General features: G+C 40.0%; 1 protein-coding gene across 1 annotated transcript; it reads right to left on the bottom strand.

Annotated features, from left to right (window-relative positions):
• Window positions 1–28,539: 28,539 nt before the first annotated feature.
• Window positions 28,540–70,777, bottom strand: SLC25A17 (solute carrier family 25 member 17). The gene is made up of 9 exons (XM_059401940.1): window positions 70,585–70,777; window positions 49,361–49,421; window positions 46,026–46,092; window positions 44,474–44,625; window positions 35,644–35,760; window positions 34,385–34,530; window positions 34,201–34,296; window positions 31,898–31,980; window positions 28,540–29,850 (listed from the first exon to the last, which is right to left on the bottom strand). The coding sequence occupies exons 1-9, from the start codon at window positions 70,636–70,638 to the stop codon at window positions 29,703–29,705; spliced, it is 924 nt and encodes a 307-aa protein (XP_059257923.1). The 5' UTR covers window positions 70,639–70,777; the 3' UTR covers window positions 28,540–29,702.
• Window positions 70,778–71,290: the final 513 nt, after the last annotated feature.

Below are 71,290 nucleotides of genomic sequence, written 5' to 3'. Positions count from 1 at the left end.
AAAAAAAAAAAGAAACACCTGCCAAAACCAAGTCAGTTATTCTGAAAATCAACAACATTTTTTTAAAAATTTATTTATTTGACAGACAGAGATCACAAGTAGGCAGAGAGGCAGGCAGAGAAAGACGGAGAAGCAGGCTCCCTGATGAGCAGAGGGCCCAATGCGGGACTCGATCCCAGGACTCTGGGATCATGACTGGAGCTGAAGGCAGAGGCTTTAACCCACTGAGCCACCCAGGTGCCCAACAAAATTATTTATACCCTTTAGAGAAACCTAGAGAAAGTCAGTTGGAAGCCATGGTACTGAACAGCTTATTGGTTAAATCAGGCTCCTTGATTTTCTGTTTTGCTAATGGTATGGAATTTTTACTTTCCTAATCATTAACTTTGGCTATCTAGGGAGATCCCACTGGACTTGGTTTGTTCATCCTTTCTTGAGTGACATTTCCCCCAGCTTAATGGCCTAAAAGCATAATGATATGACTGAATCACAAGTAATAATAATTTTAAAAATCTAGTCAGGAACACAACTTGACTCATTACCATGAAGAAATAGCATTCTGATGAGGAAAGGACATCACGCAAGAACACGGAGAATCCATAAGCACCACCATATATGTGTACTGGTTCCTACATCCCAGGCACTGTCTTAAGCACTTACATGTATTCACTCATTTAGTCCTACTAAAAACATTTTACAGAGAAGGAAAATGAGGCACAGAGAGGTTAAGTAATTTGCTTAAGGTAACACAGCTAGGAGTGGGCAAGTTGATATGTCACTCGGGCAGCCTAGCTTGAGGCTGGACTTGAGCCTGGGCTGGCTCGGCCCTTTCAAGGAAGGGGAGTGAGAAAGTCATGGAAAGAAGTTAAAGGTACATAAACAGACATTAATATCTCTAAATGCACATTGATCAGTGTACCAAATAACCAGAGACTAGGTTTAAAATAACGGACATTTCTTCTCTTACGGTTCTGGAGGCCAGAGTCCAAGATCAAGGTGTCAACAGGACCACACTCCTCCTGTGGCCCTAAGGGAAGACACTTCCTTGCCTCTCCCAGCTTGTGGCATCTCCGGGTGTGTCTTGGCTTGTGGCGGCCCAACTCCAATCTCTGCCTCCACCTCTGCAGGGCCAGTGTCTCTCTCCTGTGTGTGTCTCTTATAAGGGCACCTGTCACTGGTTTAGGGCCCACCTGGATAATCCAGGGTGATCTGGCCTCAAGATCTTTAACTTGATAACATCTGCCAAGATCTCTTTTCCAAATAAGGTCACTGACAGGTTCCAGAGGTTAAGATGTGAACATAATCGCTTTGGCAACCACTGTTGAACCCACGACAGATAGATAATGAGGACTTCACGATGTTGTAAGAAACAGAAAACTCCTCTCGACCGGGCTGCAATAACAAAGCAGATCTCTTGGCTCACTCGGCAGAACGGTCCAGGGGAGGTCTGGCTTCAGGTAAGGTGTGCAGGACTGGCTCCATCCTCGGGTAGGCTCTCCCCTTACTGTCTGCAAGGGCAGTAAGCAAGGGCACTGTCTGTCGGCGGCTTGTGGGCTCCTGTTCAAGTTCACACGGGTGAGAGAAGCTTCTATCCCGGAAACCCCCGTCTGTGTTCCGTGCCTCCCATCAGCTCTGCCTAAGCCGTGTGCCCATCAGGTCAAGGTTGTGTCAGGAGGTGACCCACAAAGGTCCACGCTGGGCCCTTGGTCCCAACTTCCTTTGACTTTCTGGGGTGGGTGTGGCTTCTTTCATTTTACAGATGTTGAAATGCAGATTCAGAAATAAGGGCTAACCTGGTCAAAGTCACTCACTGAGCAAAGGGACAGAACGAGGACTGACAGCTCCGCTGGGCCGCAGGGCCTTCCCCTGCGGGCAGCCAGCCCCAGGGCCCAGTCTCCTTTCTGCGTCCCCGCGAGCCACCGGTGGCCTCCTGGGAGCTGTGCCGTGATGGATAAGTGCGGCTTAGCCGAAACTGGAGGGGAAAAAAAGAAACAAAGGAAACCTCAGGGGGAATTACAACCACCACAGAGCTCTCCGGAGAACGAGCAACCAGAGGGTCTGAGAGAGAGAACGAGAAGCACAGCTCAAAAATTAAATCCTGCCTCAGCTTTTGGTGTGACGGCCACTGACGGTTTCATTCCCCAAACTGTGGGGATTCTCCGAACGTTCTGGCAAACGTGGTTGACAAGTCATACTCCAAGAGCGTCAGTATCTTCTCTTCCGGCCTCCTGGCTCTCGGCGGCGGAAGCGAGAGGCGGAAGGAGGCGTGGCGGCCCGCGAGCGCGGAGAGGAGAGCCTCGTGCTGTGGCGCTGCGGCGGCCCTCGCGCCTTCGGGAGTCGTCGCCCTGTGGCGGATGGGGTGGGGCGACCCTGCAGGCGGAAGAGGAAGTACAGGGGCGGGGCCAGGCCGAGATGGGGCAAGTGCCTCCGGGGCTAAATGGGGCTGCTGCGCGTGGTGGGCCGCGCACGTGACCGCGCACGTGAGGGAAGAGCGCCTCGTTGCCCCGCTCGTTCGTCGCTTCCTGCTCATCGTTGGGGTTTCAGGGATTAGTCGCACAATAAATGTCCTGGTAAATAAGCCCCCAAAACAAAACAAAAAACGATATTCAGTATATTGATTTCTGCCTTCCCCATTGTATCAGTGAGAAAATGCTGTTCAGGACCGCCCCGAGCCTGGCTCCGTCGTCATTCGCGCTCACATTGGCAAGCCAGCCATTCTGGTACCCCGGGGCGAGGGGAGTGACAGCAGGATCCAGTCCTGGGGAGGAGGCCGTTTGCCAGCACCAAGGAGTTGTGCGTTTTATGAGACTTATTATTATAGGAAGGGCTTGGAAGGTTTCTCAGTTCCGGGGCGCCTGGGTGGCTCAGTGGGCTAAGCCTCTGCATTCGGCTCAGGTCATGGTCTCAGGGTCCTGGGCTCGAGCCCCGCATCAGGCTCTCTGCTCATCTGGGAGCCTGCTTCCCCCTCTCTCTCCAGCCAAAACAAGTGTCTGTCTTGCTCTGTTATCCTGGATTGCTGAAGACACAATTACCTAAAAATTTAAAAAGGGAGAGATGGGTGTAGTAGTGGAGGTCCCAAATTGGCAGGTCCCTTTTCCAATGTCAAGTTACCCAGAGGGCTGGTTGAGCTCACAGTCACATGCTTCTGGGTGGCTATAGCTCCCTGCTCCAGGCACTTAGCTTTGCGATGGTCTGTATATTGCTCTGTCTCCCCACCAGAATGGGAAAGGAGAGGGCAGAGCCTACCTTCAGCCCCTTGGGCTTGGTCCACAGTAAGAACTCAGTATGTGTTTGCTGAATTAATGCATGAATGAATATCCCTGCTCCCAAGCAGAAAGTACTGTTTGTGACCACAGATTTGGCATCTCCCCTCCCTTGGCTATAGCACTGGACAGGATTTTGCAGTCCTTTTCCTACAGTGCAAGAAGAGAAGTTCCTTCCAGGAAGATAGTCCTTCCTCAGCTTTTTTTTTTTTTTTTTCTTCGTCATTTATTAGATCCTAACTTGCTTTTTTTTTTTTTTTTTTACATTTTGTGTAGTCTGACCAAGACAACACTCCTATAGCCATGATTAATTCCAGCAAAGTTCTGCTTTGATTTAGAAAACACATCTTCCATGAAGGAGTGGGTCTAATCTTATTCTGCTAGGTAATGCTTTCACTATTTAAAATCCTCCCTGGGAAACTGGATCGTTCAGATCCTAGGTGCCTCCACCACAGGAGGAACTGAATGCCCCTAAGAGGAGCTGGCAGAAGGGAAAGTGTGTGTGAGGCAAAGGATGGCTTCTCGCCACCTTTCCTCCTGTTATCCCTAACTCAAACCCTGGCCAGCATAGGTGTCATGTTGCCATCTCTGTCTCCCTCAAGAAGAGGGTGCGACAATCTTATTCATACTTCAGTGATGGTGTGTTACAGACTCTTAAAGACAGGCCTGGTCATTTTTCAAAACATAAGAAATTAATAAGTCTAGGCAATTACCATCAGCAGCTGCTAACATCACAAAGAGAGAGGTAATCAAGCTGGATAGAAGAATAGCGCTATCTAATCTTGACAGAAGAATCAAACCCAAATGTGATCAGGCCTCTATAGCCAAGGAACATATTACAGCAAATAACGGGGACAGAAGGATACACTCAAGTGCCACCACAGGATGCAATCAGCACAATCTGTACCTTGGGAAATGCTATGGGACTGATGAGCCAGTTTCTTAAATAATAGAGAGAATCAGACACGTCAACCTATCACAGTGCATGGGTCTTACTGATTCTGATTCAAATAGGTTTGTTTTTTTTTTAAATATAGGCGTTAACATTGATGGAAATTGAACATTGACTAGATATTTGATAATATTAAAGTATGACAGTTCATTGATGGGGTGAAAATAGTATTTTGTTTTTTTAAAATATTTTATTTATTCGTTTGACAGACAGAGATCACAAGTAGGCAGAGAGGCAGGCAGAGAGAGAAGAAGGGAAGCAGGCTCCCCACTGAGCAGAGAGCCCGACTCAGGGCTCTATCCCACGACCCTGAGATCATGACCCGAGCCGAAGGCAGAGACTTTAACCCACTGAGCCACCCAGGCGCCCCTGTGGTTATTTTTCTAAGAAGAATCCTTATCTTTTAGATAGATGTGCTGACATATTGGCAGATGAAATGATGTGAAGATCTGAGATTTGCTTCCAAGTAACCTGGGCCAGGGGGTACGGGTTGGGGTGTGGGATGCCTAAATCCGGTTAGTTGAATAACTAAGTCCTGTACTTTTTTTTTTTTTTTAAGATTTTATTTATGTATCTGACAGAGAGAGACAGTGAGAGAGGGAACACAAGCAGTGGGAGTGGGAGAGGCAGAAGCAGGCTTCTCCCTCTTCTCCCTCTTCAGGCAGGGAGCCCGAAGCCACCCAGGCACCCCAGTTCTGTACATTTTATCTTTCTAAATATTCCTCAAATTCATCTTTTCATTTCTCCTTGAGGGCCCTTCGAACTGGGTTGCCTGCTTCTAATCTCAAACTGCTTGGTCCCGCCTCCCTTACCAACGAGATCCGTCTATCTAAAACGACCCTTCCATTCTCCTCCTTAAAACCTTCTGGTGGGGGTGCCTGGGTGTTTCAGTCGGTTGAGCATGTACTCTTGGTTTTGGCTCAGGTCACCACCTCCTGTGTCGTGAGACGGAGCCCCCACATCCCCACGGACTCCGTGGGGAATATGCTTGAGAGTGTCTCTCTCTGCCCCTCCCCCGACTTGCAAGCACGTGCACACCCTCTCTCCCTCTCTTAAAAAAACAAAAACAAAACCTTTGGGAGGCCCAGGTGGCTCAGTCGGTTCAGCATCAGCCTTTGGCTGATCACTGTCTCAGGCAGTGCTCCCAGGGTTCTCCTTCCCTCCTTGCTCAGCAGGGAGCCTGCCTCTCCCTCCGCCTGTCACACCTGCTGCTTGTGCACACTAGCTCTCTCTCTGGCTCGCTCTCTTCTCTGACAAGTAAATAAATAAAATCTTAAAAAAACAAACAAACAAACAAACCGAAAACCTTCAGTGCCTGCTCTTGCCCTGCTCAGTCTCATCGGCTGGTCCCTGTCCTCCCCATTATATGGACAGCCCGGAACTGCTTGCAGCTTTCCTCTGTGCCAGCATCACCTGCTGCCAGCATCACCTCCTGCCAGCATCACCTCCTTTCACCTTGCCTGGCTAACACCTTCTCCTGCCTCTCTTCCAGGCTCAGTGTAGGTGTTACCTCCTTCAGGGAACATTCTTTGTCTCCTTTCCTCACCTTCACCCTCCACCCCAGGCTGGCTTGGCAGCACATCCTGTGTATATCGCCATGTGTATATCTCCATGAACTTAATACATGGTACTATAATTATTTGTTATGCACTGTGAGCTCCTTGACATGAAGGGCAATGTCTTGCTCATCTGTTCTTCACTTTGTTCCCAATAACTAGCATAGGGCCCAGTGCACAGTAGGTGCTCAATAAATATCTGGGACAGGATGATACTTACTTAACACAGGTGATTCAGCTTCTGGTGGGTGACTTCCAGACAGTAACAGTATTCTGTCTTCCAGACAGAATAACCGATAAGAGATATTTTCCTCGTGTCCTTCAAAATCCACAGGCTGTCACCAACCATGCCTAAGTGTATAGCCTGCTGGCAGGCAAGTGTTAAACAGCAGAGGGGTCTCTGGGATCAGGAGCCTCAGGACCTTCCCCCGTTTTAGTAATTGGAGTAGGGAGGTGCTTCTCTTAGAATTAGTTGGAGAAACGATCTCACCATCTATAGGAGTTTTAGTATTTCCTCAAGCAGGTATTACCAGGTAACAGATGGAATTTACAATCGATTGCCTTTAATGAACCTGCTTCTTAACCTATATCCCAGGTCCTACAATTCCCCTGCACAATCTATTTATTCTTCATATTGGAACCAGAGTGACTCTTAAATGTAAGCTAGATCCTGAAAGGATATTATACCATCACAAAGTCAAGGCACAGAGTGAAGACATTAAATATTCTATCATTTCACTGATGTTCTTTTGATATATAAGAAGTGATTGAAATTAGAAGACAAGGTACCAGCCTCACCCATTATAATTACTTCCCTACAGGTGACTTTGAATAGGAAACTGGGCCTCTCTGGGCCTTAGTTTTCTCAATCATAAAATGAAGCTATAATTTTTAAAATTTTAACTAATTATTTAATTGATTTAGAAAGCGAGAGAAAGAGGGAGTGTGGGGGAGGGGTAGAGAGGGAGAGAGAATCTTAAGCAGACTTCATACCTAGCGTGGAGCCCACCATGGAGCTCCATCTCACAACCCTGAGATCATGACTTGAGCTAAAATCAAAAGTCAGATGCTTAATTCACTGAGCTACCCAGGAGCCCCTGTAATTTTTAAAAAGTAACCTCTAGGCCCAATGTGGAGCTTGATATCACGGCCCCAAGATCAAGAGTCACATGTTCCACTGACTGAGCCAGCAGGTGCCCCTAACATGAAGCTGTAATTTTCATTGTGATAACATTTTAGCATGCTTCCAAGTCTAAAAATTTAAGATTTGATGGCTTTGATTAAAAATCAAAAAGTTTAAGAGTACTAATTCTTGTGGTCTTGTGGTATAAATCCTCATGTGGTACCAATCATATTAGTTGAAGTTCTCTAGAAAAGCAGAACTAATAGCAATTGGTTCATGTTGTTATGGGGGTTGGAAGGTTGGAGATCTACAGATAATGTCAGCAGGCTGGAAATTCTGACAGGACATGATGTTGTATCTTGAGTCCCAAGACAGTCCAGAGGCAGAATTCCTTCTTCCTCTGGGGACCTCAGTCTTTACTCTTAAGGCTTTCAACTGAGTGGGTGAGGGTCATCTGCTTCATTCAAAGTCTCATGACTGAAATGTTAAGCACATCCAAAAAATTATCTTCACAGCAACATCTTGACTGGTGTTTGGCTAAACAGCTAGGCACCCTCACCTAGCCATGTTGACATAAGTTTAACCATTACACTGATAGAGGCTTCAGTTAAAATCTTGTCCTTTTTTTTTTTTTAAAGATTTTATTTATTTATTTGACAGAGAGAGACACAGCGAGAGAGGGAACGCAAGCGGGGGGTGGGCGGGAATGGGAGAGGGAGAAGCAGGCTTCCCACAAAGCAGGGAGCCTGATGAGGGGCTCAATCCCAAGACCCTGGGGATTATGATCTGAGCCAAAGGCAGATGCTTAATGACTGAGCCACCCAGGTGCCCCATCCTCTTATTTCCATCTTCTTCCCATGAAGACTCTTCCTTGTCCTTCAGGATCTCCCAGTCCATCTGGGAGAAGGATCCCACAGACTCCTGCCACGGAACAGAGGAGTGCACTGGACCACAAGAGCCCAGATGAGGGGCCTTGGAAAGGTGTAGTCTTCTCCTCCACTCTCCTCCTTGTGTCCCCCATGCTCCCAAGAAATGAGGAAAATTACTCCGGTTAATATATTATTCTCTTCTGAGTTTGGTTTGTGGCTCACATGAGCCAATCCCCAAAAGGGCAAATTAATTTTGTGTTAATCGTATTGCTAAATATATAGTAGGTAGTCAAAAATATGGAACTGGGCAAGGAAACCAACAATTTTTTTTGAAGATTTCATTTATTTATTTGAGATAACACAGAGGGAGAGGGAGAAGCAGAGTCCCCACTGAGGAAGAGAACCCCATGCAGGGCTCGATCCCAGGACCCTGAGATCATGACCTAAGCCAAAGGCAGATGCTTACCTGAGTGAGCCACCCAGGTGCCTTGCAAACCAACAATTTAAGGGAAGGTTCTGAGGAAACAGGTTTGGGGGTAGGCAGATTATCAAGAAAGCTCTCTAGAGAAGGCACAGACAGAGGTCATTTATTTCTGTATTCCCAACACTTAGCTAGGAATACGCCTGGCAAATAGTTAGGATACCTAATGAATATTGATCAAAGGACATTGGGTTCAAGTTCAGTTTTGGTCATAGTGTGGGTTCATCTCTAACTCTTGCCAAACTTTTGGCAGTCCTTGCAGTCCACAAAGAGGACTGAGAAAGAAAGAGGGAGGGAGACCATTTGCCGCAGCTGCTCCCTCTTAACTGAAAAACAAAGTGGATGTTCTACCATTGGTGCAAAAGTATTACCAGTAAGGGCGCCTGGGTGGCTCAGTGGGTTAAGTGTTTGCCTTCAGCTCGGGTCATGGTCTCAGGGTCCTGGGATCGAGCCCCACATCGGGCTCTCTGTTCAGCAGGGAGCCTACTTCCCCCCACCCCCGCCTGCCTCTCTGCCTACTTGTGATCTCTCTCTGTGTGTCAAATAAATAAAGTCTTTAAAAAAAAAAAAAAAAAGTAATACCTATAAGAAATGTAACCTGAAAACAGTTTTTGCAAATGTGGATATTATAAATGTGTTCACACTCAGTAAATTTAAAAAAAAAAAGAAAAAGAAAAAGAAAGAAAGGTGGGGGAAGGGAGTGCCTGGCTGGCTCATTTGGAAGAGCATGTGACCCTTGATCTTGGGGTCATGGGTTTGAGCCCCACGTTGGGTATAGAGATTACTAAAAGAAATAAACTTAAAAAAAAAAATCTCCATACTGAGCATGGAACCCAATGTAGGGCTTGAACTCATAACCCTGAGATTGAGACCTAAGCTGAGACCAAGAGTCAGATACTCAACCAACTAAGCCACCAAAGCATCCCCCAAAAAGAAGCTTAAAAAATCTTAAAAATGTGTTCACATCATCGGAAAGCCATCCATTAAGTAAGTGTTTTTTGAACAAATAGTGAGCATATCCTGATGGCCGCAAGGTGTAGGTGCTATTCTCAGTGCCATAGATCATTTTGGCACAAGGGTATTAAAACATGTAGCTCTCTCTGTGCTGTCTTTAGTTTTACATCTAATGCTTTAAAAGGACAAAAGACACTGCTGGGGATCAGGAGAACCAGCTCTCAGTAATCCCACCAATGACTCAGGGGATTTGGAGCCACAGTGAAGAACAGAGAAACCAACAGTTAGCACTGCCCCTGCCTTCTCCATGCCACGGGCCTGGAAATTTCAGTTACTATAGCTACAAGCCTGTCTCTTAGGGAGCGCAGCACACCAGGCAGTAGACTCCCTAAAAAAGGCCCTGCTGGTCATATGAGCTGTAGATCTCCGCCTAAATAGAGATGTTTTCTCTTGGAACTTATAATTAATGAAGGAACACTCAATAGTGTGCACGTGACAGAACAAGATACAGTAAATATAATGGGTCTGCTTCCCTCAGATGGGATGGAAAGAAGCAGCCTAGTCCATTATGAGAGCCGAGAGGAAACAAAACGCTAGATCCTATAATTATTTGTTCATTGTGAAACGTCTTCAGCTGTTGGACATGGCATGCTTCCGGAAGGCACATGCAGGAAACACATTAGGGGAATCAAAAAAACCCAAACCCCTTTTAGATGGGGAATTGGAGCAAGTTTATGGTTACTGCATCTAATAAACAAGAAAGACATATCTATACAATGCCTTTTAATTTCTACAACATTAAAAAAAAAGAGTTTATTTATTTGACACAGAGAGAGCACAAGCAGGGGGAGCGGCAGAGGGAGAAGGAGAAGAAGGCTCCCCGCTGAGCAGGGAGCCTGATGTGGGGCTCGATCCCAGGACCCTGGGATCATGACATGAACCAAAGGCAGTAGCTTTTCGACTGAACCACCCAGGCACCCCATACAACACTTTCTTGTGTGATTGAATTTAGTATAATCCTGTAACATCCTTCTGGGACTGTTAAGAACAACACTCACTCCCTTTCAGAGCCAATGTCTCTTTAAATCTGAGCTTCAGGGCACCTGTGTGGCTCAGTCGTTGGGAGTCTGCCTTTGGCTTGGGTCATGATCCCAGGGTCCTGGAATCAAGCCCCGAGTCAGGCTCTCTGCTCAGTGGGGAGACCACTTCTCCCTCTCACACTCCCCCTGCTTGTGTTCCTTCTCTTGCTTTCTCTCTGTCAAATAAATAAATAAAGTCTTCTAAAAAACCCAAATAAACCCGAGCTTCAAAGATGCCACATGGGGGGCGCCTGGGTGGCTCAGTGGGTTAAGCCTCTGCCTTCGGCTCAGGTCATGATCCCAGGGGCCTGGGATCGAGTCCCGCATTGGGCTCTCTGCTCAGCAGGGAGCCTGCTTCTCCTCATCTCTCTCTCTGTCTGTCTCTCTGCCTATTTGTGATCTCTCTCTCTGTCAAATAAATAAATAAAATCTTAAAAAAAAAAAAAAGATGCCACATGGTTTGTCCAATGCCACCAAGACCATCAGCGCAGGGACTGAGGAGGCAGCTCGGACTTGTACCCACGTCTCCCAACCCTCCATTCAGCAAGCTTACTCCTGCATCCAGGGATGATTTTAAAAATAACTCACTTTCCTATCTGAACCCTTGGAGAAACAACTTAGATGAAATGATTTTCTAGAAGCCAATATCATGGATGTGATCACAGAACTCAGAGAGAGAGCTACATGAGAGGCTTTTACAAACTGGTATCTCGGAGCTCTGTGGCAGATTTATCAAGAGGAATCAAGTCTTTTGGCATTTTTGAAGGAAAAAGTTAATCATAGCTAAGTTTGTGAAAGGATTTTCTTCCCTGAATCTATTTCTTTTGCTTCTGAATTAAACTCTAATATTCACACTGAAGCAGCACATTTTTTCCTGACTAAAATAAAGGACCATCTAAAGGCACAGAAACTGTTAAGTCAGAGCAGAGGCATACAAAATAAAAATAACTTCTTCATAGGACCTCTGGCCATAGCAAAGAAAAATAGCCAACCCTTTCATTACACTTAACATACACCAGGCACTGTTCTAGGCACTTTACATATATTAACTCATCTAATCCTCCCAAAACCCTAGAATGAAGAAACTGTTGCCATCTTGACTTTGTAGATGGGGAAATTAAGGGGAAGAAGCTTGCCTGAGGTCACGCAGCCTCTCTGTAGTGGATCTGAGGCTGGAGCCTGAGCCGTCCTGGGGCCAGTCCAGGTCTCAACCATGAGACTGAGTCTAACGTGTATTTGAGTCGTCTTTCCGAGGGGAGCAGTTTGAACGGAAAATTTCTGGGTTTTCTCCCCACCCAGTCACTGGTTCCTAATTCGCGAGACCTGGGGCTACATTAACAATGCAGTGGACCATTTAAAATTCTGGTTACTAACCCACGTCCTAACACGGGAACCAGAAGTAACCTGATGTGGATTAGCAACCATAGGATGCAAAACTGCCCATTGCACTCTGACTTAAGACTGTATTTGTATCCATTTCAATCTTAGTTTTATACACACACACGGATATGAAGACAAATAAATGAGAAACAGACTAAATATGAACATTGGCTGTTTTATGAGGGAGGTGGAAGCCTGGGTGATTTTTTTTTTCTTTATCCATTGATCTAATTGGCCCAAGGTTTCTTCAGTGAGGAAATCTGTATAATGAAGGTATAAAATTTTAAATCATGTCGCAATTGGGAGCAATATAGGTAAAGCTCACCAGGAAGTAAGGAGTGTTGACTAGAAAGTTTCAGGGACACCAGTGTGGCTCAATCAGTGAAGCATCTGACTTTGGCTGAGGTCATGATCTCAGGGTCCTGGAATTGAGTCCTGCATTGGGCTCCTTGCTCAATGAGGAGCCTGCTTCTCCCTCTGCCTGCTGCTCCCCCTGCTCGTGCTCTCTCCCTCTTTCTCTGACAAAGTCAAGAAAGGAAGGAATAAAGGAGGGAAGGACGGAAGAAAGAAGCAGTTGTAAAATTCAGGTTGGAATGACAGGATTGGTTCTTGAACTTGACGTTAGATGATGGGCTAGCCTGGGAAGAAAGCATAATAAAGGGATACAGGGGTTCCACACATCCTGCTTGCCATTCGGTGGACCACACAGACATCACACTGGGGGGTATTGCCAGGTGTCACCACAACCCCACTCGAGCAAGGGAACCCAGTCTTCTTTTCTGCTGCTTGGTTACACATGCTGAGACAGGGTGGATTCACAGGCAGCAAAAGGGCACATCTCTGACTCTCACAGTTGAATCTAAGTATTCCTTGTCACCTTCCTGCCTATTTGGCTGCAGCCAGAGGGAAGGGAAGGGGATGAACATGGCCGTACTCTGCAGCTGGTTCTGTTCAGTTCCGTTAGTAACACCTCCCGGTTGCAACCAAAAGTCCTCCCATCACATCTCTGGCAACTGATGCTCTATTTCTTTTTCAGATAAGCTCAACCATTCTTTGGAGAGACAGGCTTAAACTCAGGAACATTATCTTCTGTACCACTCAGTATCATCTTATCCAAATGGAGAGCTTCTGTGTTGGAACATGCAATGAAACGTAGGTTGTAGTCTCTGTTCTCCTAGAGACTACAGTTCAGCTGCATGAAGAAATGGAAATACAGGAAGATTTACAGATACTAATTTTGAAGTACATAAAAGTAAACAACCATGTGTTGCTGGTTGTCTTCCACAATAACCGCAAGCTTCTTGGGTGCTGGGATTGTTTTGTGTTTCTTCACATACCCTGCAGTGTTCCCAGAGTGCCTTGAATACAGTAAGGCTATTTCGTAAATGTTTTGGAATAGAAATTATACATCACTCCTAAATAGATAAATGTATAGCCGGCAGGTGCCTCTATCCTAAGGAAGGTGAGCTGCTTCCTCTCCGAAGATGTCACAATCGAGATGACCTGACTATTCGTGGACTAGGGGAGAAAAGCAGATTTTCATCACTTTTTGGAAAACAAGGACTCAACGTCAGCCAGGTCCTGATTGAAGTTAAAAGAGCAGTGCCTTCCAGAAGGCTCTTCTAACTTAAAATGTCAGGATTTCTTTTCCTTAGAAAAGGATATTTTTAAAAAATGTGCCTTGAAATTCCTCAATAAAAAGACTAGATGAACATTATTTGGGAAATAAGGAATCAAAACCATTGCATGAGTATGCAGAACATAAATAGATTTAAATTCATAGAAGGGAATTTGGGGGTCATATAGTAACCTGTGGATGGGAGTTATTTTTGGGTGGAAGGCAGGCAAAAGTGCACATTTGTATTCTTTGAAGCCTGTATAACCAGAATGCAGTCATGTATAATTTCTACCAATAAAGGAGGGAGAAAAGGGAAAAAGAGGGTGGGGAGGAGGAGAGGCTACTATTGTCAGGAAGGAAGGTCAGGAAATGTGTTATTTAACTGGGCACATGGTCATGATTCAACAATACAAGTGTTCTGTTGCTAATGATGAAACAGGAAATGTTCTTAATAAGCAACTGAGCAATCTCCGCTTCAGGGAGGAAAACACACGTGGAGAAAGGGAGTCATAGGGAGGACGGTTGTAGTGGGAGGGTTAGCTGACCTCAAGAATCAATGCTTAGAGCGGCAAGGGGGGACTAGATGGTAACCAAACCAGCAAGTCCCTTGTACCTGTTGACCAGCCGATTTCAACCCAAGCCTATGAGATTCTGAATCTACTGGCTTCTGATAAGTCTTGGGATTTGCTTTTTCTTTAAGCTTTCTAGGTGAATCTGGTTTAGATTGATTTGCTCTAGGCCAGTGGTTCTCAAATGGATGATTTGGACCCTTCAGGGGCATTTGGTAACACATAGCTACATTTTTGATGGCCACTACTGACATGTAGCATGTAGAAGCTGGAGGTACTACTAAACACCCTACGATCCTCCGGACAGTCTCCCCAACCTGTCAACAATACCACTGCTGAGAAACCTTGCTCCAGGCTTTAAACGGTGAAATAATAGTCAGTCACTTAAATACATATAAAGTGGTTTCTCTGAGCCAGGCAGTATTTTAGGCACATAGATACAGTGGTGAACTAAACAAAGTGTTGCCCTTAAGAAGCTGAAACTAGAGGAAATAGACCATGACCAGATAAATAAATAAATAAATAAATAAATAAATAATAACAAAGTGGTGACAGGTGCTATGCAGAAAAACAAAGCAAGCTAAGGGAATAAAAAGTAGTTGGTGCCATTTTATTTTGTTTCGTTGTTTTAAAAGATGTCTTTATTTCAGAGAGAGAGTGCACATGCGTGTTGGAGGAGGGGCAGAGGGAGAGAGAGATAAGCAGACACCCCACGGAGTGGAGAGTGCAACGTAAAACTTGATCCCAGGACCCTGAGATCACAACCTGAGCCAAAATCAAGAGTTGGAGGCTCAACCTACTGAGCCACCTATGTGCCCCAATGGTGTGAGTTTAGATAGAGGGGTCAGGAAAGGCCTCTGAAGATGACACCTGAGCAGCACTGAGTGAAGTGATAATGTAAGAAAGTGACAGAAGAATGGCAAGTGCAAAGACCCCCAGGTCAGTAAGTTGCTTGAGTTTGCTGAATGTGGTCAACGTGGTCAAAGTTTTGCATGTGTGTGTGCCCACATGCGTGCGTGCATAGGTGGGGTGGAGTTAGAGAGGTATCCAGGGGTGAGATTAGGAAGGGCCTTGGGGGACCGCAAAGGGCCTCACTCTATTCTAAGTTTGCTGGAAGTCACTGTAGGGATGAGAGAAAGAGAAAAATGGGGTCTGACTTACATATAAAAGAATATTTCTGGTTCCAATATCGTGAAGAGAATGCGTGGGGGAAATGCAGAAGCAGGGGGATCATTTAAAAAGATATTATTGTGGTCTTGGGCACCTGAGTAGCTCATTTGGTTGGGTGTGAGACTCTTGGTTTTGGCTCATGACCTTTCCCATCCTGCAAAATGATTTTTCCTTCAACATCAACCAACTTTCCTTTGGTTTAGTATTTGCTTGGTATGTCTATTTTCACCTCTTTACTTTCTGCCATTCTGCCTTGTTTTAGTTATGGCTTACTGCCCTCTCTTCCTCTCTAAAGGTCACAGCTGTCTTCACTTCTGACACTGTTTTTGAGATTTATATCAATGTAATCATACAGTAAATGAAATTTTGTGTCTGGTCTATGATACAATATTGTGTGAGTGATCCATGTTGCTGAATACAGCTCTAATTCATTCATTTTCATTGCTACAAAATATTCTATTGTACTAATTAATATGCTAATTATTTATTTGACATTAGGTTGTTTTGATTTTATGGCAATTATGAATAAGGCTGCTATGAACATTCATGTACTGGAGGAGTAAGAGAAATAGGAGGAGTTTAGCTCATGAAAATGAACTAGGAATGGGGATGAGGTGGGGGGAGCTAGTACAAGCCTCTAAGAATAATTTTACTTATGATGTAGTAATACCTTACACCTGACAGTGACTCATTCAGAACAGAACTGAGCACGTAGGAAATGATAAATATTTTGGTTCTCTAGCAGCCTAGTCCTTAGGAGATTAGAAATTGCCTATTAGGAGAGACTGTTCTCAGAGGCAGGAATATTAAGGTCAAAAAAAGTGCCAATTAACAACTAGGGACAGGACAATCTGTATTTGTAAAAAGCAGACACAGATACTCAAAATGTAAAGCAGTTTGGAAGGACTCTTTCAAGGGCCAAACTATCCAATAATCTCCCAAAGGCAGCCCCATTTAATTAGCTAGCATGGTAATACATCACAATTATATTCAAGTTTTAAAGCAACAGTTGAATTGTGTGTATTTATTATATAATATATGTTATAATACATATGTATATAATGTTTATTATATACACATAATATGTATGTATTGTATGTATCCTGTTATGCTTAAAATAGCCAGGAATATTTACCACCTTAGAAAGATTTCTATGCAAATGGTTAAGACAAGACAACACAATAAATGAAAACATTTTAGTTCAAAAAGAAGTAGCATTGTAAATGATGTTAGAAACACTGTGTTAGCATACTATCACATGTTGCTGAGAATGGCTAAAAGTAGTTAATAGACTGATTGCAAAGAAACAATGCAAAGAAACCCACAGCTAACCTCATTCTCAGTAGTGAAAGACTGAATGCTTTCTGTCCAATATCAGGAACAAGACAAGGTTGTTTGTTTTCACATTTCTATTTGACATTGTACTGGAAGTTCTGGATGAGCAATTAGGCAAGAAAAATAAGTAAAAGACATTCAGACTGGAAAGGAAGAATTTAAAAAGTCCCATATGCTCAGATAACACACTCTTTTATATAGGAATCCAGTAAAAAACTGAATTAGCAAAGGAAACAGTCAACAAAACAAAGAGGCCCCCCATGGAATGGAAGAAGAAATTTGCAAATGACACTGCAGAAAAAGGGTTGATATCCAAGATCAATAAAGAACTCTTCAAACTCAACACTCAAAAAACAGATAATCATGTTAAAAAATGGGCAGAAGACGTGAACAGACACTTCTCCAAAGAAGACATACAAATGGCCAACAGACAAATGAAAAAATGTTCATCATTCGCCATCAGGGAGATACAAATCAAAATCACATTGAGATACCTCCTTACACCAGTTAGAATGGCCAAAATTAACAAGACAGTAAACAACAAGTGTTGGAGAGGATGTGGAGAAAGGGGAACCCTCTTACACTGTTGGTGGGAATGCAAGTTGGTGCAGCCACTTTGGAAAACAGTGTGAAGATTCCTTAAGAAATTGAAAATAGAGCTAACCTATGACCCCGTAATTGCACTACTGGGTATTTACCCCAAACATACAGATGTAGTAAAAAGAAGGGCCATCTGTACCCCAATGTTCATAGCAGCAATGGCCACAGTCACCAAACTGTGGAAAGAGCCAATATGCTCTTCAATAGATGAATGGCTAAAGAAGATATGGTCCATATATACAATGGATTATTATCATCAAAAAGGATGAATACCCAACTTTTGTATCAACATGAATGGGAGTGGAGGAGATTATGCTGAATGAAATAAGCCAAGCATAGAAAGTCAATTATCATATGGTTTCACTTATATGTGGAGCATAAGGAATAACATGGAGGACATTAGGATATGGGGAGGACAAGTGAGTTGGGGGGAAATTGGAGAGGGATACAAACTATTGAGACTGTGGACTCTGAGAAACAAACTGAGGGTTTTGGAGGGGAGGTTGGTGGGGGATTGGGTGAACCTGGTGGTGGGTATTAAGGAGGGCACATATTACATGGAGCACTGGGTGTGGTGCATAAACAAGGAATCTTGGAACACTGAAAAAATAAAGTTTAAAAAAAAAAACCTGTTAGAATTACTAAGTTCAGCAAGGTTGCAGGGTATGAGATCAATATACAAAAGTTAATTGTGAATAGAAAAAAAAAGCTAATTGTGCCTGCTTCATTTGAAGAAAACTCTCTCTCTCTCTTACATGGACGCTGGTAACTAAAATATCTGTTAAAGTACGTTAGATGAATATGCTCCCTTCATTATGCCCTTTACAGCAGTTATCTCTACCAAAAATCCCCTTACTGGTTTAATGCTCATTGTCTTCTCTCTCCATTGCAATTCATGTTCCACAAGAGTAGGGACCTCATCTGTCCTGTTCACAGTGTATCCCTACTGCTTAGCAAAGCAGCTGGCACATGGCAGATGCTCAAAAATTATTCGTTGGCTTGTCAATTAGCAGAGTATCCTTGGTATAAGCAACACTACTGCTGAAGCACCATTATTAAATTTCACTGTTGGGTACCAGAGACACTGGAATGAAATCTGCACTCCAGGAACAGGAGCCTTAGACGAGCTAATAACACAACGTGATAAGGATGATGCCAGCATTCTTGCTTTAATCACATTGTATTTTGTCTGCTTACAAGCTCTTAAGCTTATGAATTTACTTCTCAGCTCCCTTCTGCCTGGACACAACCCACACTTTATCAGGTTCAGACTAAGGTAAGCCTGCATGTGCCATATTGTATCTGGTACATGTACCATAATTGTATCATAAAATGTACCATATTTTATCTGATATGGTGAAATTGCTAAGACACCTAAATCTTAGGGAAGCTATGTCTTACTTTTTAGTCAAAATATATATTATCATAGGGGTTGGAACTCTAGGTACTGTAGTTTAGAAAACCTCAAATTCAATACTAAGTCCCATCTCCCACAGTATCTGAATTCACTGGTCCAGTAGTCACAGAATACTCATAAGGCCTGGGATATAGTAATGGTGATGAGGATTCAGAGTTCTTAATCTACTGAGGGAGGTAGGTTAGTAAAGAGAGAAATACAACTTAGCGCAGAAGGTCCTGGATAGGGCTCTATGCAGCGTTATTATGTTCCAAAAACAATTAAAGAAATAAAAGGTACTTTGCTTGAGGGACAGCCCTATTCCAGCTTGATACTCAAACAACAGGCCTGTTTTTGTTGTTGTTGTTGTTTTTTAAACATGGGTATTATTGCATAAACCATACCTCAAGGAAAGATGCGGGTACTCAGAGACCTGAAAGAGTTAAATTCTCAATAAATATATCAATCAAGTAGTAAACAAGAATCCCCTTTTATTCCATTGCTGCATACTCAACTTACCCTTCCATTTTTGGAAAAAAGAGAAACAGGACTGGAAAGCTTTTGAACTTATTTTCTAAGTAGCTTATTTTACTAAACAATCAAAACCATCAAGTAGCTATAAGATACCCATTTTCAACCTTGAGTCCTTTGGCATATCATACCCCTCAAGTCCTCCCTGGACAGTAACAGGCTCTTCTTCCAGGAAGACAGCATGGTGCTGTGGAAAAGGATGGGATTTGGAGTCAGAAGACCTCTTTCTCTTCACACCCTCCTCTGTCACTGGCTGTGTTATCTGTGAGTCACTTAACCATTCTGAACCTGTCTCCGCCATTAGAAAATGGAGAGATCTGCCTAATCCATCCCAGATGTATAAAGTAAGTACCAAGTGAGAAAGTCAATGCCAGATTGTTTTACAAACTACAGAGCAATATATAAGGACGATCATCATATCTGCATGCCGGTGCTTAGCAGGTGCCTGGAATGACTGTACTTATAAATATTTGTGAAATAAATTAGTATCACAGATCAATGAGAGCTCTAGTTGGCTACAGCTTAGAAGCCTCAATAGTTACACTTCAAACAAAGTAGAAAGATTTCCTTGTTTACACGAAAGCCCCTTGTTTAGTAAGGGTTTGAATTGATTTTTGAAGTTGTGAGTTATCAAAATGCCTTTTACCTCTTTTCCCTCCTGCTGCCTTTTAATCATTTTCCTGCCTGTTGGCACGTCCACCAGATGGTGGACAGAAACGAGGGAGTCAACTGTGGATCAGTCAATTTTGCAAGTTTTTAGTAGTGTCTCTATTTTCTACTGATATTGAGAGCTACCAGCTTTAGTATCTGGCCAAGAGAAGATTATAAATTATGGATGACTAATTAAAAGGGTTGGCTTATGGCTGGGGAAAGGAAAAAGTAGAAGAATATAATTTCAGCAAAATACTTCCTACTCCATCCCTTGCTTTAATAGATTAAAAAAAAAAAAAAAAAAGGTGTTTCCAGGTAGAGCTCCAAGTTCAAGCCATGGTTCCTATTCAGACTGCTAAGCAGGTCTAAGAATGCTTCAATTTTTTTGTTTAATTGAGACCAAATTTCACTAAACATCTTTGACAGTGGTGACTTACAAGGAGGATGATATAGAAGGCTGACTTCAAGGCCCTCTGGTGGCCTGAAGATTTTTCTGTATCTGTAATTGCAAAATAAAGAGAAAACCCAGCCATTTTCTATCAAATAGGAGCTTATTTAGAAATTAAAAAGTCAACAAAGCAGATGGAACTAGAGTGTGTTATACTAAATGAAGTCAGTCAGAAAAAAACAAATGCCGTATGATTTCACTCATAAGTGGAATTTAAGAAACAAAATAGATGAATGTGGGGGGCAAACCATAAAACAGACTCTTAACGATAGAGAACACACTGAGGCTGATGGAGAGAGATGTGCAGGGGATGGGGATAAAGGAGGTACTTGTGATGAGCCCTGGGTGATGTATGTAAGAGATGAGCCACTAAATTCTACTCCTGAAACCAACATTACCCTATATATTAACTAACTAGCACATAAGTAAAAACTAGAAACATTAAAAGTCAACACAGGTAACTTGTAAAAGTCGTCCTTGATTTCAAAACCTTCACAGTCACAAGGCATTTCTATAGAGACCTCAGCCCGATGTAACCTGTTTATGGCAATTCACAAAATGATGAATAGGACATCCCTGCCCTCTAGAATTTGCCATCTAACAAAGGCACAGGGACTAGGATATAGACATAGAAACAAAGGTCAAAGAAACTTTAAAAAGCTCATGGGCCTGGGGCACCTGAAAGGCTCAGTCGGTTAAGCGTCTGCCTTCGCTCAGGTCATGATCCTGGTGTCCTGGGATGGATTCCCATGTCAGGCTCCCTGCTCAGTGGGGAGTCTGCTTCTCCCTTTCCCTCTGCCTCTATCCCTGCTTGTGCTTCTCTCTCTCACACAGATAATAAGAAATTTTTTTAAAAAATACATGGGTTGGGGTGCCTGGGTAGCTCACTAGGTTAAAGCCTCTGCCTTCGGCTCAGGTCATGGTCCCGGGGTTTTGGGATCGAGCCCCGCATCGGGCTCTCTGCTCAGCAGGGAGCCTGCTTCCTCCTCTCTCTCTCTGCCTGCCTCTCTGCCTACTTGTGATCTCTGTCTGTCAAATAAAATAAATAAAATCTTTTAAATAAATAAATAAATAAATAAATACATGGGCAAGACATTGTCATGCAAAAAAATAGTACACATAATCTTTGTAGGATTAAATAAGATAATATATGCAAACCATCTACTATGGCATCTGGTGTATAGTAGATCCTCAATAAATGGTAGTTATTATTATTGTACTCTGGTATGTGATATTTAAGTGATCTCAGCCACCTGCTGGAAGAAATCTAATTTTCAGCTCTAACTCCCCTAGAACTTTTTTTTTTAAAGATTTTATTTATTTATTTGACAGACAGAGATCACAAGTAGGCAGGGAGGGAGGCAGAGAGAGGAGGAAGCAGGCTTCCCGCTGAGCAGAGAGCCCAACGCAGGGCTTGATCCCAGGACCCCGGGACCATGACCTGAGCCGAAGGCAGAGGCTCAACCCACTGAGCCACCAAGGTGACCCTCCCCTAGAACTTTTGATATATCTCATTTAATTCTGTACTTCATAGAAGAATTAAAAGTAAAAGCATCTAAAGCATACCCTATGGCATATAGCACTTCTTCCCTGTCATACTCCAAATGGAATTTCTCCTGCAGTTGGCAAAGCAGAGGTGAAGGGAGAAATAAAGTGTTTATATAGTCCAAATTGACAATGAATATAAAGGAATAGATAGGTAAAGTTTTAATTTAATAACATGATGTCACAGCAGGCATACCTTTTGACCCAGTAACTAGATCCCTAAACATTTTTCTTAACAAAATAATCATAAAAGGGCAGAAAGATGCATATATTAAGGATCTTATCACATCATTTATAAAAGCAAAAAAACTGGAAACAACCTGGGTGTCTGGGTGGCTCTGTTGTTTAGCATCTGCCTTCGGCTCGGGTCATGATCCCAGAGTCCTGGGATTGAGTCCCACATCAGGCTCCCTGCTTGGTAGGAAGCCTGCTTCTCCCTCTCCCACTCCCCCTGCTTGTGTTCCCTCTCTCGCTGTGTCTTTGTCAAATAAATAAATACAATCTTAAAAAGAAAGCATACTGATTAAAAAAAAATTGGAAACAACCTAAAAGCTCATTAATAGGAGCCTAACTAAATAAGAATACATCCACACAGTACAACTCTATGAAGCAACTAAAATTATGATGCAGATATTTGACATTAGAGATGAAATTTTACAAAATTAGGTAATTTGATTTTATTAAAAAAAAAAAACCTACCCATAGTATATCTTGATTTCATTAAAAACAAAAACAAAGACAAAAACAAACAAACAAAGATGTAGGGGCATCTGAGTGGCTCAGTTGGCTAAGCATCTGACTCTTGATTTCGGCTCGGGTCATCATCTCCAGCATGTAGGATCAAGCCCCAAGTGAGGCTCTGCTCAGCATGGAGTCTGCTTGTCCTTCTCCCTCTGTTCCTCACCCCGCTTGTGTGGTCTGTCTCAAATAAATAAAATCTTTTAAAAAACCTGTATCTAAACATACCCCTGTGTACATATAGATACATATACATATATAAACAAGTCTGAAAATAGATACTAAATACTAAAATATTAGCAGTGATTTCTAGACGTTAGGAGTATGGGCATATACACATATATATCTATATGAATATAGCTTTATTCTCTTCATTCTTCTGAAATTTTTAGGTTGACTATGTATTATTTTTATAAGAAAAGATAAAAGATAAAAGAAAAAATTTAAACCAAAATAGAAAATACAGTTATCTCCTAGCAGTACAACCCAGTGAAAGATTGCTGGATAGAGTATCAGGAGGTCTAAATTCCTATTTCTGACTTCCAATCCTTTGCTATGTGACCTAAGCCGGATCCGTTTCTGAATTTCCCCACCTATACAATAAAGAATTAATTTAAATAAATCTCACAATAGAGAATAAAATGAGAATGAATGTGTTAGGAAAAAAACCCTGTAAATGTCACACCTAGTTGCAAATTAAAAAACAGAAGACTTCCTCAATTTTTAAATTCCCCTTAAGTCTTCATTGCTTTCATATATATGGCATATATATATTAATCTCTACACCCAACATGGGAGAACTCATGACCCAAGATCGAGTCACGTGCTCCCCCAACTGAGCCACCCAGCACCCCTGCTTTTTAAATTTTTAACACACTAACAAATGCACAAGAAAGTATTCAGGATTTTAGCTTCAACTAGGCTCCAAATTGTTTTCTAAGTAAACATTTCCATAATGATCTAGATAAAGTGTAAGTCTATATGGTAACAGAAGTTCACAGTAACCCTACACTGCTCTTCCTGGCCTATCTTCATAGAGGTGGAACTAAATGGTTCATGTTGTGTCTCATTTTCAAAGTATGTATAAAATTAGATTTTAAACTCATAGAGTATAGGAATGTATCTTCTTTCTTTAGGTCCAAGTGTAACTGTAGTCAAAACTATCAAGAACTGGGGGCCATGAATACCTCTTTTCCCTTGCTGCAGGCTCTCAGTGACCTGAAGATACTTTACCCTTCCCCAATTCCAACATGTGTTCAACTCCAAGATCTAGGTTGAGAAGTGTTTGGATCTAATTCAATGTACAAGGTACAAAGCATCATCCTGTTTCTACTTTGCAAATGCTATTTATTTCTTCTGTCAAGAAGGTCCTTTACCCACTTCTTGGTATGTTGCTAATTCATAGGTTGCCTTCTGATCACACAGATGAAGACGGAGTCAGCCCCAGCCTCTCCATGCTCCTAAAGCAACTCCTGAACACTTACATTTCTCATCAGAACTCAACAGTGGTAGGATTCCAAGTTGTGTTTTGGTTTGTCTCCCATATTGCACAATGAGCTATATGAAGGGAGAGACTGGATAATCCCAGTAATTGGCATAGTGCTTAAATATGATAGGTAATATTTCTTGAATAAATGGATTAAATATTATTCCTAGAATAGGAATCTGCAATTTAATAAAAGTTTCTCCATCGGGAATCTTGATGGCTGGCCATCTACTCTGCCAATGGGTTCTATAGAAACTAAAGCAAAAAAAGGATGAAGTACACACAAAAGACTTTGGTGATACCACAAGGTAGAGAATTTTGATGACTCCAAATAAAGCAAAGAAAGAATAAAGGAAAAGAAATCTGAAAAACTGAAAACCAACAACCAAGAAAACACCTGAGTGCAAGAAACATGTATACTTTTTATTTTTGTATTTTTATTTTTTAAGTGAACTACACCCAATGTGGGGTCAAACTCATGACCCCAAGATCAAGACCCCTAAACACAGGTAAACTCTAAATTAACAGATCAATTTGATTAGAGGAAGTCAGCAACGACTGAGTGCCTACCATGAGTGAGATACTCTGCTACTTGAAAGATTATTTCCTGTCCTGAAAGAACTTCTATCTAGGGGAAGACAGTGATACAGATGGACTACTGCAATTCAAAATCCAAAGTAGTAGGTGCAGTGACAAGACACATGTAAAAATTATAGGAGTGCAAACGTTTTTCAGGGGTGGGGGAGAAAGTAGAAAGGAGTTCCAGAAAGGCTTCTAGGGAGAGCTGATGCCTCATCTGGGTAGGGATTCACCAGGAATAGTAGGGAAAGATTCCTGATATAACACAGAGCATAAACAAAGATACTAAGACAAGAAATAGCATAGATCCAAGGAACCACCCTTGGACACAGAGATCACAAGTTTCCCTTGAACCTTGTGGTGTCATATTGGGGTGCAGACAGTTCATTACAGAAAGAATTACACATCTTCACTTATATGCCCCTATATGTTGTAAAAGAGTACCTAGAACCAGCCACATATTGGCTTAGAAGCCTTCCTTTTAAGGACATCTGAGGAATGTGGTGTGGCAGTGCATACATTTCAGGAGTCAGCTTAGATTTTAAATCTTGAACTCTGTTCACTAGGTGTGTGACCCAGGTAAGTTACTCATTAAGCATTACCTAACTTATCTGTGAACAGGAATGAACTTCATCTATTTAGAGTTACTACAAGGTTATCAAGATGTATGTAAATCCTTTGTGCCTGGCATTTTATAGGCACTAAATGCATGGAGGTTCCCTTACCCATTCTCACGATTAGTTCCAAACCAGGTTTTCTTTCCCTTTTTACCTTATCACAGACTGGACCTCATTGGTTGGGCTCTACAGTTTGAGGCCCAGTCTATGTGCCTGTCACCCATTTTGGGGCATGTCTTCTCTGAGGGCTGTGCTAGCCCTCCAACTCCCATTTCCATCTTGTAATTTCTTTTTCACTTTCGGTCCTTTTTTTTTTTTTTTTAAGATTTTTATTTATTTGTTTGAGAGAGAGAGAGAGAGAGAAAAGAGGAGGGCAGAGGGGGAAGCAGACTCCCTGCTGAGCAGGGAGCCCGACATGGGCCTTGGTTGTGGGACTGCTGGATCATGACCTAAGCTGAAGGCAGACGCTTAACAGACTGAGCCACCCAAACGCCCCTCGTTTTCTGTCTTTAAATAGTAACTTTCTTTCTTTCCTTCTCTTGTCCAGTCCGTGGAAAACTTATTTTCCTGTCATTATGTCCCACTGAACATACTTTTCAGTGGCTCCCGTATGCCCCATAAACAATGTGGACCCAAGGCCCCTTCACACCTATGGTGGTAAAAACCCTGCAAGTCACAGTTACATTTAGTGCATATGTAAATATCCTATAATTGAGCCTTTGTATGTATTTGGTATCCTGCTGACATTCAACATTGCCAGGTAAGTAATTCACCCACCCAGAGGGAGGGCTCTCCTTAGATGTGTGATGCTGGGCTCCATGAAGGTACTCTTCTCTTAGCTTTTCCAGAGAGCCAGGATGAGACACTAACTCAGCCAGTGACCTTCTGCTGTTGAACCAGTTTGTATTTTACTGTTTAACTGATCATTATTTGGGGGGCTTAATCTGTATATTGAACAAAACATGAAATTAATGGTTTTGACTTCTCTTTTGAGGAGATATACCAATAAGGCTCCCAGAAAAGAAACAGTCACAATTCAAACAAATGGAAAGAGGAAAGGCTGCCCCAAAGTAAAACCTGAGTTTCTTGGTTCAAACAGCATTTATCTGATGGATGTTTTGGTGACAGATGTTAACTAGACTTATTGTGGTGGTCGTTTTGCAATATACACATATATAGAATCATTATGTTGTATACCCCAAACCCATACAATGTTATCTATAGCTCAATATAAAAAACCATTAAGCACATATATACTTCATGTAATGTGCCAGATGCACATATATATCTCTCCATCTGTCCAAAAGAAAGGATAACCTTGCAAGGCGTTTCTGAGGATTAAAGATATATATATCTTTATATAGATATCTGTACATATATTATGGCCTTGTGAGGTAATCATTTCCATTGGACAGATGAAGACACAGATTCAGAAAGGTAAGCAAGCTTGTCTGTGGCTAGGATGCTCTTAAGCAATAGAATGAAAATGTGAACCCAGGTCTGGCTCAAAACCTAGGGTGCTTTCCACTCACTGGTGTGATCTATTCAAACCACTAGCCCCCTCAACAGTAATAATCATGTTATGATAAAAGTCGTTGCTAACGTTTATCTAGATCTTCTCACATGGCAGGCACTGTGTTAAGCAATTTATGTATATCATCTTTTTAATCCTCACAATCACTGGTAATTTATCAAGACTTCCATTTCACAGCTGAGGAAACTGAGTTTTATACAAGTTCAGTAATTGCTTTGTTCTCACAGCTGGTAAGGAGTGGGGCCAGAGTTGAACCTGGGTCTGATTCCAGAACCCATTCTTTCCATCCTTACACTTGACTGCAGGAAACTCAACTCTTGTCCTGGTTCCAACCAGGCAAGTCATTTGATAGTTCTGTCTCAACTTCCTTGTACCTTAAATGGGACACTGTTCCTTGTCCTTCACAGAGACATGGAAGTTTTAAGATGAGAAAGTGTTGAAGCTTTAAGAAGAGAAACTGCTACATAAACCTAGACATGGTCAAAGTTTCACTCAGATTTTCCCTCTCTGGAGATCACAAAGGGATTTAGCTGACATCATTATCTCTTAAACATCCTCTCAAGTGGGTACTGAGTATTATCTTCACTCATCAGAAAGTTGAAGCATAAGATGACGTAATGTGCTGGTCAGCCAGTGGTCGAGCTGGGAATAAAACCCCCGATTCTAGCTCCCACTGCTTATGTTCTTACCATCAATCCTACTTCTACATTTCAAACTTAACTGTAAAACATATGAGGGTGGAAACATCAGTGTCCACTTCAAAACACAGATTAAATACTTACAGAAATTAAATTTTCTACTGCAGTGACACTAATATAACCCCAAAGGCACTTATCCTCATTCTAGAGAAGCTGGATGAAGAATCAAAAACAAAAATTTCCATTTCTGCAGTATACACTTCAGCTCCTCAGTTTCTCAAATAACTTATTATTAATCAAAGGTTTTCCAAAACTGGGTGAGTCATTACCTAGCTTCAACTAGTGAGTCTGTAAGCTTCCACAGGGAGCATAAAACCTCAGTATTAAATTGTTCACTCATAAAATCAGAAAATCATAAAATCATCACTCATAAAATCATCAAACAGATTTTCACATCATAAACATCTCATTTAACTATATAATTTGACTTGGAAATTATTCTAACATACCAACTTGAACTCAAAACTCAATTTCTAAAGTGAATTGCCTAATTAAAACAACCAAAAGCACACACACTGCACTTTTATGATCATTCTTCTCCTGTATAAAAAAGTAAGTTTTGTGCTTCCCACCCAACCCTTGCCACAGACACACAGAAACCTTATAGTAATATAAAAAGTAGTATTGGGGCCAATTCTCTGTCTTCAATAGGGGATGAGTGTTCAGCCTAGCTCCCAGATTAGGAGCCCCTCCCAATTCTTGCTTTCTAGAACAACACAAACATCTTCTAATTATTAGGAGCTTAATAATTACATATTCTGAAATTACCACAGGGACCAGAGAGGAAATAAGAGAAAGAAATTTCCACTCTCAATATTGAACTAAATACTGCAGTCCATAGACTTCATTGTTCCTTTCTATGACTCCAACCGAATTAGATTTATAAATGAAAAACCTGCCATTATGTTATAGGGACAAGAATTAAGTTACAGGAACCCAAAGAGCTATTCTCAAATGACCAGAGTTTGCTTCTTGGGTGGCTTGAGAGGCCTAAATTCACCCCTAGCTGCACAATAAAAGTCCAACCACCTTCACACGTGCTATGAGGCGAAAATAAAGGTTGACATGGGGCACTCCGTTTTCTCAGAGGCTGTTTATTTGATCCATTAGTCCAACTTTCCTTTGAGAAAAATCTTTGTCTTGGTTTCTATCACTGAAACCAATCACAGCTTCTGTTGAGTCAGGGGCTCTAAGGTCTCTCAAACTTGAATGTGAGTGTGAATCACCCGGGGATCTTGTTAAACTGCAGACAATGATTCAAAAGGTCTGGGACAGTGTGCCCAGCAAGCTCCCAGGTGATGTCAGTGCTGCTGCTTGATGCATACACTTTGAGTAGTAGGACAGTAAGAAATGTTTCCAAATAGAAATAACCTCAATCAGATGTTTATTTGAAAGAGAGAGCCTCCACCAGGACTCTGTAAAGGGAGAGAATATTCCAGAGCCTAAACAAGGTACCTGGTCCTTCTCCCTTTTCTATGATTTTTACGAGCTGGCTGTAAACCCAATATGGTACCTGAACAAAGGGCAACTTTTAAAATGTCTTTTGTGTTGACAGTTTATTATTGGTGCTTGACTTGATGGGGCTTCTATGGATGAACATTAAAAACTTCAAGCCTTTTGTAATGCAAGGGGTGATTAAAAATAAATATTTTTAATTATGTCAAATACTAATGAATAAGTGATGTTCACAAATAGTATATAAGAGAATCACTTGGGATTAGTCATTTTCATTTCTCCCACAAAATAAATAGCTCATGTAGTAAAGAAGATGCCTTTCCTTAAGCAGGAGGAGAACTCAACAAAAATAGTCATGCCTGCGGCACAATCAGTATTTTTAGTGAGGAAAATACCAAGATTAAAACATACAAAAGTATGGGGCGCCTGGGTGGCTCAGTGGGTTAAGCCTCTGCCTTCAGCTCAGGTCATGATCCCAGGGGCCTGGGATCGAGTCCTGCATCGGGCTCTCTGCTCAGCAGGGAGCCTGCTTCTCCTCATCTCTCTCTCTGTCTGTCTCTCTGCCTATTTGTGATCTTTCTCTCTGTCAAATAAATAAATAAAATATTAAAAAAAAAAAAACATACAAAAGTATATGAGGAGAATTATATGATATTAAATGTGTCCCTAGAATCTGAGGGGAGAGTTCAGAGGAAAAGAACAGCTGGTAAATTTCGGAAAGATTTTAACTGGAAAAGATTACACATGAGAGCAACAGTCCATTCGCCTTAAGAAAAACAATAAACACCCACAAACTTTCATTTTCAGGTTTTCAGTAATTTGTTTTTTTTTTTTTTTTTTTTTGGTATGACCATTAGACTAACCTCCCCCACAAAATTCAACCAGCCATCATAAAAATTAAGTTGTGGACAGGTCCAGCTGGCTATATCCCATGTTTACCCTGAGATGCTTCTCCAGCCAATGATGGTAAAATTCATGGTCTACACAGCAAGAGTAAAAAGAGAATCACTTCCCTTCACACAGAAGGAACCCCCCCATCTGGAGCATCTTTCGGCACTTCGCAGTGTGAGGTGTCTCAGTGCTTGTGGGCACTCTTCAGCCCCATAACTGTGAAGGTAGTAGCCGTCAGTTTCTCATAAACCAGGAACATAAGAGCAGCGGTGAGGACTGTCTGCAGCAGTTTGGCTTCAAGGCCCTTGTAGAGTCCCATGATTCCAAAACGCCTGAAAGAAAAGAGGTTTGAAAAAAAAATAACAGGTTTTTGTCATGAAAGTCAACTCCTGCATCAAAGAAGCAGGCTCTCATAGCCAACACTTATTCCCAGGGGAATATGTTCCGATTGGATGCTTGAAACTGTGGTTATTACTGAACCCACTATTTTTTTTCCTATACATACAGAACTATCCAAAGTCTAACTTATAAATTAGGCACAAGAAGAGACTAACAACAATAGCTAATAATGGAATAACAATACACTGTAATAAAAGTTATGGGAGGGGCGCCTGGGTGGCTCAGTGGGTTAAAGCCTCTGCCTTCAGCTCAGGTCATGATCCCAGGGTCCTGGGATCGAGCTCCACCATAGTGCTCTCTGCGCAGCATGGAGTCTGCTTCCTCCTCTCTCTGTCTGCTTCTCTGCCTACTTGTGATCTCTGTCTGTCAAATAAATAAATAAAATCTTAAAAAAAAAAAAAAAGTTATGGGAATGTGGTCTTCCCTCTCTAGTTTGGATGAACTGAGATGCAGTGAGGTGAACAATGCAGATATTGGGACGTGGTTAGGTCCTACTGACCTTCTGACGTTAAGTCAGAAGAAAGATCATGGGCTTTCAGACTGTGGTTGACAGTGGATCCCTGAAACCATGGGAAGGGACACTGGGTGAGGGGAGGAATACTATATTTGCATTTTCTAAATTTTATATAAGTGGAATCATATGGTATGAACTTTTTTTTTGTCTGACCTCTTTCACTTGGCACAATTATTTTGAAATCCACCCATGCTGTTCTATGTATTAGTACGTCCTTTCTTATGCGTTATGTAGACAGATAGTCACTTGTGTGTCTACTCACCCAGTGACGGGGACATTTGTATTGTTTCCAGGCTTTGACTCTTAAAAATAAAACTGCTATTAACATCTGTGTACAAGTTTTTGCACAGACATATTTCATTTCTCTTGGGTATATAACTTGAGAGGAAAGGCTAGGTCCTATGATAGCTGGATGTTTAACTTCTGAAGAAAATACCAAACTTTCCAAAATGATTGGACCATTTTATTTTCCCACCAGCAGCACACAAAGTTCTGGTTGCTCCACATTCTTGCCCATACTTGGTATGGTGAGCATTTAGTTTTAACTTTATGCCAGTTCTTTATCTTTGATTTTTTCTTTTATCCCAAGCATATTCTGTTTTATAATAAATTTATTTACTTGCAACATCCAGGGACAGTAATAAAGTTAAAGCAGCTTTTGCTTCCAAAGAAGCCCCTGACTTACTTCACACCCCTGAGATTCTCTAAATGAAATCTGTAAAAAAGTGTGAATCTCTAAATAGGGCCACTGTCAGGATAAAGTGAGATTACCCATTTGAAGCACGAGCTCAGGGTCTACCACAAAGCAAACACTCAAAAATGTTAGCTACTCTTACCATCAACAGCACTGCTGTCATCATTACAATAATTATTGTTACTCTTCCTAACCCCCCTTTCTATGACTACTACTCTCTAATATCTGTTTATTTCTATCCGCGAGAGAGTTCACAGGATATGCCACTGACAGCAGCACTACTATAGCAGAACAGTCTCTACACTAGGAGGCTTCCTTCTCTAAAGGAGTTCTGTACATTTCTAAGTTACAAAGACCTGAAGTTTTTCCGTAACTTCCCCAAATGCTGCCCTCAAATGAGAAATGTCTGAGCACAGCACACAAGGAGAGGTTTCTAGGCTGCCAGCGCCAAGGCAGTAGTGCAAGTTAAGCAGATCCGGCTACTCCCTGACAGAGATGGCTGCTGAAGGGACAGAATGTGAAGCTTCAAAGTGTGCTACAAAGCTCACTTTATGGCACACCTTTGTGGCTCAGTTGTTAAACTTCTGCCTTAGGTTCAGGTCATGATCCCAGGGTCCTGGGATCGAGCCCCACATTGAGCCCCACATCGGGCTCCCTGCTGAACAGGAAGCCTGTTTCTTTCTCTCCCACTTCTCCTGCTTGTATTCCCTCTCTCGCTGTCTCTGTCTCTGTCAAATAAATAAAATCTTAAAAAAAAAAAAAAAAAGCTCACTTTACTCGTTGGTGAAGAAGATAAAGAACATTCCGAAGACTCCCCAGTGTTCTGTTTTCTGGGTTTAGTCTGTGACGTCCAAACTGGGGAAGAAGAAAAACAGATGAATTTCTGCGGAGGAAATTATGTTGGAGTAATGTTTTATAGTATACAGTAATAAAAACATCCGAGGAGTGCCTGGGTGGCTTAGTTGTTAAGCATCTGCCTTCAGCTCAGGTCATGATCCCAGGGTCCTGGGATGGAGGCCCACATTGGGAAACCCTGCTTGTCACAGAGCCTGCTTCTCCCTCTCCCACTCCCCGTGCATGTTTCTTCTCTCTCTCTCTCTCTCTCTGTGTCAAATAAATAAATAAAATCTTTAAAAAATAATAATAAAAAATAAAAATATCCAATTATGTAGATTTCATGAATTTTCTCTTTTTTGGTGAAATAAGTGAAAATAAATATTTTTCAGGGCACCTGGGTGGCTCAGTCGATTGGGCATTCGACTTTTGGTTTTGGCTCAGGTCATGGGATCAAGCCCCGTCTAAGGCTCTGTGCTCAACATAGAGTCTGATTCAGATTCTCTCCTTGTCCCTCCCCCTCTCCCATTCCCTCTGCTCTCTCTCTCAAATAAATTGAATGAATGAATGAAGGAATAAATAAATAAATAAGAAATATTTTTTAATGAAGCAAGCATGGAAATTTTTACTTCAGAGAATTATAGGGAAAAAACTACCTCAAAAGAAAACAAAAATGGCCACAATGAAGATTTAGATACTGATGGTCTGGCTTACCCTCCAGGCCTTTAGAAAGTTCTGATAAACACTAATCAATTAGAACCACTGCAGCCTAAGCTCGTCAAATTATATGCTTACATTATAAAAGTATCAAAATACATTTATTTAGATGCTACCGAATTCCCTTATATTAAATACCAATTTAAAAAAGCACATCAGTAGAAACACTTTCAACAGAAGGTAATACATTTTTTGAACTGAGATATTTTCACCATCACTGCCATTTTATCTATCAATAAATACTTTGAATTTTTTCTCCAAAATAGATCATGAATCTGTCCACATCTTATCTCTCCTCTCCATTGCTACTACCTCTCACCTGTATTACGAAAATGGCATTCTTTGCTGATCACTCCTTACCCTTATCTCTTAGCCCTAGGACCAATTCACCACACAACAGCTACAAGAATCTTCTCGAATTGTAAATCAAATCACATTGCTCCCTAGTTTAAAGCTTTTCAAAACCTTCCCACTCAGAGGAGAATAAAATCTAAAATCCTCACTTATAGCCTTCCCTGCTACTTTTCCAATCTCATCCTGAGCCACTCTCCAGCCAGAGTGGCCTCTGTTCAGTTCTCAGTCATCACCAAGCTCTTAGCATATCATGTTCTCTCTACCTAGAATGCTCTTTGACAACTGGGTCCTTATTTTCCTTTAAGTCTTGATTTTTATAGAGGAGTCCAATCCTTAATCACGCTGTCTAAGAAGATCCACGCCATGCCTCTCTCTACCAAATTACAGAACACAGTTCACCTTCATGATAGCTCTTTTCTCAACTTATAATTACCTATTTATTTTGCTTATTTATCTATCATTCTTTCCTCTGTTACCTCCATGAGGACAGGGATTATATTTACTTACCATGTATACCCAGCTCCTCACACAGAGTGGGTGTTTAAAAAACATTTTGATGGGGGCACCTGGGTGGCTCAGTGGGTTGAGCCGCTGCCTTCGGCTCGGGTCATGATCTCGGGTTCCTGGGATCGAGTCCCACATCGGGCTCTCTGCTCAGCGGGAAGCCTGCTTCCCTCTCTCTCTCTCTCTGCGCCAGCCTCTCTACCTACCTGTGATCTCTCTCTGTCAAATAAATAAATAAAATCTTTAAAAAAAAAAAATTTGATGAATAAATAACTGAATGAAAAAAAAAACAAACCACAAATTTCAAAGTACTTCAGGAAAACTAAATCAATTCCTCCTGAATAAAATGAACAAATCAACTTCTGATTTTGTAGGGTTAACCTAAGCAAGTCAACTTAAATGAGAAAGAAACAAGCTTATACATTCCTAAAATCATTAAAGAACCTCCTCTCACATTTGGGTTTTCTGAGATACTATGTTACCTAAGAAATTACAAATGTAAACTTTGTTCCAAACCGAATAGGAAACCAACTGATGACCAAACAAATGGAAAAATGGTATAGCCTACCGACTGACTACTTTATTGCTTTATTAACATTGCTTTCAACAGAGAAACCATGTACTTCCAAATGTCTGACTAAATGCAGGAAGACCACCAGCACTCACCCTCAGAATGGACTGTACCGTCTGCATGGGATAGGTGACTGTAGTAGCAATTGCTTTGGATATTGCACCAATGATGAACACATCCAAAGAAGAAAGCTGGAAAGCAAAAAGAGAGCAAACCACATCAATCCAAATAATAGAGTGTCAGAGATTATTAACTTTTGCTCTCAAAATTAGGTATTACCTTTACTCGTTTCTTTAGAAGCTGCCGTTTTAAACCTTCATAGAACATGAACTGGATGGCAGGATTGAAGACCAACAGCAAGGAAGGAAATGTGCCATTCCATAAAGCCAAGATTCCTTCATCTCGAATGATCTGGTGAAAAGCATCTAAGCAAGAAATCAAGGACTTTTGATTACAACTCCCTAACTGGAGAACACAATGTGAATTTTGTTCAAATGTATCCAAAACACAAATCATAACAGTTCTATTAAAACTTCCTTCATGCAGTGACAGTCTAGGGGCATGTTCATCAGGTAACTTCTTGATAATCGTCAGACACTGACAGTCACATTACTGAGAAACCAACTTAAATTACAGGCAATTCTTCCTGACAATCTGGCATTAGATGGTCAGGTTTTCCTAAGTAATCACCACCACCATGACTGAGAACTCTTGTCTTAAAGAGAATTGTGAACTTATAGCCCATGTATTTCACAGCAAAGCCCAGGACAACAATAGATAGTACCTTGGGATCCATTATTTAGGATATGGCTTCTAAGAAAACCACTATTCTCATTACAAAGATGGACACATGGGAAAGGAGAACCAGGTAACGTGGTATTATTATGCTAAAAGTCATGAGATATTAATGATAACTTTATCCAAAGACAACATTAAAAGGAACAGTGTAGGGGCATCTGGGTGGCTCAGTCACTAAACATCTGCCTTCAGCTTAGGTCATGATCCAAGCGTCCTGGGATCAACCACATATATCGGGCTCTCTGCTCAGTAAGGAGCCTGTTTCTCCCTCTCCAGCTCCTGCATGGTTGTATTCTATCTCTTGCTACCTCTCTCTGTCATATATAAATAATATCTTTTTAAAAATATAGCAAAAAGTAACAGTGTAGATTATTCTTTAGAAATCTTGACCCCCCTCCCACCAACACTCTACAAACAGCATACTTCTCTACCTCCTGACGTCGGGTTTGGCCTCTTTGCTAACAAGAGGATGTTAGCAAACGAGAGGCAAACTGGGGGTTTTACAACTGGACGTGTCCTCTTGTGCTTTTGCCATTACCAAGAGAAGAATATGTGTAGGCTGATCCCAGCCTAGATGAGTCAAATCTTTGTCAATCCACAGACACATGAGCTAAACAAATGCTTACTGTTAGATGTGGAGATTTGAGGCCGTCTGATATGCAGCATTATTGTGGCAATAAATTCCAGACACAGAGAGAAAAGAAACTCCTTAAATAGGAACTCACCCACCAAACACTTACCAATAATACCTTTGTAGTTGGTTGGTACAATGTCTTCATTCCTAAATTTTGCCCCTTGTAGTTTCAGTCTGGTGTTTACCACCCAGAGCGGAGTTGTCAGCAACACATTCACCACTCCTTTAAAAAGAAAGAGAAGACAAAGGGAAAGCAACATGTAACCTTGTAAGCTGTTCTGTCTTAAGTTAAAGCTACGTACCAATGTTTCATTTATACTTCTGCCAGTGACCTACTGGGAGACCCGAGGTAAGGTGTCTCTCTGTGACAGGGTAGAACACAAGCCACTACTGTTAGAAGCAATTCAAAAGCCTTGCTGAGAGTAAAATGGCTGGCAGCAGTACCTTTCCACATTTCTATGAAAGGAAATGATCTTTTTGTCAACTTATATAGCATCCAAAGTAGCAATTTTGATCTAGTTCTAAGTATCTTTTAAAAAAATAACAGTTTTAATAAGGCCTACTGATCACATACTAAGTCCATGACAATATCTAATAAAACACGGAATGTGCAACTCTCACGTAAGTAGCTTACATGGTTTTAAGTGAGTGTGGGTTTGGTACAATGGGTGACAGGTGGGTGAAAGTGGTCATTTGAAAGAGCTTCACCAGGGACTAGAGGCTCACAGAAGAGCTCCTCATCACTTAGGGGATTAGGATAGGCAGGCAGCAAGCAGTGGTTATGAACCATCACAAAACATCTGAAATAGCTTCGCAAGCATCATGATCCTTACAAGCTTAAGGATGGGGATGTTGGCCCCCCAATGTTGCCTCAGAGTGGAACAATACAATGAGCCAGGTGCTTCTGTTCTGAAAACACATGATCCCAAGTTAACACCATCTTGAGATATTAAAATATTCCTCATCAGTCCTGGAATGATTAAAAAAAATACCAGATAGAGTTGTAACAAAATGCCTGACACATAGTATATACTCTATAAATATTTGTTAAATAAATATTGAACAAATGAACCAATGAACAAACTCAGCAAACAACCACACATCAAGCTATCCAGCTCTAGCCAGGCTTTGAAGAACCAAGAGGCATAATCCTAAGGAAGAGAAATCTTCTTTTACTAAACATCATTTAAACACAACAGGAGGAAGAATGTTTTGTTTTGTGAAATCTCAAAACACACCATTCAAAAAACAGAAGTCCAACCAAAGATAAGCTTGATGAAACAGCCAAGAGATTAAAATCCTATTTTTTCATCTGTGGTATATAGCTGCTAAAGTAAGATAATGTTACCTCTTTCTTAAGAGCATTATGAGAACTCCTTTCTTAAAAGAGAGTATAAAAAAATTTTATGAGCTGTATTTATTGTATTTTTAAAATCACATAACACATCAAAGAGTCATCTTTAGTTATGACTAACTATATTCATGCATTGTCACTTAAGGTATTGATCATAATCTGAAAAAGCCTTACCTAGAGATTCCTGCTAGTGTCATTTTTTTAAAAAAGTGCCAGTGCTCAAGAGGTCAAGAGAGAAGGATATCAACCCATGCCCACTTGCTCAGACTTTATGATGTGTTCCTATTGAATGCAACGCACACATCATTTGACAGAAAAATCAAGAGCAAGAAAAATCAGACTAGACAGTGCTACTGAGCAAATGATTGCATTTTTTTTTTTTTTCAGATGAAGACAGGAGAGCTCAGAAACAGAGGTCACAGACTTCTGTAGCTAACATAGACAGGCAAAGTGCACACACCTTTCTAAACAAATGAAACATGTTGTCTATTAAACAAACTCTTCAGAAATCAAAATTCCTTTCATGCTCTATTTTCATGCTCTATTCAAGAGGTAAATACCCACAGAACACTTTAGGCAATGCAGCCTGGATTTAAGATTTAACTATAATTCAAAATTTTGCTTTCATATATATCTTTGTTTTGAGCTGAAAGACTCAGGATTCTAAGGACAATCTCAAATACAAAAATGTACTGTATCATTTACAGAAGAAAATAATACTAAGTGCTTGTGGGAACATTCGTATTTTGAAGCTTTTCATCTGAGAAGTTTAAGTACTGTGTTCATCTTCTAAGCCAAAATAGACGGAGAGGTATTTTTTAACCACTATAATTTTACGAGTTCTGGGAAAAGATACTCAAATATTTGAGGATCCAAAACCTTACGAAAAACTTGGAACCTACATAATGAAGCAAAAGACAGCATTCCATGTAAGAAAAACAAGCTACAAACAGTCATGATGAGGGATTCCAACTTTACAAACACACGATGGATATGACTGAAGTATAAAGAAAGTTGTCTGCTTATTTATTAGCCCAAGTAGAAAGTTCTTTCAGTTCTATACTGTGGCTGTTGCTTCATTCTAAGATGGGAATACTAGCATTTTACTACTTAATGCAAGAAATTGTTTTTCATGGCACCTGGGTGGTTCAGTTGTTAAGCTGCTACCTTTGGCTCAGGTCATGATTCCGGGGTCCTGGGTTCGAGCCCCGCATCAGGCTCCCTGCTCTGCGGGAAGCCTGCTTCTCCCTCTCCCACTCCCCCTGCTTGTGTTCCCTCTCTCACTGTGTCTCACTCTGTCAAATAAATAAAATCTTAAAAAAAAATTGTTTTTCTTCCAATTTAAGTGATTCCATTTTTGTTTTTCTTTGTAAAAATCATTTATAAGAAACAGAAGCAAAATTAAGAGATGAACAGTAACTGAACACATGCACTGAAATTATGCACTGATTCAAGGAATAATTTAAACAGCTCTTTACTTCTAAAATCTTGAAAACAAAATAGTTTTATTAGCAGTGAGTCTGTTAAGGAGACAAAAAAGAAGTATTGCTAATCATATATGCACTTATGGGAAATCAGTGCAATGGCCACTGATACAAGACAAGGGCAGATCAAGGTCATAAATCTAACCGCTTGGCTCCCTATGAAGGAATGCAACTTGATACACAATAGAAACAAACCTGCCTCACCGGATTTAAGACTGGAGGGCAGGAAAGGAATATGAACTGTCAACAATAACACCACTGGCATTCAAAAACAGTTATTGGTAAAAATCCCAATTTCACAAAAATGGCAAGTATCTTCTTCATTTAAATTTTCTGTGAGATTCTGTTCCCAAATCCCTCCCCAAGGTATCAAGCTATATGAGCTTTTTTCCCTATGAAAGTACAATAACTAATAAATTCCTAAATTTCAAACAGAACTTGAATAACAATTATACTGTTCCTAGTTCTCCTTGGAGACAATGAAACTCATTTCAACAGTGATTTTAATACATGACAAGGCTCACAGCAGGAAAAGAAAAAGTGGTTCTAATTCAAAGAATGCATAGGTATTAAGATATGAAAACATGTTATGAGGAGAAATTTAAAACTCACAAAAGCATTTTTCCAAGAATTCCTTACTTTCAGAAAAAGAGAGAACCTATAATCAGAGAATCTCAGAATTATAAAGAACTATAACATACAACTGACCAAGGGTCTCTCAATGATGGTAACAACCAACATTTTGATTGTGGGCTGGACAATCCTTTGTTTAGGGCAGCTGGTGGGGCCTTACTGTGCATCAGACCAACAACAGAAGCTATAGAAGGATGGGGTCATTAAATGTCTTGGTATACTCAAGGAGTCACAGTTTTCCAAGAGAGGATGGGAACAGTAAAGATCAAGCTAGAAGAAAGCAGTATCACAGAAGACTGCACGTTGGGCATTTATCCTGTATACAATGGGGGCCTTTTATTCTGTGGGTACCGTGATTTTATTTATATGTAAGTGGCAGACATCAAAAGGTCTGAAGCTGGGGATAACATCAGATTTGGGTTTCAGAATAGCAGTCCCCCACCATCTCTCTGATAAGGCATATAATAGATGAGGCTCACCACTGACACGGACCCACTGCACCTTTCTTTCACATACTCAAGAAAACACTTCAGAATGTAAGTGAATGAGAATGATATGCTTTTCTCAAACTTGCTTATGTCACTTGAATCTGTTATGGTAGGCAAAATTTTGTAGGTATGTGGTATGTACAAGAAAAGGCACAAAACTCCCATCAGTGAACCAATATGCCTTGGCCATGTATTTTAAAAAAATGAAAAAATATGTATTTATACTTCTTAAGTTAAAATAAAATACAATGTAAGTAGTCTATTTATGATAATCCCTACCTCGTGCTCGCATCGGCAGCACATATACTAAAAAAAAACCGATAATCCCTAGGTCAACTGACTTTTAAAAACTAACTGCCTTAATATTCCAGTCTAGCCGTGTTAGATATGGGGGAATCTGCTATGATTATAGATGTGTAAAGCAAAGCACAGTGAGAGAGAGAATAACAATGGTGTTGTGCACCTGGTGGAGAACGGGATGTCAGATGCCAGCAAATAAACAGCTTTGAGGGACGCCTGGATGGTTCAGTTGGTTAAGCAACTGCCTTCGGCTCAGGTCATGGTCCCAGCGTCCTGGGATCGAGTCCCACATCGGGCTCCTTGCTCGGCAGGGAGCCTGCTTCTCCCTCTGTCTCTGCCTGCCATTCTGTCTGCCTGTGCTCACTCTCGCTCCCCCTCTCTCTCTGACAAATAAATAAAATCTTTAAAAAAACAAAAAACAAAAAAAAAACAGCTTTGAACAATTAAAAAGGATATTGTACTGAGGGTTGCTGGAGGGATAGCTGGGTGAAGGACACTAGGGAGGGTATGTGCTGTGTAAGACTGATGAGTCATAGACCTGTACCCCTGAAACAAATAATACATTATGTTAATAAAAATTCAATAAATAATTAAATTAAAAAAGATTTCATCATATATTTCATGAATTAGTAGTTTCATGGAAAGTTACTGAGTTAGTCCTTGATAGTGAGTCATAACCTTTTAAATGTCAATACATAAAACTACAGTAATCTAAAATGTATTAAAATCAAAATATTACAAATACTTGGTCTCAGGTATTCAAGATAATACTAGAGTGCCATTTGTTGCAATTATGTAAAAAAGAAGGTTCCTTCTGTACAGGATAACCTTGGATTTATTCTGATTTTTTTGCCAGGTGAACAAATCTCAAGCTTGAATTCTTTGAGTTATGATACTGTTAGAAAGGTTATTCTAAGACAATTATCATATGATCTCCCTGATATGAGGAATTCGAGAGGCACCGTGGGGGATTTGGGGGGTACGGAAAGAAAAAATGAACCAAGATGGGATCCGGGGGGAGACAAACCATAAAACACTCTTAATCTCACAAAACAAACTGAAGGTTGCCGGGGGCATGGGGGTAGGGAGAGGGTAGTTGGGTTATGGACATTGGGGAGGGTATGTGCTATGATGAGTGCTGTGAAGTGTGTAAGCCTGACGATTCACAGACCTGTTCCCCTGGGGCAAATAATACATTATATGTTAATTAAAAAAATAAAAAAAGAAAGAAAAGAAAAGTTATTCTATTCTTCCAGAAAGGAAGCTGGGCAGAATTATGCGAAGTAGGTAAGTTAAGGACGACTTCAGAAGCAACAACAGAAATGGCTATGGATATGGAAAAGAAGAAATAGATTCTAGAGATACTTAGGAGACAGACTGATGATGGTTCCTTTTTTTTAAAGTAATCTCTATGCCCAAAAAAGGACTCAAACACTCAACCCGGAGACCAATTGTCACATGCTCTACTGACTGAGCCAGCCAGGCATCCCTGAGACTGATGGTCCTTGATGATCAAACGACTGTGGAGGGTAAGAGAGCACTATGCTATGATGACTCCTGGATTTCTATCCTGAGTTATTTACTTACAAATCTTTATTCATTTCTTCAGAGAATGAAATCCTGTGTGTTATACGCTATGAAAAAGTTGGCTTGGTGGGTGGTCAAAAGGGACACACTTTTATTATAAAATAAATAAGTCATTAATATCAAATAATATCAAATCAAAAATCAAATCAAGTAAGTCACTAAGAATAGCATAGTGATTATTGTGTATTTGAAAGTTGCTAAGAGAGTAGATCTTCAAAGTTCTCACCACAGGGGCGCCTGGCTGGTTCAGTTGGTGGAGCATGTGACTCTTGATCTCCAGGGTTGTGGGTTCAAGACCCACATTGGGTGTAGAGATTACTTAAAAATAAAATCTTAAGAAAAAGTTCTCACCACAAGGAAAAAAAATTTAATTGTGTGGTGATGGATGTTAACTATCATTTTGCAATATATACAAATACTAAATCCTTATGTTGTACACCTGAAACTAATATAATGTTATATGTCAATTATATCTCAATTAAAAAAAAGCTTGGTACAGGTGAAAGTTAATTAGATCTTAATGAGCTTAAAACCAAAATGAGAGTATTAAGCAGAAGAAAACCTCAGAGACCAAGCCAAAAAACATCAATGGCCTCATAGTGGTAAAGAGGAAAACTTGTAGGGCACGAGTACTCTTGGCCTGGTAACTATTTTTCAATTAAATCATTTAAATTTCAAATGGACATTTACATTATTCAAATATACGGCTCCCAAAGTACTAATTTTTCAAAGAATATACCAAAAATTGATTCCACAAAACAGAATACTAAAAGTATAATAGTTAAATCAATTAATTTAGGGGTGCCTGGGTGGCTCAGCTGGTTAACTGTCTACCTTCAGCTCAGGTCATGATCCCAGAGGCCTGAGACTGAGCCCCACATAGGGCGCCCTGCTCAGCGGGAAGCCCACTTCTCTCGCTCCTTTTGCCTCTCCTCTGCTTGTGCTCTCTCTCTAATAATTAATAAAATCTTAAAAAAAAAATTTATTGTAATCCTTTTTTTTTTTTTTTTTTTAAAGAGACTCAGGGTGCCTGCGTAGCTCAGTTGGTTAAGCGTGTGACTCTTGATTTTGGCTCAGGCCATGATCTCAGGGTCGTGAGATTGAGCCCTCCTATCAGGTTCCCCACTTAGCATGGAGTCAGCTTGGGATTCTCTCTCTCCCTCACCCCTCCCAACCCCCACTTGCGTGTTCTCTCTCTCTGTAAATAAATAAATAAAATCTTCAAAAAGAGAGAGACTTTAAGCTCCATAATTTCTGGGACGCTGCTAAACATGGATAAAACAATCTTCTCTGGATTAAAAGACAAAAATAAGCCAGGCTAGCTCAGAAATAAACCTTTTTGTGTCTATGGTCAATGATCTTCCACAAGGGTGTCAGGACCACTCAACAGGGAAAGGAAAATATCATCAAATGGTACTAGGAAAACTGGATACCTACGCACAAAAAAGAATGAAGTTGGATCTGTATCTTTCACCACATATAAAAATTTATTCTAAATGGAAAAATTTTAAAAATTATTCTAAATGGATTAAAGATCCAAACATAAGACCTAAAAGTATAAAACTCCTAGAAGAAAACAGAGCAGAAAATGTTTTCATGTCGGGACGCCTGGGTGGCTCAGTTGGTTAAACGGCTGCCTTCGGCTCAGGTCATGATCCCAGCGTCCTGGGATCGAGTCCCACATCGGGCTCCTTGCTCAGCAGGGAGCCTGCTTCTCCCTCTGCCTCTGCCTGCCATTCTGTCTGCCTGTGCTTGCTCTCTCCCCCTCTCTCTCTCTGATAAATAAATAAAATCTTTAAAAAAAAAAAAGAAAATGTTTTCATGTCATTAGACACAGCAATGACTTTTTGGATGTGACACCAAAAGCACAGGCAGAAAAGCAAAAATAGACAAATGGCACAAACACCAAACTTAAAATTTTTAAGCACCAAAGGACATAACCAACAGAGTAAAAGGCAATGGAGAATGGGAGAACATACCTGGAAATCATATATCTCATAAGGGGCTAATATCCAGAATATATAAAAAAATACCTACAGCTCAATGACAAAATATCAAATAACTAATTTAAAGGCAAAGGACTTGAACAGACATTTCTCCAAAGATGATATACAAGTGGCCAATAAGCATATGAAAAGATGCTCAACATCACTACTCATCAGAGAAATGCAAATCAAACCACAGTGAACTATCACCTCACACTATCACTGGGATGGCTACTATTAAAGCAAAAACACCCAGGAAGTAACAAGAGCTGGTAAGGATGTGGAGAATTAAAAACCCCTGCCATAACTGCTATGGAAAAGAGTATGGTAGTTCCTTATGAGGAAAAAAAACAAAAACAAAAACGAACAAAAAGCAAAAAACACACACAAAAAAACCCTAATATATGATCCTGCAATCTCACTTCTAGGTATATATCCAAAAGAACTGAAAGCAGGGACTTGAAGAGATATATCTGCACAACCCATGTTCATAATAGCAACTATTCAAAGTATCCAAGAGTTAGAAACAACCTAAATGCCCATCATTAGATGAATGGATAAACAAAATGGTATATACATACAAGTAAATATTATTTATTATATACATACAAGAAAAGATTATTTAGTCTTAAAAAAAAAAATAGAAATCCTGCTACATCCTACAACATGAATGAACCTTGAAGACATGCTGAATGAAATGAGCCAGTTCCAAAAAGACAAATGCTGTATAATTCCAGTTACATAAGACATCTACAGTAGTCAGATTTATAGAAACAGAAAGAATGGGGCTGGAGAAGGGGGTAAGGGGGTGTTGTTGTCTAATGGTTATAGAGTTTCACATTTATAAGATGAAAATGTTCTGGAGATTTGTTTCACAATAATGTAAATAAACTTACTATTGAAGTATACACTTAAAAATCATTAAAATAGTAAATTATATGTTGTTTGTTTTTACCAAACACACACACACACGTAGAGCCAAGTCAGAAAATTAATTATATTCTTTGTAGCATTATTTTGTGCTAAAACGACATCTTAGAGAATATATGAACCACAAGATAAACATTAAAATATAAAAAACTTTATATTCAGAAAACTTTGTTACCTGCAACAAATCCAACTACTAGATCTTTTCCAGTAGTAGAACGTTGACCTTTGACCCAGACTGCTTTGAGACTATTAAAAGTGTAGAAATAGACAAAATTGGAGCAGCAGAGACTGGAGATAACTGGAAACCACCCTCGATATGGTGCCAGGCTAGAGGAAAAACACAATAAGCAATGTAAAGATGCTGGACAAAAGCTAGTGGAAAGGGGCAAAGTTCTAGAAAAGGGTGATCATGATTCAGATATTCTCCAAGTTCATTCCTACACTACAACATACTCCAAACTGTACATATATCTCATATTCTGAAAGAAGCCCAAACCAAGAAATCTTTTCTACCATTAATGATACCAAAGAAACAACACACTTTCAATGACTGATTTTCCTGGTTTCCTCCCCTTGATTTCCTTTCATAATTACTGTATAAAATTAGAGATAATTTCTGCATGGCTATTAGTTAATATAGCACCATTCACATTTTATTACAAGGTAACAACATTTAAAAATGAAGTAAATACAGACATAATAAGTGTAAAAAAAAAAAAGTGATGGGAGCATGTTATTAGGGCACAGGAAGCAGGCTGACGGGGGTCCCACTCAGGACAGTTTCAACACCAACATAATACAGTATGGTAATCAACTGTAAACGACCAAAAAACCAGGAATTTCTAGGTCTATACTAATACTAAATAAAATTTGTCTTCATAGACCACTGATAGATGCAAGAGAGGAAAATTTAAATAATTCAGTGGTTAACGTGAATCTGAGAAATCATAACTAACCAATGAGGGCAGGTGGACAATATGTGATTCCAGATGTGAGAGCCTAAGGACACAATATCACCTATGCATGACTCTGGTCAAGAATGCAGAGCCCTCAGTCTAATCATAAAGAAACATGAGGCAAACTTAAAATGAGAAACATTTTATTTAAAAGAAGGGGGGCTATATTCTTTAAAAATGTCAACATCATAGGGGTAAAAGGCTTTGATGTATGGTGTGTAACTTACTCTTAAATAATTCTGAAAAAAGTTTGTGTGGTGTGTGTGTGTGTAATAAAGACAGAAGGGAAGGGAGAGAGAAAGCAGGGAGAAAATATCAGCGCAACCGGGAAAATAAATGGGAAAAAGTGTTAATATAGTAGGTGGCTCTGGGTAAAGCATATATTGATATTCTTTGTAGTATTTTTAGTTTTGTAACTTTTTGTGAACTTGAAATTATTTCCAAATAAAAAGTTAAAAAAAAAAGTACATAATCTGAAGGCATCTGATAGGAATGAACTAAACAACAACTTCGGCTCACTGTAAAAAAACACTAAAACGTAAAACAAAGCATTGGTTTCATGGAAGACTCTATGATCAAGAACCAAAATGTCCAACTACAAAACTTTAAGGAGATGAAAACAATTATGTACTTACAAGTCAGGCAATTACAGATTCACAACTACTGTAAGGCTACAAGAATGGAAAGAGAGTTGAGGACAGGTGTGCTAGGAGCCCAGCAATCTCCTAAAGGGCTGCTTTGTCTAGCAAAGATGGGCAAGGTGGTACTCACAGGCCTTCTTCCTTAATGATCTCCAGGAGCACCATGTGTGTAGTTTTGGACTTTCTTTTCTCATCAACTATAAGATAAAAGAATATACATTTTAACTAAATCCTTTGAGAATTATTATCTTCAGCATCGACAAGTTTCGCTGAAATGCTATTTACCTCACCTGAGCAATCTCCCACCCTATTATTTGAGCTCCCTAACTTGCCTCAGAACTCACCAATCCTCCTTGTTCCTATTGCTAAATTCCCAACTGTGGTTTCCTTGGGTCTCATCTGTTATTCATGAACCACAAACCATTTTAATTCAATGCCTAATTCCCAAAGCAAAAGTGTGACAGGAATCTTGTATTTTATAAGGCTTTCTTGTTTTGAGGGTTTTTTTTTTTCAGAGTTACATATTCCCATTTTTATCTTAACATCTTATAACATAAAGAGGAAACTAATTACCATCTCCCTGTTAGTGGAGAGGCCAGACACAAAAGATGTGAAGGACACATGTAGCTGGCAGCAGAGCCACGATTAAAACTCAGGTTTTCGGGCTCCTGGGTAGCTCAGTTGGTTAGACAACTGCCTTCGGCTCAGGTCACAATCCTGGAGTCCCAAGGATCGAGTCCCGCATCGGGCTCCCGGCTCTATGGGGAGTCTACTTCTCTCTCTGACCTTCTCGCCTCTCATGTTCTCTCTCACTGTCTCTCTCTCAAATAAATAAATAAAATCTTTAAAAAAAAAAAAAAAACCACCTCAGGTTTTCAAAGTTTTAGGCTTTTGTTCTATTTTTGTTGTTGTTGTTGTTGTTCTATTTCTAAAATATTTGTTCTCTTTCTAAAAAATAAAGGTCTCAGAAGGATGAGAACTGGGGTGACTGGCTGGCTCAGTTGGTAGAACATGTGACTCTTGATATCAGGGTCATAAGTTTGAGCCCCACCTTGGGCGTAGAACTTACTTAAAACTAAAAAAAGGATGAGAGCTCTGCTTTTCTTGGCATTCTCACTGAAAAATCACAAAACCTCAATTAACTTCACATTTCCTACCCACGCTTGGAGAACATTTTGAAAACATAAAAATGTGGAAATAGAACAATATCCTAAGAATTAAAATTGATACCTATACGGTTTGTGGGATGGTGAAAGGAAACTCCTACAGAAGGCAATCTGGCCATCGCTATCAAAATTACAAACAGGCTTACCCTTTGATCCAGCAATCTCCCTTCTGGGAATTTATCCCATAGAACTACAGAAACAATTCTACAAAAGAGAAGAGGGGTACCTGGGTGGCTCAGTCAGTTGGGCATCCAGGTCTTGGTTTCAGCCAGTGCTGTGATCTTGGGGTGGTAGAAATCAGGCCCCACATGGGGCTCCACATTCTGCATGGAGTCTGCTTGTCCCTCTCCCTCTGCTCCTCCCCCTGATCACATGCTCTGTCTCTTTCTCAAATAAATAAATAAAACCTTTAAAAAAAAATCTTAAAAAAAATTTTTTTTTTAATTTAAAAAATTAAAAAAAAAAGATTTTATTTATTTATTTGACAGACAGAGATCACAAGTAGGAAGAGAGGCAGGCAGTGGGGTAGGGGAACAGGCTGCCCACTGAGCAGAGAGCCCAACTCGGGGCTCGATCCCAGGACCCTGGGATCATCACCTGAGCCGAAGGCAGATGCTTTAACCCACTGAACCAACCAGGCGCCTCTAAATAAATAAAATCTTAAAAAGAGAGAGAGAGAGATAGAAGAAAAGATCCAAGAATCTACAATAGGGGAAGGGGAAACAGGTTCTGGAGCATTTACACTATGAAATCATGCTACAGCTCGAAGGACGAAGAAGCTCTCAAAGCACTGATTTGGAAAGCATCCAAAATATGCTGTTAAGTAAAAAATGTATGGCACAGAAAAATGTGACAAATATGCTTTTTTTTTTTTGTGGAAGGACGGGAGAAATCTTCTATATTCTTATTTGCTTGTTATTCCGTAATGAAATTCTGCATGACTATTTGAAAGACTAATAAAGACATTATCTGCAGAGAAGGGAAAACGGGCAGATCAGAGTGAGATTTTCCACTATAGTGCACATCATTTTATATATTTTGAGTCATATGAAAAAACCTATCACAAAACTCTAAAATTGATTGATAATGATAGCCATAAAGGGTTTTAACATTAAATTACATTGAATTAGTTTATTCAAAGCTAATCTTATTCTTATCTCTTCACATAAGTTCTAGCATAGGTTTATAATTTCAAGTTGAAAATACTAGGGAATAAGCAAGCACGAATTATAGTTGCCTAGTCCTATAACTCAAAAGAGGCAAACTAGGTCTAGATCTACATGTCCAACTTAGCAGTGACAATGGGTGTTTGGATCCACTGTCTCTATTCTTTGCTCTCTTTTGAGAAGATCTACCCCCAGCAAAAACTCTGTACATTGTGCCTTAAAAATGTCATATTGTGCAGGCACCAGTTGGCTTACTTGGTAGAGCATGCAACTCTTGATCTTGGGGTTGTAAATTTGAGCCCAATGTTGTATATAGAGATTACTTTAAAAAAAAAAAAAAAAAATTAGAGTTCCTGAGTGGCTCAGTCGGTTAAGTGTCTGCCTTGGGCTCAGGTCATGATCTAAGCTGGGACCGGCCCCATATCAGGCTCCCTGATCAGTGGGGAGTCTGCTTCTCCCTCTCTCTGTGCCCCTCCCCCTCACTGTGCTTGATCTTTCTCCTTCTATCAAATAAATGAATAAAATCTTTTTTAAAAACTCATATCGTTGGGCGCCTGGGTGGCTCAGTGCGTTAAGCCGCTGCCTTCGGCTCAGGTCATGATCTCAGGGTTCTGGGATCGAGTCCCGCATCAGGCTCTCTGCTCAGCAGGGAGCCTGCTTCCCCTCTCTCTCTGCCTGTCTCTCTGCCTACTTGTGATCTCCCTCTCTGTCAAATAAATAAATAAAATCTTAAAAAAAAAACTCATATTGTTTATTAGAAATAACTGTAATGATTCAAAATTATTAATGCAAACCCACTCAGGTTTTTTCAGATAAGAGTGGCTGAGACTACGACTCATCCATGAACATCTCTCTGTTAACTGGGAAACAGCAAGGATGTAAAGTCAGTGGAAATGGACAAGGATAGATTGTTAACAAAACAGCTATCCTTTTTTTTTTTTTAAAGATTTTATTTATTTATCAGAGAGAGAGAGAGAGCGAGCACAGGCAGACAGAATGGCAGACAGAGGCAGAGGGAGAAGCAGGCTCCCTGCAAAACAGCTATCCTTATGTTAACTTAGAACTTATGAGAAAAATATGTTTGCTTCTTGACACCAAATGAAAAAACTATGATGCCTACAAAAGATACTCACCTTGAAGTCGGAGTCGAGCTGTATCCAAGGGGAAAAATACTGTCATTGCTGTCACACTTCCCTGAAAAGTTTGAAAAGCCTTTAGCAATTACGGTTCCATTAAAAACAAAAAGCCACAACTTTCAAGTGAATAAAAGTTCATTATTAACAAGGAGTCAAATCATACTTTCAGTGAACAGACATATACAATATTGGAATTATTACTGCTCAAGTTCTATAGTTTTATACTTAAACGGAAGTATTTTATTTTCTAGAAAGAATCTCTCTCTCAGGGGCGCCTGGGTGGCTCAGTGGGTTAAGCCGCTGCCTTCGGCTCAGGTCATGATCTCAGGGTCCTGGGATCGAGCCCCGCATCGGGCTCTCTGCTCAGCAGGGAGCCTGCTTCCCTCTCTCTCTCTCCCCACCTGCCTCTCTGCCTACTTGTGATCTCTGTCTGTCAAATAAATAAAATCTTTAAAAAAAAAAAAAAAAGAATCTCTCTCTTATACTGAAAAAGAAAATGAAGAGGTTGCCTGGAGAGGACAAACTTAGGGGTTTACAACCCAGGACATAAGTAGAAGATAGCAGATAAATGGATTTTTAATCTTTTATAGGTCAGTTGCTGCTCCTATGCTCTCTCTGATAATCCTACACACCAAAATATCCAGTAATCAAACAGATACATACTTCTATTCTCTTGGCTTAATCGATATACTTACCACAAAGTAAAGGAAGTATACAAATCATATTGCTCTTTAAAATAGTTTTGTTTGCTTGTGTTTTAAGTAAAATAGGGACAATCTTGGCTCAATATTCCATCTGTTCATCCAGAGTAACACAATGACAAAAAAAATATCAGGGACAGAGGCCCAAACTAGTCTTTCCATTCAAGAAATCCTACAACAGATAGGGGTGCCTGGATGGCTCAGTCGGTTAAGTGTCTGCCTTTGGTGGAGGTTATGATTCCAGGGTCCTGGGATGGAGCCTCACATTGAGGGGTTGGGAGGAGGTCCCTGTTCAGTGGGGATCCTGCTTCTCCCTCTCCCTCTGCACGCCCCCAGGTTTTTTAAGTAAATTAAATAAATAAATAGATAAATAAATAAATAAATAAATAAAATCTTTTCAAAATCCTATGACAGATAAAAACCACAGTTTGGGATGAAATCTTCAGGTGGGTTTATGGTCTCAACCCAGATGGAGACCCACTAGTATATATTCTCAGGCATAAGATCCAAGTTTTAGGATACTAATCTAATAATGGTTACATATAATATTTTAATCATGATAACAACTGGAAATTAGGTCAACCTTATGGATAAGAAACATTTGTCAGGTCTCTTATCTATTTAAATAGGTCAGCCTGCTTGACAATGGAGAACACTGTACTGTCCTGTAAAGTATTCTTCAAAACTCAGATTGAATGTTACCACCCGTTGCCCATCTATGTTCGTTCCTCTGTGTTCCCACAACACTTGCTTATAGCTCCTCTACTAGATTTTAAAAATATTTACTGTCTCTTTGTAGAACATCAATCCTTAATAAAATGTTTATTCAAGTTACCTATTCAATTATTTATGCTTTTTTTTTTGATGACTCCCAGCACCAATGTTCTTTCTAATAAGGACTAGATAATATCTAATGTCTCAAGAAACACTGGACCACAAAGTCTTACAGTCTACAGACCTATGCTTCCAGCACTCTTGCTCATGTCACTGGCAATTTCTAAGAAAAATGGGGACTGGGAAGCTGGAGAATGTTTATTGGGTTATGAAGGCTGTGGCTTTTTTCCCCCACAGCATGGTACTACAAATCCATGTAGGGTACTGCATAAACAGGGCATCTCTAGGCAAGAAAGCCCTGTCTGGAAACTACTTTTTCAAACAATTGGACCATTTCCGTCCCTCTTCCTTGCCAGCTTTAAAGATATACCTGAAGTTTCCCAAGTTAGAAAAACCTGCCTACGTACCTTGAAATTTTTAAGTGAAGTACATGGTATGCCAAGCTAAAAAGAACAGTCATTACTAAGAATTCAATGGTCTATTACCTCCTCAAGGACTAGCATAAAGTTCAAATCAGTAAAATTAACTAACTTTTTAAAATTTATTAGTACTGGGGGTGCCTGGGTGGCTCAGTGAGTTAAAGCCTCTGCCATCGGCTCAGGTCATAATCTCGGGGTCCTGGGATCGAGCCCTGCATCAGGCTCTCTGCTCAACAGGGAAACTGCTTCCCCCTCTCTCTCTGCCTACCTCTCTGCCTACTTGTGATCTCTCTCTCTGTGTCAAATAAATTTTTTTTAAAAATCTAAAAAAAAAAAATTTATTAGTACTGGAAAGACTGGATCAAGATGGGTGACTCAAAACTCAGCATTGCCTCCTCCCCGTTCCAATCACTAATAATGACAGAAAAGGTTTATAGGTTGAAGTATCATGTAGGGGGACCTGGGTGGCTAAGTCGGTTAAGCATCTGACTCTTGGTTTGGGCTCAGGCCAGCTCGGGTTTCACCATCCCAGGGTCCTGAGATTGAGCCCTGTCAGGATCCACACCAGGGCACAGTCTGCTTGAAATTCTTTCCCCCTCTTGCTCCCACCCTGTCCATCCTCTCCCTGTTCATATTCTTGCTCTCTAAAATAAATAAGAATCTTAAAAAACAAAAATTAAGGGTGAAATGAGAGTTTCAGTTTGCAACAATATGATGGCCTAAACAACATGCTGCAAAATACCTCGCTGAGCTCACAGGATAGTAAGGGAAATCTACTGAGGCCAGAAAAAGCAGGAACCCATAGGATTAAGCAGACTCTTTGGCTTTGGTTGTCTAAGAGTATTTTTGCCAATCTAAGTGATCAAGCAGCTTTATTATTTTTAGATTGAAGTGGAATTCACATATCCTAAATTAACCATTTAAAAGTACCATTCAGGGCACCTGGGTGGCTCAGTAGGTTAAAGCCTTTGCCTTCGGCTCAGGTCATGACCCCAGGGTCCTGGGATAGAGCCCCACATTGGGCTCTCTGCTCCGTGGGGAGCCTGCTTCCTCCTCTCTCGCTGCCTGCCTCTCTACTTGTGATCTCTGTCTGTCAAATAAATAAAAAAATCTTTAAAAAAAAAAGTATCATTCAGTGCCATTGGTATATTCACGGTGCTGTGCAACCACCAATTCTATCAAATCCCAACATATTTTCATCACCTCAAAAGACAAGCAAGCACGTCCCACTTCCCCCTCCACTCAGCCCTGACAACCACTAATCTGCTTTCTGTCTCTATGGATGTATCCATTCTCATTTATTTCATATAAAAACAATCGTGCAAAGTGTGACCTCTTGTGTGTACCAACCTTGGAGCATTTATCAGTACTTCATTCCTTTTTATGGCTAATATTTGATTGTATGTATATACTGTATAGTTTATCCACTCAAAATATTATGGAATGAGACATTGTGAATGCATTAAGTACTGCTGAACCATACACTTTAAAGTTTTGTGGGGTTTTTTTTTGTTTGTTTGCTTTGGTTTTTCAGTTAGCTTTACACCCATCACGGGACTTGAACTTACTCGGACTGAGCCAGTCAGGTGCCCCTGAACTGTATTCTTTAAAATGGTTAAGTTTACATTATGGGAATAACACAGTTAAAAAAAAAAAAATTAATCCTCACAACAACCTGATGAGATTAAGTACTGGTATTTTCTTCATTTTACATATGAGGAAAAAGATACTGAGAGGTTTTGTAACTTTACTAAAGTTACTCTTTGCAAGTGGCAGAATTAGTATTTGAAAACCAGCAACTTGGCTCCAGAGACCACACACTTAACCACTGTTGTAATTAAAACCTTAAAAAAATTTTACTAATATAATACTAAATATTACTGAGAAAGAAAAAAAGGTACTAATATGGGACCTATTTAATGCATCAAAATTTTTTTGTGTACTAGTCTGGAAACTCAGCATAGAGCCAGGCATAGCATAAGGCCTAAACTTGTTAATTAATGTATGATTATATGCACCTACAAATAAACTTAATATCCATGAAAAAATTTATTCAAAATGCTAAATTTGGAACATAGCTGTTCTGTACACTGGGAACTTGCTATATTTGTCTCCTCACCAAGCAAACACACAGATGACTGCTTTCCTTTTCATAAGCAGCTGTTACCTGAAGGAAAATATTTATTATATATGCGAGTTTTATGCTAAGCTATATAAGCACATGACTTTTTAGAATCTGAATTAAATTCCTCTTTCATAAATACTCAGTGCTTTTTTTCCTCTAGGACTGTCTGTTCACTTACATAAAATTAGAAGGCACGAAATACCAAGAAGATAACCACAATGTACAATACTGTTGTGCCAGAGAGACATAAAAATAAATCCATTATTTTGAGTCCCACAGAATTGAGTGGGAGTTCTACTGCTGACATTAATTAAAATTTAAAAGAATCCATTTCCAGAGAAACAACCTTCTGGTGTCTCACCAAAAACAAACATTTTTAGTCACAATTTTCTAGCATCCCCCTCTGACATTTAACCATTAGGTCTTAGGAAATGAATTAATTGCTATACCACACTGGCACCTAGAGCTAGAAAAGTCTTCAGAAATCATCTTGTGGGGCACCTGGGTAGCTCAGTGGGTTAAGCCTCTGCCTTAGGCTCAGGTCATGATCTCAGGGTCCTGAGATCAAGCCCTGCATTGGGCTCTCAGCTTGGCGGGGACCCTGCTTCCCCCAAGTAGGCTTCCTTCTCTGCCTATTTGTGATCTCTCTCTCTCTGTCAAACAAATAAAATCTTAAAAAAAAACAAAACAAAACAAAAAAAAAAAACATCTTGCAGGGGACACCCTTTACCTGAGAACTAAGGAGTCTGAGCCAGGGTAGTGAAGAGGTCTGCCCAAAGCCTGAGGGGGGAGCGCAGAGTTAGAAGCCAGAGTTCTTGGACTCCTGCTAGTTCTATTGTTCACTATTCTCAACTTTTTTCAGTCTTTTAACGTAACTCTTCTCTTCAACATATAAAAGTGTACTTGTTTTTACTCTCCATATAATTATTACTTTTTTTTTTTTTTAAACAAGCATGTGTTAGTTTTAAAGTGGGGAAAAAGCAAATACACTTTTTAAAGACATCAGAATACAAGAGCATATAGCCTAGAATCTCAAAGTATGGTTTGGGGCTCCTTGAAAGTCCCCAAACCCTTTGCAGGGATCTGCAGGATTAAAACTATTTTCGTAAGAATACGATCACAGTTTTTGCCTTTTCCTTTCTCATTTTATCACAGCAGTGTAATGAAGTTTTCCAGAGGGTACATGATATGTGATACTGAAACTGCCTGAATGCAGAAGCAGATACAAGGATCCAGCTATCTTCTCTCTCTTTTTTAAAAACACTCTTGTCAGTTTTTTTGTTTTATTTTAAGATTTTATTTACTTGACAGACAGAGATTACAAGCAGGGAGAGAGGCAAGCAGAGAGAGGAGGCAGCAGGCTCCCTGCCGAGCAGAGAGCCTGATCCCAGGACCCTGGGATCATGACCTGAGCCGAAGGCAGAGGCTTTAACCCACTGAGCCACCCAGGCCCCCCAGCTATCTTAAGTCAAACATGAGAAAGGTTTGCAAAAATATAAAACAATGTCACTCTTCTTATTATTTTGGGGAAAATTATACTTTTTTAATAAATGTTATATATGTTAACATGTAACAGGTTTAATATTATAAACAATAAATAAAAAGCTCTTCAGAGTGTGTGATAATTTTTTTAAAAGATTTTATTTATTTGAGAGACAGAGTGAGAGACAGCATGAGAGGGAAAAGGTCAGAGAGAGAAGCAGACTCCCCATGGAGCTGGGAGCCTGATGCAGGTCTCGATCCTGGGACTCCACGATCATGACCTGAGCTGAAGGGAGTCGCCCAACCAACTAAGCCACCCAGGCACCCAGAGTCTGCGATAATTTTTAAGAGCATAAAGAAATCCTGAGACCAAAGAGTTTGAGAACTTTTGTTATAAACATGCAATTAAATATGAAAACCATACATCGTTAACAAACTATTATTGGGGCGCCTGGGTGGCTCAGTTGGTAAAGTTCCTGCTTTTGGCTCAGGTCAGGATCCCAGGGTTCTGGGATCAAGCCCCCCTGCTGGGAATCCCTGCTCAGCGGGGAGCCTGCTTTTCCTCCCTGCTTGGGCTCTATCTCTCTCAAATAAATAAAATCTTAAAAATAAACAAACAATTATTCACCACATTTGCTTCTAATATCCCTTTCAACTAGCATTATGCCACCATCATAAGCAACTGAAAACATCAACTAGCTTTGGGCCGGTCACTGTCTTCATCAGGAAATTCTTTAAAAGGCAATTAACTCTAAGAACAAATGTGGCCTATAATTTACACCTCAGAACTAATAATTTATTAGAGACTTGCTTTTTAATGACAAGGATACTAAATAGTTCATAAAGAATATACAACAGGAAAAAAAAAAGAATATACAACAGGATGCTGAAAGGGGAAGTAAGTGCAAGTCTGGAAGGATGCTGAACTTTCTGGAAATTCAAAGGCTATTGTTGTCAGAATACAGAGAGCAAGATCAAGAGTGGAATTAATGTCTTGAGGGGTAAGCAGGGATCAAGTCACAGGGTTTTTTTTGCTAAGTATATTAAGGACCATTCTAGTGACTGATCAGACATATTTGGGGAGAGGAAGAAGAGGAACTTCAAGCAGGGCACCCAGGTTTCTGACTTAAAGAACCAGGGATATAGTGTAGTCATAACTGTAGGTAAACACTGCATGAAGAGAAATTCTGAGTCAGAAGATAATGATTTTGACTTTCAATTAGCTGAATTTTAAGTGCCTCCAAGACTTCTATTAGAAAATGTCCAGCAGGGGGGGTGCCAGGGTGGCTGAGTCATTAGGCGTCTGCCTTCTGCTCAAGTCATGATCCCAGGGTCTTGAGGCCTGCTTCTCCCTCTCCTGCTTCCGCTTCCCCTGCTGGTGTTCCCTCTCTCTTTGTGTCTCTGTCAAATAAATAAACAAAATCTTAAAAAAAAAAAATTGTCCAGCAGGTAGCCAGATACTTGTCTGAAAATACAGAGATTCTGGGATACAAATGTAGATTTGGGAGTCACTGAAATATAGAGGATTTCCTTACCTTTGAGTCAACAATAATTGTACTATGACTTCTAGATTTTAGGGGTTGGAGGGATCATTATTTTACCAAAAATATAGGATTACATATTGTTTTGTTTTCATAATCAAATTTTCACTCTCAACAAATAATTACTGAAAACATTTCAGTAATTTTTCCCCATTTTATTACCTTCCTTTTCCTTTCTTTGGGCTCATTTTAATACTTTTATCTAACTTCTGGAGGTGGATGTATAGCTCATTAACTTTAAGTCTTTCTTCTTTCCCAAACTTGATTTAAAGGCTAGTTATTTCTCAGTATTTTTGCCTGTGTCCTTCAGGTTCTTCTCTTTACAACTCACTGGTTTTTATTGATTTATTTAATTAAAGATTTTATTCATTTATTTGACAGAGAGAGATCACAAGCAGGCAGAGAGAGAAGGAGAAGGAGGCTCCTTGTCGAGCAGAGAGCCCAATGCGGGGCTTGATCCCATGACCCTGAGACCATGACCTGAGTCAAAGGCAGAGGTTTAACCTACTTAGCCACCCAGGTGCCCCACAACTCACTGGTTTTTAAGACATTCATAGTTGTACAACTATCACCACTATCTAACTCCATTTTTATTACCCCCAAAAGAAACCTCTACCCATTAGCAGCTACTTTCCATTCTTGCCTCCTCCCACATCCTGGCAACCACTAGTCAATTTTCTGTCTCTATTTTTCTATTCTGGATATTTCATATAAATGGAATCAAATAATACATGCTCTTTTGTGACTGGCTCCTTTCAAGACCCATCCACGTTGCAAAATCAGAACTCCATTCTGTATTACAGTTAAATAATATTCTGTTGTATGGACACACCGCATTTTGTTTATCCATTCATCAGTTGACGGATTTGGGTTGTTTCCACTTTTCTCCTTTATGAATAATGTTGCTATGAGTATTTGTGTACAAATTTTTGTTTGAATATATTTTTCAGTTCTCTAGGACTGGAATTTCTGGGTCATATGATAAGTGTTCAAAAATTTGAGGAACTACCAAACTTTTCTACTGTGGCTGAACAGTTTTATATTCCTACCAGCAAAATATGAAGATTCCAACTTTCCCATAAACTTGTAACACTTGGCTGTCCTTTTGACTAAGGTCACCCTGGTGGGTATAAAGTGGTATCTCACTGTGGTTTTGATTTCCATTTCCCTAGTAATTAATGCTGTTAAGCATCTTTTCATGTATTTATTGGCCTCTTGTTTATCTTCATTGGACAAATGGCTATTCAAATCCTTTGTCTATTTTTTAATAGGGTTATTTGCCTATTATTGAGTTGTAGGCAGTCTTTATATGTTCTGGATATTAGACCCTTAACAGATAAAAGATTTATAAATACATTCTCCCATTCTGTTTTCATCACTTTCTTGATGGGGTTTTTGAAGCATGAAAAGTCTTAAATTTGAATGAAATCCAATTTACTATTTTTCCTTTTTATTACTTGGTGTCATATCTAAGAAACCACTGCCTAATCTAAGGTCATGAAGATTTATGCCTATGTTTTCTTCTAAGAATTTTGTAGTTTTAGCTCTTACATGAGGTCTGTGGTTCATTTTAATTTTTGTGTATGGTCTGAAGTAGGGGTCCAACTTCATATTTTTGTCTGTGGATATCCAGTTGCTCTTGCAACATTTTTAAAAGAGACTGTTCTTTCCTCGTTGATATATGTTAACATTCTTGCCAAAATTCAATTGAAAAATAAATCGAGAATATATCTGCTGGACTCCCAATTCTATCCCACTGATCTATCTATCCTTATGCTAATACCACATTCTCCTGATTACTGTAGCTCTGCGCTAAGTTTTGAAATTGGGAAATATCAATCTGCCAACTTTGTTCTTTTTCAAGATTGTTTTGGCTAGTCTGGCTGTTCATTTTCATATGAATTTTAGGATCAGCTTATCAATTTCTGCAAAAAAAAAAAAATCAAACTAGAATTTTGGTAAGGACTGCACCAAATCTGTAGATTCTTTTGGAAACTACTGTCATCTTAACAACTGTCTTCCAATCAATGAACATGGGATGTCTTTTCACTTATTCAAATTTTTAACTTTTTCAATAATAATCTGTATTTCCCAGTGTACCTAAAAGTTTATTTATTTATTTTTTAAAAGATTTTTTTTTTTTTTTTAATTTGAGAGAGAGAGAAAGTAAAAGAGAGCATGAGAGGGTAGAAGGTCAGAGGGAGAAGCAGACTCCCTGCAGAACTGGGAGCCTGATGCAGGACTAGATCCCAGAACTCCGGGATCATGACCTGAGCTGAAGGCAGTCGCTTAACAGACTGAGCCACCCAGGCACCCTACCTAAAAGTTTTGGTATGCATTACCTGTGCTATCACTCAATTCTAAATATTTTCTTATTCCACTATGATTTCTTCTCTTACCCATAGATGTTTCAGAAATGTTTAATTTACAAACATACATGTTCTTTTTTTAAAATTACCTTTTTGTTATTGATTGTTACTTAATTGCACTTGGTTTAAGAATTTATGTTGTTTCATTCTATTTAAAAACTTTTTCAAAACTTAAGTTTTGCTTTACAGCCAAGTAAGTGGTCATTTTTGATAACTTTTCCATGTTTGGCTTGAAAAGAACGTGTATTCTGTAGTTGTTTGGTACAATGTTCTGTATATGTCTATTAGGTCAAGTTTGTCAAATACATTATTCAATTCTCTATTTTCATAGCTCCACCCCACAACCTGTTCTATCAATTACTGAAAAATAATCTTCCATTTTGATGACTAGTATATTGCTTCTTTTTTTTTTTTTTTAAGATTTTATTTATTTATTTGACAGAGAGAGATTACAAGTAGGCAGAGAGGCAGGCAGAGAGAGAGAGAGGAGGAAGCAGGTTCCCTGCTGAGCAGAGAGCCCGATGCGGGACTCGATCCCAGGACCCTGAGATCATGACCTGAGCCGAAGGCAGTGGCTTAACCCACTGAGCCACCCAGGCGCCCCAGTATATTGCTTCTTAAATTTTTGCTTTATATATTTTGAGACTGTTATTAAATAAAAACATACTTAAAACTGTTTTATTTTCGTGACACATTGAGTCTTTTTTCTCCTTGATGCCATTACTATAAAGTCTATTTTTGTCTGATATTGATGGATCACTTTTGGTTGTTTTTCTCTGATCGGTCTTTTCTCACATTTATACTTTTGAACTTCTTGTATCCCTTTCTTTTAATTTATTTGTCAGAGACAGAGAGATAGGGAGAGCAAGCACAGGCAAGGGGAGTGGCAGGCAGAGGGAGAAGCAAGCTTCACACTGAGTAGCAAGCCCAATGGAGGGCACAATTCCAGGACCCTGGGATCATAACCTGAGCTGAAGGCAGACACTTAACTGACTGAGCCACTCAGGCATCCCATCTTATACCCTTTTCTTTTAGATGCATCTTTTATAAATAACATTCTCCCTTTTAAAAACCAATCTAGTGCATTCTCTTTTAATGCAAGCATTTGGTTCATTAACATGTATTTGGATTTAAAGCTGCCATCTTATTTTGTGCTATGTGTCATACATACTCTATGTTGGTTTTTCTGAGATTTTCTGCTTTCTTTTTTGACAAAAGGTTTTTTGTTTTGTTTTAATTAATTTCTTACTTCTGCTGTTTATTCAGTTGTTATTTCATGATAAAATTCTACAAGCTATTTAATAATGACATACACCTAACTTATCAGTGTTAAAAATATTCAATAGGTTTGTCCTCCTCCCAAACAACAGAAATTTAATTCCATTCACTCCCACTCACTTTCATGCAACTATTAATCTACTTTAATTCTAACTTCTTTTGCTTCTTTTTTAATGTCCACAAAACACTGGGTTATTATTTGACAGTTAAAGTTGTTTAGATCTTACCACTTTTTCTACTCTTCATCCTTTCTTCTACCTCATACTTTCCATCTAGCATCACTTGCCTTCCGTATGAAGAATATCCTTCAGGATTTCTCATGAGGATCTTGCTAGTGGCAAACTGTTTCTGATGGTCTGAAAATGGCTCTATTTCATGTATGTGTTAAAGATTTTTACTGGATATAGCATCCTAGGGAGAGGTTATTTTCTCTCAGCAAAATAAACACTCCACAATTTTCTGACTACAATCACTGCAAATGAAAATTCAGTGTCAACTATCCTTTAGCTCACTAATTCCATCTTCAGTTTTGTGTAATATATTGATAAACCTGTTTGGAATTTGAATCCATCACTTGGCCTCAATTATCAATTTACAGCTATGCATTAATTATTTTAGCTTTAAATTTTTATTTGATCAAAACAGAAGATGCACATAGTTTAAAAAAGTCATGCAATATAAATGGCAAAATACAGAAGTTCCTGCCCATTCCTCTCCATTTTACCCAAACTTCCTCACACAGGCAATTATTTTAGCTTCTTTTAGCTGTTTCTTTTGAAAGTTACCTATCTCCATATAATTAAAAAATATCCCATTATCTTCTGATTCATCAATTTTAGAGATTATTTATTTTACATTATGGAGGGTGAGAATTTTGCCTTCTTGTCCTATCGTTCTAAGAGCTGTGGTTTTGTTTAAATAAGTTTTCAGTATTCCCATGACTATCACGAATCCACTTTCAAATTTCAGTTATCTTACTTTTCATTTCTAGATATTCTATTTGGTTAACTTTCAAATATGCTCAGCCAATCTTAGTTTCTTATTCCTCACACATATTTTCTAGTCTTTCTTTTATTTCCTTATACATATTAAATAGCTTTTTAAGATTGTGATTGAACATTCCAAAATTCCAAAATCTGATTATTGCTGTTATCTGCTACTGCTCTTGTTCACAGTGCCTTGTTTCTCTGTGAGTTTAGTTAGTTTGGATTGAACTAACCTTAGAATTTTATTTTTGGGCATTCTTTTAAACCTTCTAAAGGTAAGTACTTCTGGAAAGTATTTCTGCCAGACACTCTGGGGTCCCACCAACCTAGAATCATTCTAAGTTAAATTATTCGCTTTAGGTTTTCAAATGATGCAAGTAGTGAGAATTCAGGCTGCAACCTAAGAGAGGGTTTGTGGCTTCAAAATCTCAGTGGTGAGGGCTCCTGGGTGGCTCAGTGGGTTAAGCCTCTGCCTTTGGCTCAGGTCATGATCTCAGGGTCCTGGGATTGAGCCCTGTATCAGGTTTTCTGCTCAGCAGGAAGCCTGCTTCCCCTCTCTCTCTCTTCGTGCCTCTCTGGCTACCTGTGATTTCTGTCTGTCAAATAAGTAAACAAAATCTTAAAAAAACAAAACAAAACTCAGTGATGATTTCTCACTGTCAAGGTTGGAGATAGCTAATATTCCCGAGAAGGAGTAAGATCATTTTCCATTCATCTCTACAGAATATTCCTTTGGGATTCCAGGCTTATTGGGTGATTGTATAAGGGCAGGTTTACATTTTAAATTCTATTTCTTCACATTTCAAATCTATTACTTATAGTGTCTAACACCAACCACTCTTTTATGTTCCTTGAATATTTCACAAGTGAAAATCCAACTTAATACCCTGCCTCCGAAAAATTTATAAAATTTAGTAAACTAAACAAATGAAAATAAAAAACAGACATAAAATAGCTACCATTTTACCCTGGATATGAAAATTAGGTAAATGATAAAATCAAGAAGAAAAAAAAAAGCCGGAAATCTGAATTTAGATCCTTTCTACACAGGTATCTTGTTAAAAGACATGCATAAATATAGAAACAGAGTATCATGCCTTTAAGTATAATGATGTTTGGGTTAGCTTACCAACCGAGTCACCAAATTCAACCATTTCCAAAATGTTAATTTACGAATGAAGGGTGAAACACCGTCAAAAAATGCAATGCCAGTTCCAAAGTCAATTTTCAGAGAGGAGTCTAGAAATGGTGGTTGAGTCACACCACCACCGAAATCAGTATACAGCTTCTCCTGATGGGAGTATGTGGCATTACCAGGCTGAAAGTTATTTGAAAAAGAAAGAAAAACAACTAACATACATTTCCAAGGGTAGATCTTGAGCTAATGAAATTCCAAAGACTGAAAAGCTACTTACTGTGGCACTGATATTAAAAAATGTTACTCATCTAATTAGAGTTAATATGAGTCTTTCCCATTGATAAAGCCATCAAGCTAACTCTCACACTTAAACACAGAGATAGAGTAGTTAAACAAATTCAGGAAGTATAGAATATCCTTTAAGTCAACAAGAGAACCACCAGCAGCAGCTAAGAAAAAGGCAGTCTCCAGACAGACTGGTTTGACAGGACAGGGCTAAGCATGTTTGAGGACTGAAGGGAAGCAAACATTGGAGAAAGGTTAAAGCTATAGGCAAGAGGAGAAAATTAATGGAATAAAGTTCCAAAAGATATTTAGGGATGGGGTGAGGGGGGAGAATCAAGATCAAAGATAGCAGAGACTGGATGCATCTGTTTTTCCAGAGACCAGGAGAATATACGGTATATGGGTACAACTGCAACTGACTCTGTAATCAGAAAAAATGGAAAAGTGAGAAAGCTCATCCCAGTAGCCCCTATTTTATCTAGAGAATAAAAGGTGAGATCATTTACTACAAGTGAATGGGTAGAGTTGGCCATACAAGGTGAGAGAAAATTTCAATTTTATTGAATTTCTGAAACGGGATAAATACTATATTTACAAGAATATATCTGAAAAATAAATAAATTATGGCCTTATTACACTTTTCTAGGCACTGCACTAGGTGCTCCACAAGTGTTACCAGGAGACCCCAGTAAGTGAAGTGCTATTGTCCCCATTTTATAGCTCAGAAAACTCAGGTTCAGAAGAAAATATAAATGACTCAAGATAACATGGATAATTTTTACTCTAAAACTTTTTTGCAGCTATTAATCCATATTTATTTCAAAAATAAAGTTATAGGCTATTATATGTATGGCAAACAGTTTTCGTCATTTAACCTTTTTCTGACTCAAGCATAAAGAAGCCAAGTAGGGTTAGAAAAATAATTCCAATAAAGACTGCAAAAGAACCTTTAAGATCAGGAGAACTGGAATGAAGTGACTCCGTTAGCTGGAAAATTTATTAAGGAGATCACAAGGGATGAACAGGGAGAGCACACAGGACTTTTAGGGAAGTGAAAGTACTCCACATGATACAATCAGGCTGGTTTCATGTCCTTATACGCTGTCAAATCCATACAATGCACAGCATCAAGAGTGAATATACACTAATATATACTATGGATTTTGGGCAATTATGATATCAATGCAGGTTCATCAAATGCACCACTCTGGTGGGGGATGTGCATGTGTGGGGGCTAGGGGTATAAGGGAAATCTCTGTATCTTCTCTCAATTTTGCTGTGAATCTAAAACTGCTCTAAAAAATGAAGTCTTAAAAAAAGGATTACTAAGGGGCGCCTGGGTGGCTCAGTGGGTTAAGCCGCTGCCTTCGGCTCAGGTCATGATCTCGGGGTCCTGGGATCGAGTCCCGCATCGGGCTCTCTGCTCAGCAGGGAGCCTGCTTCCCTCTCTCTCTCTGCCTGCCTCTCCATCTACTTGTGATTTCTCTCTGTCAAATAAATAAATAAAATCTTTAAAAAAAAAAAAAAAAAAAGGATTACTAAGAAATCAAGATATATTTTGGATGGGAGGTAGTGAGGCAATGAAGTCTTAAAAACTAAAAGCTACATAATGATTCAATCATAATTTAACAGAAGCCTAAATGAAATAAAACAGCAGGCTAGGAAGTAAAGATAATACAATACTTATTTCAATCACCATTTTTTGAGATATTTAAACCAAAGCAACATAATGCCCTCAGATGTACACCAACCTAAGTTAATTCTATGGGAATCTGAGCAACTAGATTTAAACCTTGGGTCTGGATGAATCAGCTGTGGAAAGGAAAACCGTTTCAAAGAGAACTGAACATATAAACTGTTAGAACTATAGTTTAAAATACTCCCGGTAGGGACTCTTGGGTGGCTCAGTTGGTTAAGCCACTGCCTTCAGCTCATGATCTCAGGGTCCTGGGATCAAGTCCTGCATCGGGCTCCTCATCCAGCAGGGAACCTGCCACTCTGCCTGCTTGTGCTCTCTCTATGACAAATAAATAAATAAAATCTTAAAAAAAATAAAAAATAAAATACTCCCAGTAAACAACAATTAGTGTCCAAGTGCCTCTAGTTTGTTTATACACATATACACTTAATATTTAATGTCACTTGCTTTCTGATAATCTAAGGATATTCAAAGTTTGGTTTTGAAATACACAAAAGAATGGGACAAGAAGCATGGAAGAGAAGACTCCCAGGCACAGCAGAGAGAAGAGAGAGTAGCAGAGAGGGGAGACCTGGATTCTGGCCCTCTGCCTATGACCAATTCACTGGTAACCTTGGAAGCCACTTAAAATCCCTGTTTTCAAGGCACCTGGGTGGCTCAGTGGGTTAAAGCCTCTGCCTTCGGCTCAGGTCATGATCCCTGGGTCCTGGAATGGAGCCCCGCAGTGGGCTCTCTGCTCAGCAGGGAGCCTGCTTCCTCCTCTCTCTCTGCTTGCTTCTCTGCCTACTTGTGATCTCTGTCAAATAAATAAATAAAATATTTAAAAAAAAATAAAATCCCTGTTTTCATTTTCCTATCTTTCTGTGAGAATAAAGATACTTGTCCAAAAGCCTTAGAAGCAGCCCTGAGGTGGGTATCATTATCTTCCCCTTTTAACAGATGAAGAAACCAAGGCAAAGAGAGGTTGAGAAACATGCCCAAAGTCACAGAGATGGTAAATAACATACCTGAGTTGGAACCCAAGGTAGTCTGGTTTCAGAGCCCACACTTTTAACCACTTGTCACAATGCCTACCTATCAGAATTGTTAACGGATTTGAGAGGGGGTTAAGAAGTTGGGTAATTCTAGGGGTGCTTGGCTGGCTCAGTTAGTAGAGCTTGCTACTCTTGGTTGTGAGTTCAAGCCCCACATTTAGTGTAGAAATTCCTTAAAAAAATAAAATCTTAAAGAAAAGAAGCTGGGGTATTCTAAGTACTAAGTATTACTAAATATAACATCAAATTCACTAACTCATTCAAGTTAGGATGCACAGAAAATTAGAAAACATATTGTGCACAAAATGATTAATAGCTTCCATTTATTGAGCCCCTTCTATGTGTAAGATAGTATAGAAGCTGTTTTACTCATGTTATTTAATATTCACAAAACCCTGTGAAGTTATAGACATTTTACAAATTAGAGTCTGAGTTAACTAAATTGAATCTGGATATAGAGGGTTTTGTTTCTAATCTATCAATTAAAGAGTGACATTATGGAAATCACTTTACTAAGCATTTCCAGAGTCTTCATAAGCAGGTGTGGGAGGCCCCATTAACATTTACAATGCACTGAGTGTTTACCATTTGCCACAGTGAAAAGTCAGAAATAATGTATATGTCCACAAATAAATTATAGAATACTCATATGATAGAATATTTTGTATTAAAAAAAAAAGTACTTTTTGAAATCTTTGTAATGACATGATATAGTAGATTTCTGATGTTTTGAGCCACATGGCATCATTTCTCTTCCTAAGGGCAGTCTGATCTTTACCTCCTCCCACTGTGTACAATTTTGGTAGGATGGTCCTACCCTCTGCTACACTAGCTGAAGAGTTCTGGAAGGCTCCTTTTGAGAGACCCTTTCCCCACCCATTACAGTCAAGGCCTGGGCACATAACCCAGAGCACAGCTAACAGGGACTCTCCCATGACTTTAAATCTTGAGCAGAATACTGTAAGCGACAAAATCCACTGATTCCATTAGTGGTGCCCAACACTCTCCAGTGGAGCATGTTGGTTCTTTCCTACTTCAAGTCCTCAGCCCCCGCACTGATCCTGGGAGCTCCCAAAGAGCCTGCCAATAAACTTTCTTTTTGTTAAATTACCCAGAGGCTGTTTCTCCAGCTTGCAACCAGAGAGCCTTAACTGACACACATGGGGAAATGCTTTATATTCAGAAACAAACAGCAAAAACCCCACGATATGAAACGCTATAATACCAGTTATATAAACAAAAAAATCTATTTGTAAATGTTTACTTGTATATAAAGAAAACATAATGAGGAAGACACAACCAATTTGACAAACACTGTTTCTGATAAAATTTAACCCAAACTTCTTTGCATAGTATGAGATTCCCCAACTACATAGGCTTCTCTTCATTTCTCACCTTTTATACCAGCTTTGTCAGAACTAATTTTAAGTTCCCCACATGTGGATTTACATGAGGACCTTTGGCCATGCTTTCTGATTCTAAAAGTCTCTTTTTACCCTCCTGTTTCATTTTGGCTAGCAAACTCCTATTCTAAACATAAATTATGCAATTTAGTATATGTGCTGCCGAAGCGAGCACTAAATTATGCAATTTAAAAAAAAATTTTCAAATTAACTGTAGGGAGAAAAGAAGTCCTGTGGTTAATTATTAGCATTACAATTCCAAAGTCTGTTTCAGTGTCTAAACCCCACTTAGGCAATTCTAACCAATTTCACTTTTCAAATTGCAGATTAATAAAATTTCTTTTAATTACAAATGTACATTTCTACAAATAAAATCTGCCTTTCAAAGCTAATCTAATGGGAACCCAAAATATATTATAAACCTAATTATACTCAAAGTTTTGAGAAATGTTTATGAATGAGGTCATTAATTCTATCATGTAATAGTTATCCATTAGAGCTATAGCATTCTCCTGATATAGTACAATTCTAATTTTCATACTTGAAATTATCTGCAGTTAACGCAAGGTGTGCCAGGGAACACTCAAAATCACTATTTGTTTATTTTAATTTTTAAATGTGTGTGTGTGTGTTTAACACCACACTTGATGTGGAAATGTAGAACTTGGAAGCAAATAAGCAAACATGAAACATGTCAACTCAAAAGGGTTGTAAATCAACATCTTAAGCAATGATCCAACAATCCTTTGGGGAGAAGCAACTACTCTGGGCAGGCTTGCTTGGAGTTTATACAGAAATTACACAGCTACTGAGAGGCAAAGACAGGATTCTGACCCAGGCTGCCTGGCTCAAGTCAGGCACTCAGGCACTCAAGTACTTTTAAACACTATACTAAACCAACTCTCTTTGATCATTTCAAAGCTTTGGTTGAACACTATGCTCAGGACAATACTATACCATTAAAATAAATGCCATTTTTCTTACCAACTGTATTGACATTTTTGTGGTGAAATTTTTTTCCTTTGGTAGCAACCAGAAGAAATGACCTGCATTACATGGTTTAACCTTAACACAAAGGTTGGCAAAAAAAAAAAAAAAAAAGTTTGAGAACATTCTTCAGCATAACAGTTCAAAAAAAAAAAAACAAAAACACAATGCAACTTCTCAGATATGTGCCAGGAACACTACTGCCCTGAGGAGAAGCAAGAGAAAAAAAAAAATTCTTAAAAAGCGTATCTATTAAATAACCTAACACAGCTTATGGAAGAAAGAAAAACCATAGAAAATTCAGGGTGCATAATTTCAAACATAACTTTAACAGGAGAAAAATTGGCAACAAGGAGAGAGAAAATATAGAAATGTCTTTGTAGGTTACATGGAGATAAATCACCTCTACCCACAGTCACTCTCTATAGTAAGGCTCAGAAAACTATAGGCCAAGAGTCAAATCCAATCCACTGTCTGGTTTCATAAACAGGCTTTTACTGGAACTAAGCTCCACTCATTCATTTACATATTGTCAATGGCTACTGTCACACTATCATGGCAGTGCTTAGTAGCTGCACCAGAGACTGTACACAAAATCTAAAATATTTATCATTTACCTTCTTACAGAAAAAGTGTGCCAACACTTTTCTTTTATAGCACTTAACACAATCTAATAGTTATTTTTTGTTTACTCAGTTATTACTCCCCCATTGGTAGGCATTGTCCATGAATAAAAAAACTTTGTTCTCCAGTATATTTCTAGCATCTAGAAGACTACATGGCCCATAGAAAGCACGCTGTACAGGTGCTGAATGAATGGCATTTATTGATAGAAAGAAAGGAAAACAAACACTTCCCATCTTCCCATTCTTTCTTAGTCACACTTCAAATATTCACTCCACCATCTACCAGCATGTGTCTTGTCAATTAACCATTGGATTTATTGAGAAACGAGTCACTAAATCCAATGGCTAAGTCTTCATGTGACTTTTGGGATACCACATTTCTTAGTTTTCCTCCTCCCCAACAGGTCCTTCCTTAGTCTCCTTTGCAGGGGCTATCTCACTTCTGAAATCTCTCTTAACGTTGGCATACCCACTCAGTCTTCCAGACTCTTCTCTCAGTCCACTTATCTAGTGCCATTAATACTCTTATGCATTTCAAACTCAACTAGCCCAAAACCAATCTTTCTATAACGGGCTCAGTTATAGTCTTTGTTATCTCAGTAATGTAAATGTTTCCACTTGCTCAAGCCAAAAACTCTTGGGGAGTCAACCAACCCTCAACCTTTTATATCCCATATCCGACCCACCATCAAACCCTGGTAACTCTATCTTATAAGTGTATTCCAGGTTAATGATCACTTCTAAGCACCTCCACTGCTACTATCCTAGTCCAAGCTACCATTATCTCTGGCCTGAGATGACATAAAAGCCCCCAGGCAATTTCCCTGCTTCCCCCTTTACTGCCTTAGAGTTTACTTTCATCAGAGCAGCCAGGGTGATCATGTTTAAAATGTAAATCAGCATGCACCTGGGTGGCTCAGTTGTTGGGCATCTGCTTTGGGCTCAGGTCGTAATCCCAGGGTCCTGGGATCAAGTTTCACTTCTAGCTCCCTGCTCAGCAGGAAGCCTGCTTGTCCCTCTCCAACTCCCCTGCTCGTGTTCCCACTCTCGCTCTGTCAGGTAAATAAATAAAATCTTAAAAAAAAAAAATACAGTAAAATGTGTGTCAGCAAGTTACTGGATGCTCAAAACCTTCAAAAGCTAGCTAGCTCTCATTCCTACTCAGAGTTAAAGTCTCATATAGTTCAGTCCCCTGAAGCCTTTCTGCCTCTTTAATCTCTCTACTGCAGACACATGGGATTTTATGACCATCCTAGATCACGTCACGCAAGCTTCCATTTGAGCACCTTTTTACGGGCTGAAAGGCTGTTCTGGTTTAATTAAATGAACCAAGATTCCTGAGTCAGGCCCTTCTGAGAAGTACTGTGTCAGCTAACTCTAAAAACAAGTCTGTGGAGTATGTTGGGACACCCCTGCTTTACAGATTAGGAAAGTGAAGTTTACGGGTCACCTAACTGATGATGGAGTTGGGGATCGTCCCTGCTTAGTGTGCACAGAAGAGGAGCTCTCGGGGAAGTTTTGCTGACTAAAAGGAGAGGGCTCTGATATTCCTCTGAAGTCACAGTGATTCCAGCTGCTAAAGGTGCACCTTGACAGCTGGCGCAGGATATGAGAAAGGGCAGCCAGAGAGTTAGGAGGACATCCAGAGGAGGAAGTCACCCAAGCCAAGAGTGGCAAGTGTCAAGGAAAAAAGAGAGCCGTCAAATGGAACGGAGACATCCACAAACGGAAGACTCGCGCTCATACCTCACCGTAAACCACACCTGTGGTAGACCGCAACTCTCACCTTGACATTTAAACAAACAAACAAACACCACAAAGATGCATCTTCGATGTTGGCCAGAGATATCCTAGATACTGCCACTCCTCTGCCGCAAGAGTATGAAACCAGGCTATAGGTAAGCGCGTGACTAAGAACCCAGCTTCACACCTATGTTCTCCTCCAGCCCCGTGAAACAAAGTCTGTACGTGTGGTGGCCTTTTAAGGAGGTGATTGGTTTTTAAATTTCAGAAGGCAAAGAAAATAGCCATTATTTTCTTCCAGGCTCTCTGTGGGTATGAGGGATCATCGCTGTCTATAGCCCAGAGATTTTTAAGAGACCAAAACAGCCAGGGGCGAAGGGGGTGCTGGCCCTCACCCCAAACTGTTCCAGCATCTTCTCGCCTATGCCTCATTCCTCCTTGTCCCACAGTCACGACTGCAGATACCAATCCACCCTCTCCCTCTCATCCCCATCCCCCAGCCATATCCCGGGACTGGCCCCACAGAAGCCCCACACCCCGCAGTGGCCCGGGCGTGAAGACCCCGCCTCACCACGGCTCCGGCCACAGCGTGGACCAGGCTCTCGTAGGACAGCACGGAGGCCATTGCTGCGGCTCCCCACACACCCAGCAACACTTTTCCCTCAGGAGCCGCAGCTAGCGTAGAGGAAAGAAGCGCCAGAGCCCGGGACGTAAGCGTCACAGGCCCCACCTTCTCAGGTCCACCTCCTCGAGAACAACCACTTCCGGGTCGTGAGGCGCCCAGTCCCCCACGCGGAGGCTGCGGGGGCGGGAAGAGGGGAGAGGCGACCCTGGGAAAGTCCCTCGGCTCTGATTGGCCTTCGGGGCATGCGTGGGCGGGGCAGCGAAGCGCTAGCCCTGTCACGCGGAACACGGTGACCGAGAGCCGGGAGCCCTCCCCTGGGTCTGACCGGAGTACGCTCGAGTTAGGGGGCCTGGGGTTGTGCTTCAACATCGGGACTTAGGCCTAGATGGCCACCTTCCCTCCGTAAGGCAGGCTGCTAACCGGCAAGATAGGGACTCAGATCTTCCTATTTTTTCTGCAAGTTAACTCTTATTTTCTTTCAACAGTGTCTTTAAAGTCACTTTTTGGGGCGCCTGGGTGGCTCAGTCTTTAAGCGTCTGCCTTCAGCTCAAGTCATGATCTTAGGGTCCTGGGATCCAGCCCCCAGTCGGACTCCCTGCTCAGCGGGGAGGCTGCTTCTCCCTTATACTCTGCCCCTCCACTCTGCTTGTGC

Source organism: Mustela nigripes, chromosome 6 (genome assembly GCF_022355385.1).
Source record: "Mustela nigripes isolate SB6536 chromosome 6, MUSNIG.SB6536, whole genome shotgun sequence".
Classification (NCBI taxonomy): Eukaryota; Metazoa; Chordata; class Mammalia; order Carnivora; family Mustelidae; genus Mustela; species Mustela nigripes.
This window is presented reverse-complemented; position numbering and strand designations above follow the sequence as displayed.

What these genes read in the sequence shown, in the direction of transcription:
- SLC25A17 (XM_059401940.1), bottom strand. Translation starts at nt 70,638, where the DNA reads ATGGCCTCCGTGCTGTCCTACGAGAGCCTGGTCCACGCTGTGGCCGGA. An exon ending in CAACTACAAAGGTATTATTG is followed by an intron (nt 34,531 to 35,643) that starts GTAAGTGTTTGG and finishes TTTCTTGCTTAG; the next exon opens with ATGCTTTTCACCAGATCATT. An exon ending in TTCTAAAGAAACGAGTAAAG is followed by an intron (nt 34,297 to 34,384) that starts GTAATACCTAAT and finishes TTTGCTTTCCAG; the next exon opens with CTTTCTTCTTTGGATGTGTT.